Genomic DNA, 72089 nt, shown 5'->3' on the forward strand with positions numbered 1-72089 from the left:
TGCCGTGAGCTGTGGGCCTCCAATATGGCCGCCAGAGGGCGCATTACATCACCTGAAAGGCCTCTGTTTCTACATTTGAAGTTGCACGAGTCTGATTCTTCCAGCGCCTTCTCTGCCTTCAGTTTGACAGTGATATACTCTGAGAAATCCTACATAGGTTGAATTTAAAGATACTGTGTGTGTATGTGCGTGTGTGTGTGTGTGTGTGTGTGTGTGTGTGTGTGTGTGTGTGTGTGTGTGTGTGTGTTGTTTTTCCAGCTCTTTGACACAGCGACCTCTTGTGAATGTTCAGTCAGTAAGTTCTGAGACAGTGAGCTAAAGCTGACCTGTTTTTGCTCTTGACTCCTCTGCTGTGTAATATGGGTTTAACATTGAAAGATGAACATGAGACAAACGACTATCAGTTTTTGGTTATGGATCCATATTGGCCTCCATGTAAAAAAAAATACATAAGCAAAATAAAGCCCAACTTTAGCTCACTGTCCCAATCCTTCTGGCTGTAGCTGCACTTTCCTCCCTCTGTCAGCAAGCGATGATGCATCGTTGGATCTGGGTCGACTCAGAATCAAACAGCAAGTTGAGACTGCAGTTTAACAATATCCTCCGTCGTCTGTGTGGAGGTTGAAAGGAGTTACACTGACGCATTTGCCCATTTTTGTAATGCAGAATTAACTCATTTGAGAGTGTGTCGACCCCGATCCTGACATCAGAAGACAAACCATTGAGAAGAAGCTTCCACATGCCAACAAAATGTTTTTTTGTTGTTTTTTTTTTACCTCAAATCTTGTTCATGTTCTCTCTGGCTGCACAGAAACACAGTGACAGGTACTCAGTTCTGCTCAGAGCTGTCGATGGAGGACATTGGAGGTTGGACATTGGAGTTTTCGCTGTGGCAGCCATGTTGGTGCCACATCCCTGCTCCATGACTGTTGCTAAGTTTGCATTCTATACAGTTGATCTTAATAAAGTTGGGATTCAATGCAAGTATGAGTGTGGTTGCATCTATAAATACAACAACAGGTTTCATTTTTGCACCGTTCACGGACAGCTCTCATCTGGAACTGGTCCTGTATGGATCTGTGGACGGAAAAAAGCACTAAATTCACATCTAGAAGGATAACTAAAAAGATAACTATAAACTAGGGACGGGACGGATTCAATAAGGATTCAATACGATTCAATACGACCAAATTCAGTGACAACAAAGTCTGACTCAGTCTGACTGTGCAGAATTCTGTTTATTTCTGAGCCACAAATCTTTCTAGCGATGCCATTGGCTGCTAAAATGTAAACAACAATTTAAAAATGTCATTACAAAGTGACAATAATATAATTTGGATGGAGAGCTTGTGAAACTGATGGTCGAGCGTCTCATTAGTGATTACTACAGCAGGATAACATGGAGCTGATATCACCATTCATGTTCCTGACACAACATACGGATTGACACATTTTTGTATCGCGATATATTGAATTTCGATGTATCGTCCCTACTGTAAACTATAATGATGCATTGCTGCTCAAGCGTTCACACTACAACAATATGTGCGATCAGACGAAGCGTCGCTGAAGGTGTTGCTCATCCTACATTACAGAAGCCAGACACTGGTCTATTTTGATCTGTAAGCGCCTTACTGTTTTGAGCCTACAAAGCATAATTAATATTATTAATAAACTTTCACCCTCTGCACTGGAGTGGCTTCCAGCCTTCTTGTGTTTGCCTTTGGACGCCCATATTTTATCCCCACTGTTCTCTAGTGGAAACTGTTCCCATGCTGTCTTGGGTTTCTCTGCCTCTGTAACATTTGTGTCTGATAGTCTTATCTGGATTGTCCTTTGTTTAGTTTCTTTTGCGTGTTTTTTTTTTTTTTGTCCCCTTTTCCCTTTACCCTTCGAGAGGTCATTTTGTCCTCTTGCTAGGCCGTCATTGTAAATAAGAATTTGTTCTTAATTGACCTGCCTGGTTAAATAAAGGTTAAATAAATAAAAATCAGACTCTCAGTGAGTGAGTTTTCCAAACACAGACATCCAGCCTGGTTCCCATGGCTGCTTTGTTCAGGATGTGACTGACTGACTGCTGTGAGTGTTTTCCTGTGTTTCATCTCACAGTATCTCAGACGCTGCTGATTGGATTTGGACGAAACTACAGGGAATGATTGCTCCTTTCTGGTCATTGCCTGGCAGTTTTAAAAATGTATTGATTGGCCTAAACCAATTGCCCCACCACAACTAGTATAAATCTTTATCAAAATCCACCGGCTCGGTGTGATCATCAGCAGAGTGCAGTCTGACTCTTCGGGCTGTTACTCAACACACCGACACGCCTCAGTCAGCCGTGCAGGTTTGGTCAGAGGCAGATCACAGCCCAACAGCCGTGACCTTTCACACCAAAACCCCCCAGCAGGCTCTGGGTGTTTATGGCAAGTTAACTGGAAATCACCTGTTTCATATATCTGGTATCAGGATGCTGCTGCTCTGACCTTTGACCCCCCCCCTAGCTTGTTTTTTGTAGTGTTGGTGATCTAGGAATTGAAGTTTATTCTACAGCTGCACTCGGTGTTAGTCACTCTTGATGACAGTGTCAGGTAAATGTAATGTGAAGGGTTTCATGGCAAAACGATATGCATATGTGTAAAACGTCTCGTCTAGTTTACACACACACACACACACACACACACACACAGTTCCTTCTTCATATAATCCATCCAGCATGAAGTGAGACGGTGCTCTAAACGCTCCTAAATTAGCCGGAGGATAGTGTTTCCACCAGCAGGCTGAGTCGGGACTTCTTCAGCTCCCCACAAGGGTTAGACCAAAGCACTGGGCCTTTTATTAAACATCTGATCATAAATAAATAGATAAACAGATAAATAGATAAACATCTGATATCTGGGAGCCAGTGTCGCCAACCTCTGACATGATGGGAAACTGGAAAACATGACATGAGATTCGACTTTCTTTTTTTTTTTATTTAAATGTTCACTAATGTTCTTTTTTAATTCTTCATTTAAAGGCAGTAATGTATCTCAGAGTTTCCCTACCACTGAGCAGGTGTGGTGTCACTCTGCCTTAAAGAGCTGCTGACACTGAAATCATTTTATCAGTCTGGGTTTCAGTGGAGAGTTTTAGTGTCCCATGATGCTCTAAATGCTGTTTCAGAGGCTTTTCCACCCTGATGAGAAGAAAACTCTGAGGGGAAACACTGAATCCTTGTTTCTTTTATTGGTATAAAAATTGCCAAATGTAAAGATATTGAATATTGGCACAGACAGTATCAACGTCGGCATCTAAAGGCCACATCGGTCGACCGCTAATCCAGCAGCCACGCGTCCCGCCGAGTCAGACGCTGAGCCTCGACCTGCTCGCTCATCACAAGCCAGTATTTATCACAGATAAATACTGGAAATCACCGCTCTATTAGGTCCAGATGTACTAAACATTACTCAGTTGAGGGATTTGAACATAGGCTTTCTGAGAGGGATTGGGCTGATGTTTTGGGTAGCAATGATGTTGATAAGGCTTGGACCCTTTTTAAAGAGCATTTTATAGCTGCACTTGATGCTGTTGCTCCAATGAAGGAGACTAGAATTAAACAGAGAAGTGCAAATTGGATGACTACAGATATTTTAGATCTTATTAGACAACGAGATTTATATTTTAGAAAGTTTAAGAAGTCAAAATTGCCTACTGATTATGATAAATATGTTCATTTTAGAAATCAAGCCAGATATAAGACAGAGAAATCAAAGTCCCAATTTTATGAGGATGCTATTGCTGAAAATTCACACCAGCCCAAAAAATTATGGAAAGTACTTAACGAAATGGGCTCCACAGGAAAGTCCAAAACAAAATCTGGCAATATTGGACTAGTCATTGAGGATAAGATGTGTTTTGATAAATGGAAGGTTGCTAGTTATTTTAATAATTTTTTTACAACCATTGCTGCTAGTTTGGTTACTAAATTACCTTGTGGCTCAGGGAGATATGGCCTATCATTTGCGAACTCTTTCTACAAAGATAAAAATGTTGTTCCTGATGTATTTGAGATAAGTCCTGTTTCAGTGGAAAGGGTAAGGATGTGTCTATCCGCATTACCCACAAACAAAGCAACTGGATTGGATCTTATTCCAGCCAGATTTCTGAGGGATAGTGCCAGTGTAATTTCTAGTGTGATTACTCATATAGTAAATTTATCTATAAGTCAGGGTAAATTCCCATGTGAACTGAAAAGGGCAAGGGTTGTTCCCCTTTTTAAGAAGAACAGTAAATCAGATGTTGGAAATTATAGGCCAGTATCAATTTTAACATCCATGTCTAAGGTTTTTGAACGTCTTGTGTTTGAGCAGGTTGAGGAATATTTAGTTAAAAAAAAAAATGTTGTATGAGCTTCAGTCTGGTTTTAGAGCAGCATACTCTACTGAAACCTGTCTTATTCATCTGTTTGACTTTATTAGACAAAACTTTGATGAAGGAAAGTATGTTGGCATGATCTTGCTTGATTTGCAAAAAGCCTTTGACACAGTGAATCATACTATACTGTTATCAAAACTACAGTGCATGGGTTTTAGACATACTGCTGTAAAATGGTTCACTTCTTACCTTACAGGAAGAACTCAAGTCTGTGATGTTGAAGGGGTTATATCAGAACCTCAGGATATTACATGTGGGGTGCCGCAAGGCTCTATTTTAGGGCCTCTTTTATTTCTTATGTATATAAATGATATGCCAGCGGCTGTGAAATGCAAGCTTTTACTGTATGCTGATGATTCTGCGTTACTGGTATCTGGGAATAATGTCAGTGAGATTGAAAACACTCTTAGTAATGAATTAGAAAGTGTAAGAGAGTGGCTCATAGATAACAAGCTCTCAATACATTTGGGCAAAACCGAGTCAATCCTGTTTGGAACTAAGAAGAAGCTGTCAAGAACAAATACGTTGAAAGTCTTTTGTAATGGAGCTGAAATTGTATCTCAGACAAATGTCTCATATTTAGGAATAATATTGGAGCAGTCACTCTCCTGTGAATATATTGCTGCTAAAATATTATCTAAGTGTGCCAGCAAACTCAAGTTCCTGTTTCGCAGAACAAGGCTTTTCGACTTTTCTGTTAAGAAACTTCTCGTGTCATCATTGATACAGTGTCATTTCGATTATGCATGCTCTGCTTGGTACAGTGGTTTGACAGCTAAACTCAGGAACAAACTGCAGGTGATGCAAAATAATATTATTCGGTATTTATTAAATGCATCCCCTCGAACTCATGTTGGTAGTGATGAATTCAGAAGGGTAGGACTGCTGCCAGTACAGCTCAGAGTAGAACAACAGAAGCTGCATCATATGTACAATATTATCAATGGGTATGCTCCTCAGTACTTGTGTTCTCAGATAACAATGGTCCATACTCAGCATAACTATAATACCAGGGCCAGTGTGCGTTCATGTCAAGTGCCTCGAGTGAATAATGTAGCTAGAAGTTCCTTTTTTTATACTGGTGCCATGTTGTGGAACAGCCTTCCGTTACACGTCAAGTTTTTAAATATGAGAGGGGCTTATAGAAGTCAGGTTAGGACTTTTTTATGGAACAGGGTAACAGATTTATAATGAAATCTGCAATGACATTGTTACTTTAGCTGTCCTTGTTTTTCTGATGTAGGAGTTATTTTTTATCTTGTAATGGTGGTGATGTGTTTTTGGTTTTTTAGGATTGTGTTTGTTTAGTTTTTATGTTCAATGTCTTGTGCTTCCTTGTGTTTTTCTTTGTCTTTTTAACATCTTGGGACCATGTTGGAAATAAGTGTTTTTCACTTTAACATGTTATCCTTTGGATTTCTTTGTTTTGTTTTTTTGTTTACTAATCCATAAATAAAATCAATCAATCAATCAATCACTCTGGACTGTCAGCTGCATGTAAATATCAAAATGCTAAATTAAACGTAAGAGATTTAGAGGAGAAAAAAAAGCTAAATGATAAGTGGAACGTGGCTGCCTGCCTGTGTGGTTTCAGATCTTTGCCCTCAGTAAGACCATAAGACAAGGTCTAGTATGGAGGAAATACTGGAGCAAAGGCCAGGGTCAGGGCCGGAGGCAGGGTGGGGAGCGCTATTATTAGACCACACACACACACACACACACACACACACACACACAAACATGTGCCTATATCATACTATACATGACTCACAAGTAGCTTGTTTATTGGACAGAGTTTTGGTATCAAAACAAGTCTGACTGCAGTTCCTGTAACTTTATCTAACATGATGAACTTGTCTGTCTCTTCTTCTGTGGTGTTCATACCAGTTAAGAACACATGAAGAAACAGCTGAATATGAGCATCAGTCCAGACTACAATGGAGTTTGATATCAGAAAATGTTTCAGCAATCTAAAACATCAGCGGTAAACGTCAGGTTTTGGTGTCAGTCCCTCAGAATCAAAGAGCGAGGGCTTTTTTCTAGAAACTTGCTGTGAGCGATGTGCTCGGGCGGAAAAAGCCTCAAAAAAGAAAACCAGGAAGCTGAGAGCTCTTTAATAAGACACGGTGCAGAAAGATGCTCAAAACGTACAAAATAGTGAGGAATAATTACAGCAGACGTTTCAGCCTTCAGCCATCATCCGTGTAAAGATCAAGGCATTTCTTAAACAAGACATGGGATTGGCTGATTTTTTAATGCTGTGTTGTCTTTTGGTTCTAAAGCTAATAAGTGTGTTGACTTATGCTCAACAGCCACAGCATTACTTGAGGTGGTGAAACAGCCGATCCAGCCTGATGGATCACATGACAGCGATGCACCTGAGATCACTTGACAATCACACGTCAGCGTTTTCAAAAAGCCCCGTTTATTAGGTTTATTAGTAAAACCAACGCGTTTCGGCTCGTGGCCTTCATGAAACAATATGTCTAAAAGCCTATATATATATATATATACATAAGCACACAAAAATCAACCAATAGAACAAGACACAGTGGAAATAACGACCAACAGAATACTAACACATGATTTTATTGAGCCATACAGGAACAGAGGATGTGGTCATGTGACAAACCACGCTACAACACGAGAACAGCGTTTTCTGAAAGATTTTTCAGTGGTGGAAAACGGCGTCTTAGTGTGGATGGAAAGCTAAAACAGAGAAATAAAGATGATTTTCAGATTTATCCGGATTACTATGGACTCGGCCTTAGAATGAGCGAAAAAGGCGAAAAAGTCCCACTGGTCCCTGCAGACTGGGCTCCTGCAGACTACAGACATCACTTTACAGACTCTTCATGCACCTCTAGCTATGTGCATTATAAACGGGCCGAGGCTATATGGACAACGCCTCGAGTTCATATCGTATCTTATGCACATATCCTGTGTGTGAGCCTCAGCCAATCGGCTGCCTACACCTAGACCTCATCAGCCAATCGTGTGTCTTTTTTTATTTAAGAAACGTCTTCATACGTGACTTGATCTTTTCATGCCCCAGCTCATCATCTAATGTTTTCACTGTAGAGTACATGTTTTTTTTTTTTTTTTTTTTGCAGGACCAAAAGAAATGTGGAAAAAATACAATAAAACTTTGATTAGAAAATGTTCCTTTGATTTCCCCGTCCAATGTTTCTAAGAATAAATCGCTGCAGAATAATCGTAAAATCGTGAGACCGCGATTTTTCCTCAGACTATAATCCCACCATCAAAATCCCATACTGCTGCATCTGTAACTTCATGTAATCATGCGTTGCAACATTATGTAACATATTACACTAACTTTACATATTAGCCAACTCACATACATACATTAGAAATACAATAATACTAAATGATTGAGGATGTGGTGCAGTCACTGTAGTGTAATATATTAGTAAAATAATACTAATATATAGGCTACAGACAAACCGTTTACACTGCAGTGTCCATGTGAGGACAGGGAAAGACTGTAGTGAACATTTATGTGTTATAAAGACTGTTTTTACAGTGTTTGTGTGGCATATAATATCCAATTCAGCCCCAGTAGTCAATATTACAGAATAGAATAGAATAGAATAGAATAGAATAGAATAGAGAGAGTCCCACTGTTGCATTTCATCTGCAAGTTTTCGGAAAAAACTTACAGAGTCCAGACAAAACTTGTTCTGACAAAACTTGTTCTAACTACACTTGCCAAACGCACACCCACCCTGCATCTCGAGCTGTCATTGGCTGGCCCGCCCACATCACGTCTCCGCCAATCATATCCCTCACACGCGGGGCGGGAACTGCGGCAGCCAATAGGAATCGTGAGTTGGCGGGATTGGCGCCGCCCGCATCATGAATTTTGTAACGAGACAAATCTGCTTCCACGATAAAACCAAGTCGTCATGTTTCCGTCCCTCCCTCTCTGCCCCTGTCCTTTAGCCAGGCAGCCGCTTCATTCAACCCGCCCGGAACAAAACACCAGAAAACAACCATGTCTGAGAAACTTCCCTTCAAAGTTGGTCAGTAGCACACTTTATTGCCTTAACTACGCTTTTAAGTTTCGTTTCGCAAAGTAGTGTAGCGGTTTGGCTAGCTAGCAAGCTGTTCAGCTGACGTTACCGTAACGTTACATATCATTTAACGCCTTTGCTAGCGCCGGTGTTAGCCTGCCAAGCTAACCGTTTAGTGAAACGAACGGAAATTTGTTCATGGACTTGTTAGTGCATGCAGGTATTCAGACTCTACATGGACACCCGGCTCCGTTGTTTCCAACCGGCTAGCACATGGTGAATAGCTCGGCCTTTTGTTGTTATTCTGGGGTTTTGCCGTGTTTTAGTTCGCTATGAGCGCAGTTTATATTCAGTTCAGCTCGTTGCACAGTCATTTGAACTTGTTGAGTACTCGCAGCTCGCCAAGTTTGTCAACATCTGAGAATGAATCGATATGAAACACTCGGTCGTACTTGCAGCGAGCATGGGCTTCACTGTGAGCAGAAACCCTCCAGACTCTGGGTGTTGTAGTTTATTTGGGGCGTCGGAGGCGCTGTGTTCCACGGCCCGAGTTTGGTTTGAAAACTACTATTCCCATAAAGCTTTGCGTAACACCGCCAGCTTTTGCATGACTGACGGGCACAGGCAAAGAATCCAAATATTACAGTGTAGTACTGTGTGGACTACACGTGGTGCTCTGAGCCTCTGCTGTGCAAGATAAATACTTTTGTTGGATTATTTTTTGTGATCTTTAGGAATTATAAATTAATCCTTCTTTTCTTATTAAATGAGTTTATTTAGTTGTGGCTGTGCAGCTTAAGACGTCTAGCAACTCTGGTTAAGACCAAGCCAGGGATGTAGTGGGGTAAAACCCCCTAAACTCAATTTACCAACCTTTTTAGGCTGATATAAATACAGATGCATAATAGAAATGAATGCTTGTCTGTCAATATTGAATGTTTCTGCTGGTGGATGTTTGTTTTATGATAATCACAGACTGGAGGCCATCGTCTCTCCACCTTTGTATTTAACACCATCTCTGTAGGACCAACTAAATGCAACATAGATCTCAGTGGAAAAGGCATGCAATTAAAACTTTACCGGCATGCTCTGCTTATTGAAATGGTAAACATTGTACCATCAGCTTTTCAGAAACAAAGTTTACAAAGGTATAATTATCATTATCACACATTATGTCAAACAAGAGAATGCATAAATTGGTCAATGACAGATAAAACAAAGACTTAATTGTTACAGAATGCATGTTCTATAAAAATGTGTGGGTTTTTTCTTAAAGAAATTTTAAATACTGATTTTCGCTAGTCTAAACTCCCTGGTCAGGTTTTACAAGTAAATCTGGAACAAATTGTTCTACAACTAGATCTGATCAGAAGGGGCCACATGACAGGAGTTCACTACTGACTGTTTTGATGTAGGTATTCAGTCAAAGAAATGAAATATCAAGGGACTGGTACTGTGACTGTTCTGCATTAAAAACAGAAATGTACTCATTATGCCTTATTAACAAACTGTTATGTTGGAAAAAAGACATGAAACACATTTGACAACAGATGGATCTTAAAAAGTTGGACATAATGCCATTTAAAATATCATAGATTGTGATGTATCATCAATATGTGCAAAATGTGACACTTGACAGGCAGACTGCAGTGTGAGGAGCAGCTGGTGTTTGAGGCAGCGGGACAGCAGAGTTACTCAATGTCCCGTTAGCAGATAGCTGCGGGGCAAAGTCTGCACACCCTCCACTAACCACAGGCTGTCAGTGTCAGAGTTCAGCAGAGGGAGTGTGAAGTACTGGTGCCTTCACTCAGTCACTCATTCACTCAGTCACTCATTCACTACAAGTCACTCACTCATTTACTCTGATTCACTTGATTTTAATTTGTATTTGGCACGATATAGTTTTATGTTTCTAGTTTGGAAGTTATTTACTTTGTTGTATTTTCTGTAACTTTATGTATGTTTAATTGCTGCTGTCTTGGCCAGGTCTCTTCTTGCAAAATTTCGATTTTAAATCTCAGTGAAATTTTCCCTGTAAAGGTTATACAAATAAAAACAAACAGTCAGTCAGTCCCACCGTATTCTCCACTGTAGACAAAGTCCTTGCAATGTAAGGTTTTACAGGTTAGTGGGTTTGTAGTTTAGGTAAAACAAGGTAAACCCGGATTTAATTGCTTCTGCAGGAGACATAAAACCAGTTTGGTCGCAAGAGGGAAAAAAAATTATGGCGCTCAAGGAAAAGTCTTAACTGCTGGCCGAGGTGAAATGCCAAATTCCTCAATTGTCTTGTACTCCAGTAATTATCATACTTTTATAACTGTGTGTGAAAGAGCCAAGTCTTTGTAGTGTTATGTGCAAAAATTATATAAGCTTTATTGTTATCGCCACCCTGTGTGTTCCAGCTTTCTTCAGAGGTTTGACTGTGGCGAGGAGTGTTTTTTTTAAATTTTTGCACATAAGACTGCCTTGATTGGCTTGACTTCAAATGTTGGCACAAAGTGTGGGTCGGTCATGAGGACGGTCTTATTTCCACGGCCTGAATAAGGACCGTAAACTCTAATATGCCACTGGGTGGAACACCAAACCCTGGCAGTGTTGGTGCAGGACCGCACACAACCTCCTGCCTTATGTTTTACACCTCTTTCATTTAACTCTACTGACTAGAGTTGAGTTCAGTTGCTTTTTTGACCTCAGTGTGAACTTGTTTTCCTAATCCTCTCTCTTCTGGCTGGTTGTTCAAGCCAGTGCCGGTTTAGTGCAGTTAGCGGTGTGTGGTGTGTGTGTGTGTGTGTGTGTGTGTGTGGGGGGGGGGGGGGTTAAATGTTAGCCTATATGGGACTTTAGCATCCTGAGGTTTGCCTGAGGCGGTTTGGGCTTGCAGCGTAGAATTAGAGTAGATGATGCATTTCACTCCCTGTTGTATTGTGTAATCTCCCTCAGTCGTCTGAGAATCATTCACTGAGAATGAAAATGAACAGAAAGGGAACTTCCCAGTGAATCAATATTTTTTTTTAAAGTTATTTTTCTGGCATTTTTTGCCTTTATCAGACTCTATATTAGACTTATTAGACGGGACCCGGGATGTTGTGGCTACACGGTCTTCGCCTTTAGACCACAAGCCACCAGGATGCTCCATGGGTGATAATCTTTATTGCAGCTCATTATTAATTGATTTTACAGCACTTTTTTTAAGAGAAGTTCCATATACACCAGTAGTAGTGGTGTTGTACTGGGGATGGCTCCCTCGAACCATCATTGTAAATAAGAACGTGTTAATTGAACCCCTAACCCTGGTAGTGTTGGTGCCATGCACACTGGGAATCGAGAATAAATGTAATTCTGAAATTGTGCTCGATTTAAATAAAGTAAAAAAAAAAACCCACTAGCTTTCACCAAACCAATAGTTATTTCAATGAACATATTATCACAAGTTCTGTGGCTGCAATTTAATTGTTCAAGCAAAATGACCACTTGAAAATTCGGATTTGAATAGGAATAACCATTTTATTAATTCAGATTCTGTAACGTGGAATAAAACTTTCTCCGTCCCTCTGGGCCTGCAGCTGAATCTGCGTCTGTCTTCCTGTAGCCTTCGAATGAAATTCAGCATGTGGTGATGCAAGGCGTGTCTGTTTCATGTTTCATCTTTATGAAAGCCTTTTTTTGTTTTCAGTTGGGAGGGAGAAGCAGAGATTTTATTACTGCCGGGGGGGGGAAACGGGAGAGATAACGTTGTTCTGGAGAGCGTAAGACGCATTACGGCAAGCATGGCTAATCTAATGGCCAGAAGTCAGACTGCTTGTCCATCTGAAATCCCAGTGGACAGTGGTTTTGTTATACAAAAAGATCTATCATGAACTGGTTGGAAGTTGGGACAGATGTTAGTCCAGACCCTGTGAGTCCAGACCCTGAGGTGAGGTGGGGCCTGTGTGCAGATGTTAGACAGAAGTCAGTTATGGAGCTTCTGTACAGCAGGAAGTGGCAGCACAAGTCATTGAAAGCATTGTGACTGGAACGTCTCTCATTTCAATCCCCATGTGTTTTGGCAGATGTTTTTTTATAAGCAATTAATTTTTCTGTCGATAGATTAAATCAACTAATCGTTTCAGCACTAGTTGAAATGGAATTCCAGCTTGCAGAACACATTTGGTGAAATTTTATTGAACGTTTATGAAATTCAATATTGAATTCAAAGTTTTGCAATGGTATCGAAGTAAAATTTCGGATATCTTGACAACTGTAGGTAGATGCTTTTAGCGAGTTCATGCCCCCCCCCCCCACACACACACACTCCCCAACAAGGCTAAAAACAACATGGGAATGAAAGGAGAAGCTCCTCCCTGGCTTGACAGCTGTGGCTCCTGTCGCTCAGCATGGAGACGGTTACTCACAGCTGGTTCATGCTTTCACCTGTTCTTTTTCTGAGTAAGAGTTGCTGCAAGTTAGTTCAAGTCTTGTTGAGATTTTGTGCCAAGTCTCCGTCGTGTCTGGACATGTTGCAGTGCTGTTTGCACAAAGCATTTATTAATTTGTCTATTCAAACAAACGGGCTGATCTCAAATTTAGAGACAGGTTAGCTGTTCCTTATTTGAGCGTCTCCAGAGTCGGGTTGGAAGCAACCAGCCGCATGCTGCTAAACTCTGGCTGTGACTGCTCAGTTTGTCTACTCTAGTAATTAACCAGCCGTCATTCAGAGGTCAGCCGTCCAGACTGCCAATAATGAGATTAAACTCTACAATGATGCCTGTAGACCTGTTTGGACAGGACTTGGCAAAGCAAAACTTGAAGTTTGTGTTGAAAATACATACACAACCTTCTTCTGTAGATTCCATTAGTGCGTCCCTTCTGTTATGACAGGTGGAAGATGGAAATTAACTGTCTGAAAAGGAAGAAATTACCCAGGATTAAAATGACTTAATTCATTGCCAATAAGGCTTTTGTCTTGTTCCCTGTTACTCTGTGGTCCTTTTTTATAGCACAAAAGGTCGGGCAAGGCACCAACACTGTCAGGGTTAGGGGTTCAGTTCCCACTGGGGTACATGTGGGCTCCAGCTGTATGTTATATCTCGCTCCCTCTCTTGACACCAGCTGACTGAGGGTCTAAAAGCCGGTACGACTGTCGAGAATGAGATTAAACGGTGACATTTTGACTCGACTCTACTCTCTTTCCTCTCTGCCTCTCTCAGCTGACATCAGCCTGGCTGAATGGGGGCGTAAGGCCATCGACATCGCCGAGAACGAGATGCCCGGTCTGATGAAGATGAGGGAGAAGTACGGTCAGTCCAAGCCTCTGAAGGGCGCCCGCATCGCCGGCTGCCTCCACATGACCCTGCAGACCGCCGTGCTCATCGAGACGCTCACCGCCCTCGGAGCTGAGGTGACATTTACCAGCCGCTGCTAAACCTTTATTTGTCCAGGGAGTCAGCTGATCACGCTGGCTTCTTCAACACACACACACACACACACACACACACACACGCGCGTTCACACTGCGACAGGAGTCACCGCTAAAAGCGACTGCAGGAGGAACAAAAGTAGCATTTTCTGAGCTTTTACCTTCGACTGCAGCGGTAGAGACAAACCGAATGGATGCACGCACATATGTTTGTGTACTTGCTCATAATAATGATAATAATAATACTTTTTATTTATAAAGCGTCTTACATAATACTCAAAGACACTTTACAAAGCTATGGGGAAAAGAAAAACACATGTATAAAATTAGGCCTATAAAACAGTTGGTACAATAATAATGATAAAAATAAATGAAGATAATAAAATGATGACAAAGTATGCATATTAAAAGAGTAAAATCAAAATCGGTGATGATGGTTGGTTCATATTGTTTCATCTTCGATTGAAGGTAAAGTGAATAAGCAAGAATTTGTACTGATGGTCCATTTTGGAGTCTGGACAAACTTTTCCAGGAGACAAAAAGATGTGTTAATTATTATTATTATTATTATTATTATTATTATTATTATTATTTTTTGGCTTTTCCAATTCCCTGCTTCGGTTTGCTCATTTGTGGTGGGAATGACATAAAATATTTTCTACAAAGCATAATCTATTTAGAAATGGTCGACCCTCTTTTTCAAGAAGAAAGTGTTTTGGTTGTGGTTGACTGACCTGCCACGTTGCCAACTGGTACGGCAGTGTTTTAGATGAGTGTGAACGCAGCGTCACACTGGGAGCTGCCCAGTAAAACCACAGCCTTCTGCTGGCTGTTGGGACTGGAACAGGTGGAGTTTAGTTATTGAGGGACTTTTTGAACCAGCATCCCTCCGGTCACAAACCTGCTGCCCTCCTCCCCTCTGTCTCAAGGCCATGCTGCTGTTATCAGAGCCGCTGTGGGTTTTATCTGTCCGACTGGGACCGGTTACGTCCTGCCGGGAACCTGCGGCCTGGGAACCAACAGAGAGAATAAATAACAGGGGTCGACCTGATCTCTCAGTAGAGCTGAACAATTAATCCGAAAAAAAAAAAAATGGAGATCGCCATATGAACTTCTGCAATTTCCAAATCGTAGAAATTAATTGCTTAAGAGAGAGAGGCGTCCAAAATGTTTTTCTGAGCAAGAGCTGTTGGTATCTTTGGTCTATGAATCGAGTACAATATTGGTGAAAACCTTCATCAGACTCAAACTCGGTAAATCCTGCACATTTGACATCTATTTTTTTTTTTTTTAGCATTTTCTTTAAATTAGAATATTCTGTCAAATAATTGGAACTAGATTTTCTGTCAGTATCTTTCAGCTCTATCTCTCAGCCTTTTTCATCTATTTTTTCCTCCCTCCCTGGTGATGATTATTCTCTCTCTCTCTCTCTCTCTCTCTCTCTCTCTCTCTCTCTCTCTCTCTCTCTCTCTCTCTCTCTCTCTCTCTCTCTCTCTCTCTCTCTCTCTCTCTCTCTCTCACACACACTCTGTATCTTTCTTTGTCTTAAACCTGCAATATACAAAAATAGAATATATTTAGGCCTAGCCCGAATGCCTTTTTACAGGATTTGAATACTTGTGATTTCTGAATAAATACTTGTTCTCATTAATAGGCCTACTCCTTTCTTTTAAAAATAATACTTAAAAAAAAAAAAGTTTCTTAACTAGGCATTGCAACTGAATCCTCAAAGCCTGAAGCACAGGTTAATTATTTTAAAGTAGATCCTGTTTGCTTCGCTTCGCTTGCTTACCTCAAATTTGCAGATTGTAGCTTTAATACCCGTCTCTCTCTTTGTCTCTGCCCTTCTCTCTCTCTGGTGTTTAGTGAGATGTAATTAAACATGAAAAGTAACCTTGTATTCACGTGCCATCTAATAAACTGGGAAAAACGTTTTCCTACTTCACATAAATGGCATTCAAAGTCGGCTGATGACATCAGAGTCAGAGAAAATTTTGCTACCAGAGTTATGATGCAATTATTTTAACCTTGCTGTCATGGTGGGAAAGTTAAGTGAACGCACAGTAACTCTTGGCTCTCCGTCCCCCAGGTCCAGTGGTCCAGCTGCAACATCTTCTCCACCCAGGATCACGCTGCCTCTGCCATCGCCAAGGCTGGCATCCCAGGTAACACAATATTTTATCATTCTGAATTAATCCCTCAAATTTTAAAAATCCAAATGATCCGTTTCCCTAAACGCCAAAATAAAGTGATAAAACTTTGATTAAAAACTTTTTTTTTTTTGGACATGCATAGTTGAATATTCCTGTGTCCTAGCATACCAGGACCCATCATTTGTCTGGAACAAGTCTCATCACTTTAAATCTGTCATTTACACAAACAAAAGGTCTTCTGTCAAGACTTTAGAAACCTTTTTAAGTCATTTACAAGTCAAAAAAGTCAAGTCCCAAGCAATTAAACTTGTGACTTGAGTCCCCACCTCTGGCACATGAGCATACTTGTGTTTAGTCTGTGTGAAGGAGGGAGATGGATGAAGAATGTCTTTGAAGTATTGACCTATTTGACCGTTGATTACTTCTCCAAACAAACACATAAAAGCAAGTTAAGGTACAGTAAAATATAATCAACATGCAACAAACTGTCTGTCTACCTGTCTGTCTACCTGTCTGTCTCCAGTCTACGCGTGGAAGGGTGAGACAGATGAGGAGTATGTGTGGTGCATTGAACAGACTCTGTACTTCAAAGACGGTCAGCCGCTCAACATGATCCTGGACGACGGAGGAGATCTCACCAACATGGTCCACCAGAAATACCCCAAACTGCTGGCAGGTTGGTCCATCCACACACACACACACACACACACACACACACACACACACGCCTTATTTGTTCATCAGATATGGCCGTTTTTAGTTTCTCTTCTGTTTTTCTAGTATAAGCGGTTTTGTAAGTCTGATTCTGCTGACTCAAGTTCTGCATTCACACACTCGTTAAAATGAGAGCGCTGATTTAGGATCTCATGGAATAAATGCCTTTTTTTCATACTGTTAAATGTCTGCTTTAGTAGACAGTCTACACAAAAGAGTAATTGGACACATCAGAGAGTAATGAATAATGTATATTCATATATCACAATGTTGGCTTCCATAATGCGTCACACAGTTCGGCAGTGTTGGTTTTATTTCCTTGAGAATACCAACAGTAATTTAGTCAAGACGTTGATATAAAATGCAAAAAAGTGATTTCTTTTTTTTTCACCAAATCACAGACTAATCATGATCATTGTATCTCGCAAAAATAATGAGGATTATCCTTTTTAGCCGTAGTTGTGCAGGCCGAGTTACGATGTGACAAAGCTCATGAGCCAAATTCAAACTCCTGACCTTGTGGCTGCCCAGCGGCCAAAACCACGGATGAATTTTGAAGCCGGTCCTGAAGTGCAGCAGCAGCAGTCCGGCTCCAAAAAGACTCCAAACCGCCCAGCTCCATGAAGTCAATGGGTCACAACCCAACTTCCTATAAAATGTAAAGTTGGTCAGTTTTTTCCACAAGAGCTTTTGGTCTCAGCAGCTGATTTCACTTCTTCTTATGTGTGTCCTAATGGAGATTTTCTAAATAATTGTCATTAACAGGATATAACAGAGATAAAACGGGGTAGTTTTCCTAGTGATTGACAGTAGTAGGTGGAGCTGCGGCGCTGCACACAACCCAAACTCCGCCCCCTCCACCTTGGCTCCACCCTCTTCCTCTCTTTGGCTGCTCCGGCTCCAAAAAATGTCAACATGGCGGCGACCGTAAACCCGATCTCCAGGCTTCAAAACGGCCCTTCAGAAGATAATGGGTGACATCACACTCACTGCTCCATCTGTTTTACAGTCTGTGGTGGAGACATGTTTTGATTCTCTGTTGCTGAGAGGGCAGTGAGACAGGGAGGTCAGAGGTCAGGGTCGGCCACAGGACGGCGCCCCCTGCAGCTGGTAGGGACTCGGTGTCCAGGTGAGGGACAAGTACCCAGAACAACAAAAACCTCTGCAGAGCATCCAGGGTCTTCCCAACAGTAATACTATGTAGTAATGTGTATTATATGGAGCAAATACAGTAGACTTTCATTACTCTATTAAACACTCTGTTTTAAATAGCCCTGTCCCTCTGGTCAATTTTGGGATGTACCAGAAACCAGTCACTTTAAATCAGTCGATCAATCTTTATTTATATTGCACAATTCAATGCGGTTCACAGTAAAAGCAAAAGTTAAAATGAGAAATGAAAAGATTGAAATGAAGAGATAAAAGTAAAAGAGGAATAATAATATAAAGGGAAAGAGAAACTTTAATAGAAGTAGGATACTGTGATGTCCATAAGACTGTTCCTTAGCTAAAAAGAAGGTAAAAAGGCCCGCTATATGTTCAGAGTAGAATGGGGCTTGTTACCTGCTGAAGTGTCTGCTGCAGTAGACCAGCTGTGACCAGCCAATATTTCCAAAATGCCCCAGCACCCAGCACCCGGCCGGTGGTGATTTCCCGCCGTGTGACTTTAGATGAAATGCTGCAGCAGAGGGTGTTGGACACTAGATGGCAGCATTGCTCTGACACGGTACGTCCCGTGGCTGACTGAGTGTTTTACAGCAGGACTGGGGCTTATTAACTTGGGGAATAATCAACTAAAGCCGTACATGACAACTGCAAACCTTTCATTAAATCATAAGGCATTCCTGTTTGTAAAATGGAGCTTTTACATTTTGCCATTTTTGATTGTAGATGTGATGTGTTGCACCTCTACTTTTTTTTTTTTTTTGGAGCACACTCTAAGCTAAATATCAACTTCAACTTTATTATTATCCCGAAGGAAATTTGGTCTGCAGCGGGCATCAAAATGCATCAGGTCACATTAAAAACATCGACAACAACAAGCATCAGAAATTCCCGGAATAAACCAACAGATCAAGTAAAAAAACGATGACACTTCTACCACACTGAACCAGAAACTGAAAAACCAAAATGGGAAACAATACCAGATCCAATATTAATGCATTGCAAGTGAAGCACAAAATAAAGTACAAAATCAAGTAAAGTGCTGTGCAGTGGCAATAAGTAAAAAATAATAAATAATATAAAGGTGTGCAAGTCTAAAGTTAAAAGTTAGGCTAACAGATTAAGCCTATCAATGACAACAGGAGGTCAAACTCCTTATAAAGTGGGTGGTCAGGACAGTTAAGGATTAGTTGAGCCTTATTGATAACCCGCTTACTGTAGATGTCCTGAAGCTGGGCTTGCTGCACCCCGATCACCTTACTGGCCACTTTGATAAGCTTTGCCAGCCTATTTTAACTGGACAGAGTGAGGCAACCTGACCAAGCCACAATGCAGCAGGTAAGAACAGATTCGATAAAACGCTGATAAAACAGAGTCATTAAAACATTGCACACCTTTAAAAGAATTCATCTTTCTTAAAAAGAACAAACACTGCTGGACCCTTTTGCAAACGGCATCAGTGTTGGTCAATAATAGTTCCCAAGTATTTATAATCCGGGACAATCTCAACGTCCTTATCCTGGATGGTAGTGTGAGTAATACTGGGCTGTGATATTTTGACTATAATGAAGAGAGAACGCATAGAATGGGTGTTTGTGTTTTTGTTTTTTATACTCAAAACACACCAAATTCTCCTCCCTGACGGTTTATAGGTGCAGGAAAATCACCTTGTTTGCACCTCTACTCAGGCTGAGTTGTTAGAATGAGGTCGGTAAACTTGGAATAAAAGGGAACTGCTCGTATTAACAGATTGTTAAAGCAGCTGTAAATTTAGCCAGTTGTGTTGGTCTGTCTGAAGTCAGCCCATTTAAATCTCTCCTCTTAACAGGCTCCACGCTCTTAACACCTGACTGTGTTTACATGCAGCTTTAATATTCTGAGTCTAGTTGCTGCAGCATTTCTGATCTTAAACTTCGGGATGGGACCAAATATAAGTCACAGACTTGTTTCTGGCTTCGTACCCGTATGTTTTAATGAGCCTGGCTCCCAGGAACGGAGAAAATATTGACTATTAACTCATTTTAGTTCTGAAGATGAGAACGTTGGAAGGAAAATTCCCCCTCTGATCCTCCTCCGCTGTTAGATCTCATCAGTCTGTGATGTTCAACACATTCCAGGAGTTATTTTGTGATCAAGTGTTGTCATTTAATTTTTTGGTGCACCCAGTTTCCCTCAACCTGCCTCGTCTACTTCTACTGCAGTTGGTGATTTCCTGAATGCCCCTCCCCCCCTTTACTCAAACCCCAGCCTGTCTCTCTGCTGCAGTGCATTCTGGTCTCTCTCCTGCTCCTGTGGGTGGAGAAACTGGTCTCTCTCCTCTTCTACGATGGATTTCTCCCTGTATGATTGTTGAACGTCTCTCGGTGCAAAATGGCGGCTCTAGAAAGAAGCCCTCGCTCTTTGATTCTGAGGGACTGACACCAAAACCTGACGTTTACCGCTGAGGTTTTACATCCTGAAACATTTTCTCATATCAAACTCCACTGTAGCTGCTGGAAACATCTGTAGGTGACGTTGTTTGGCCCGTCAGTTCTTTGGCTCAACTCTGAAAAGATGATTTTAATTTGAAATATTACTGCATATGAACTGATTTCATGCCCCTTGAGGCGTTGCAGCCCAACTGCCAGTGTTGCGGCTGTGTCATAAGGTGGCAGAGAGAGAACGGTGTCCGTCTACACTGAGACCTGCAGCACACTGCGGCCTCGGAGTGAAGCTGACACCCACAGTTCACACATTTACACTCTTAATCCACAGTCAGAGTAGAGAGTGTGACGTCACCCTTTGTCTTCTGAAGCCTGGAGAATGTGTTTATGATCGCTGCCATGTTGACATTTTTTTGGAGCTGGAGCAGCCAATGAGAGACAGAGACTCGTCCGCAGCTCCGCCTGCTCCAGAATCGACGACCTGTCAGTCAAAAGGAAAACAACCCCGTTTTATGTCCTGTTAATGACAGTTATTTTGAAAATCTCCATATGGACACACATTAGAAGAAGTGAAAAGCGGAGACCAAAACCTCTTGTGTAAAAAAATGTATTGACTTTATATTTATAGCAGAAGTTGGGTTGTGGTCCATTAACTTCATGGAGTTTGGCGGTTTGGAGTCTTTTTGGATCCGGACTCTAGCGGACGTTAGAGGAAGTGCTGCTGCTGCACTTCAAGGACTTGCTTCAAAATTCACCCGTGGTTTTGGCTTCTTGGTTTTAACCACGTTATGATAAAATTATGATTAAATTAACATAAATTATGAGTACAGTTTGCTGTTGACAAAAAATATGTCAGGGAGCAGCGCTTACGACTGAGACAAATTTCTTTCCCCTGTACTAGAAGTAACTTATATTTCAGTCAAAGAGGGAGGGGGGAATGTCCTGTTAACTGGTTTATATGTTACATTATTCACATTTTAAACTGCATTTTATTTGCAGGTATCCGCGGCGTGTCGGAGGAGACGACCACAGGCGTTCACAACCTGTACAAGATGCTGAAGAAGGGAGACCTGAAGATCCCCGCCATCAACGTCAACGACTCCGTCACAAAGGTAACAGGCGGCAACCCTTTTATTCTCTGAAGCCGGGTCGCCGTTCAAGTGTTTTCTACGAGAATTATGATGCGTTGAATTAGGAAAGGTGAATGGAAATGCCAAATTTGAATTGTATCTCCTCAGTATTGCAAAAAAAAGAGCAGGGTGGAGTGGAGAATCATCAGTTTTACTACAACAGATCTGTCAGATTGGATGAGATGCGACCGAAGCAAAATGCCTTTCTCCTCCACCGACGGAGCGCCAAAACCCCAAAATTCAAATACCATTTAATAATCCAAACCCATTAGTGATGGGAAGATCTGCTTATCTCTCGATACGATTCGATACGTGACATGGGGTTCAAGATTCAATACAACCACGATACGATGTAACAAATAAGTGTGACTGCGCAGAATTCAAATCTTTCTAGCGATGCCATTGGCTGCTAGACTGTAAACAACAATTTTAAAAATGTCATTACAAAGTGCAGATAATATAATTTGGATGGAGAGCTTGTGAAACTGATGGTCAAGCGTCTCATTAGTGATTACTACAGCAGAATAACATGGAGCTGATATCACCTTTCGTTTTTCTGTCCCACGGTATGGATTGTCACTTTTTTTTTTTATTGCAATATATTGAATTTCAATACATCGTCCCATCCCCTAAAACCATACTAATCCAACATTCACTGTAACACATTTGCAGAATGCTTGCTGTATGTCTACACACATTGGTGATAATAGATGCAGTTGGAATTTTTCGTACTTTGTCCAGCGAGGGGAAAATCCTGGCTCAACTCTGACAAGATGATTTTAACTTTAAAATATTACTGCATATGAAGTGATTTCATGCCCCTTGAGGCGTTGCAGCCCAACTGCCAGTGTTGCGGCTGTGTCATAAGGTGGCAGAGAGAGAACGGTGTCCGTCTACACTGAGACCTGCAGCACACTGCGGCCTCGGAGTGAAGCTGACACCCACAGTTCACACATTTACACTCTTATCCAGTCAGTGGCAAACACACTTCTTAACCCGGTTTCTCAACTAAACAAATGTCTCACTCACTCACTCACTCACTCACTCACTCACTCACTCACTCACTCACTCACTCACTCACTCACTCTCTCTCACACTCTCTCTCACTCACACTCTCTCTCACTCACACTCTCTCTCACTCACACTCTCTCTCACTCACACTCTCCCTTTCTCACTCACACTCTCTCACTCACACTCTCTCTCACTCACACTCTCTCTCACTCACACTCTCTCACTCACACTCTCTCTCACTCACACTCTCCCTTTCTCACTCACACTCTCTCACTCACACTCTCTCACTCACACTCTCTCACTCACACTCTCCCTTTCTCACTCACACTCTCTCACTCACACTCTCTCACTCACGCTCTCACACTCTCACTCAGTCTCTCACTCACTCACACTCTCTCACTCACACTCTCTCACACTCACACTCTCACACTCACACTCTCTCTCACTCACACTCTCACACTCACACTCTCTCACTCACACTCTCTTACTCACACTTCTCTCTCTCTCTCTCTCTCTCTCTCTCTCTCTCTCTCTCTCTCTCTCTCTCTCTCTCTCTCTCTCTCTCTCTCTCTCGGTGCGTTTCATTAGTCGTTTCAACCTGCCCTCGTTGACTTCCACATTCAACTGAGTGGAAATCGGACTGAAAAACAACTTCAACAAACCAGGAAGGAGTGACGTTTTAAGTCATCGAAGCCGTTTGACTTGGTTATGGAAAAATAATGAATTTTAACCCTGGATCTCTCTCTCTTTCCCCCTCTCTCTCTCTCCCTCCCTCCTCCCCTCTTCAGAGCAAGTTTGACAACCTGTACGGCTGCAGGGAGAGCCTGATCGACGGCATCAAGCGCGCCACGGACGTGATGATCGCCGGGAAGGTCGCGGTGGTGGCGGGCTACGGCGACGTGGGCAAGGGCTGCGTCCAGGCCCTCCGAGGGTTCGGAGCCCGCGTCATCGTCACCGAGGTCGACCCCATCAACGCCCTGCAGGCCGCCATGGAGGGTAGGTGCCCGCCGCCTGCCAGACGCTCGCCAGATGCGGTCTGAAAACACCTGTTGAGCTTTGGTAGCACCTGATATAGGTTGGATCACTGTTGAGTTAGAGCAGAGAGAGGAGCAGAACAGGAAAAACAGATTATTACTTTAAAGACTTTGTGACCAACCTGCTTCATAAAAACATGTGTGTATAACTGCGTCTTGCCTCCCTCCAGGTTACGAGGTGACCACTATGGATGAGGCCTCTAAGGAGGGAAACATCTTTGTCACCACCACTGGCTGTGAAGACATCATAATGGGACAGTAAGTCACACACACACACACACACACACACTATCCTTGGAGAATGCATTTGAAAGTCTCAAATATCCAGATTAGTAAATAAATATACTTGTGGATGGGACTTGTTGGAACGGAATCTCATGTTTTCTGTAGATTTCAAATGCAGGTTTCTATGGTTTAAATACATTTTACAACACAGTCGTGTTCCCTTACTGCTGGCCCTGTTAACACTGTATGTCCACTTTGGAAAAATTATAATTGGCTAAAGTTCATCATTCAGTATCTCTAAAATATACAGTAAAGTAAATGATTTAGTCTGTCAACCCGAGGACTTGAGTTAATCCTACTGTCCTTTTTTCAAACGGTGGATATCAAAAGTCTACATGCCTTAGTTTTTACTGCCTTGAGGCCTGAGATGAAGACCCACTAAAACACCTTTTTCTTTTTTTTTTTCAAAAAATCAATGTAAAAACAAAAGGCCATTCAGTATATAGTATATAAAAAATGGAAAACTACGATGCCAAAAACTAGAAGATCCACTGTAGGAACGTTTTTTTTTTTTTCAAACCTCTCTTATTATCATAATTAATTATTATGGGACTTATTCATAACACTTCATTTTGTTGTTTAGTATTGTCTAATGCTTCTCTTGTTTTTTCCTTAATATCTGCATTCTGTCAGGAACGTTATAGTATTTTATTTTTGTGAAGCACTTTGTAACCATGTTTAAATAAGTGCTATATAAATAAATGTATCTCAAAACAACTGAAACTTATTAAATTAAGTTAAATTCAACATCTAATTAAATTCATTATAATGAAATTTAATTTGATTAAATGCATTACATTTATTTAGCGTAAAAGTCTGCTTGTGCAGAATGACGAGCTGAACGTCACTTTGTGTGTCGCTCCCTCTCAGTCACTTTGAGAACATGAAGGACGACGCCATCGTCTGCAACATCGGGCACTTCGACTGCGAGATCGACATGAGCTGGCTCAACGCCAACGCTGCCGAGAAGATCAACATCAAGGCTCAGGTAGGGAGCGCACACACACACACACACACACACACACACACACACAGAAACCTTTGCATACTCTTTCCCTCACTTACTCCCTCACACACTATCTCACACACAAACACACTCTGTTGCTCTTATAGTCTTATACTCTGTTATATACTTCATTACTCCCTCACTCATGTAGACAAAACTTGACAAGCAGCCAGAGTGTGTAGTAGTAGTAGTAGTAGTAGTAGTACTATAGCAGTAGTAGCAGTATATTTACATTACCTTCTATATTGTTTAATTGATCTTCTCTCGTCTCCTTGTCCCTTCCTCTTCTCCCTTCTTTCCCCCCTCTCTCTTCCCATTTCTCTTCTAATTTTCTCCTTTATCCTCTGCCTTTCTCCCCACTTCTCTCCTTTCTTCTGTCTCTCCTCTCTTCTTCCCTTTCCTTTTCTCTCCCCTCTCTTTCCCACCTCATCTTCCCCTCACCTCTCCACTCTTCTCCACTTCTAACCTCCACCTTTCCTCTCCTACTACTTTCTCTCCTCTCGATGTCTTCCCATTCTCCCCCTTTCTCTCCTCTCCCCTTTTTCTGCTATTCTCTCCCTGTCCTCTCCTCCTTTTCCCCTCTCCACTTTCCCCCTCATTTGTCTTTCTCCCATTCTCCTCTTGTCTCTCCTCTCCTTTTCCTCTTTCCTTTTTTCCATCTCTCCTCTCTTCTTCCCTTTCCTTTTCTCTCCTCTCCCTCTTGCCATTCTTCTCTCCTCTCTTTCCCACCTCATCTTCCCCTCACCTCTCCACTTCTAACCTCCACCTTTCCTCTCCTCTCCTTTTCCTCTTTCCTTTCTTCCATCTCTCCTCCTCAGGTTGACCGGTATCGTATGAAGAGCGGTCGTCACATCATCGTCCTGGCGGAGGGCAGGCTGGTCAACTTGGGCTGTGCCATGGGACACCCGTCCTTCGTCATGAGCAACTCCTTCACCAACCAGGTACAGTGTGTGTGTGTGTGTGAAAACCTGGGCTCCATCATATCCATCCTCTGTCCAACTAAAAGTAGATCCGGTCTCCCAAACAGGAACTATCTCTCCTAAATGGTATCCCTCCGCTGTGTTCTCTTCTATCAGTAAAAATGCTATTTGGTGAAATTCTGTCCTAAAGCGTCGGACCAACAGTCAGCAGGATCTGATGTTGAATCTGTTCACCAACATGTTCAATGTCAGTTTCCATTCAAATGAATGGGAAGTAAAAAATCTGAACTCTACAAACTCGTCCAGCTGCGTCTGATCTTGATGAGTAGTTTATATTTTGGGTTTCATGGCGGTCAAGAGCAGAATAACCTCCATATTAAAACTAAGTGGAATATTGCTTTAAGAAGTATTAGATCCAGGTATTAGTGGTCTAATTTTTTCAGGTTTCTTTTTCCATTCTTAATCCAGAACAGGACTATCAGTACAATCTGCATCCTGTCTGCTTTACTTAAACACAGTTGGACTTCATATTCCTTAACCGTTAATTTCCTGTTGTCCTGCTTCTTATTCTGCCCAGTTAGTTTCAGATCTTACATTAGCTTCCTTCCTTCCATCAGGAACAGGCTGCTTTTGCCAGCTCAAAAAGTGAGTGAGAAACTCCCACCTACTTGGACCGAAGAATTGTTTTTCCCTGTCCTGCCAACTGTTCCTTCATATTGTCATAGCATGTCTAATGGATAAACTAGAATTTTATTTATTATATTGGTTTCATTCAAGCATAATATTCAGAACAGGTTGGCAGCTCCAGTCTGAGTTTGAAACATCTGCATCAGATTTTTCTGTTGTGTTCCCTTCTCTCTTCCCTTCTCCTCCTTTCTGTCGTCCTCTTGTCTTTCCCTCCATTTTTCTCTTTTCTCTCGTTAATGGCATCATTTATCATATTTGTCTTTTTTCTTGTAGGTGCTGGCTCAGATTGAGTTGTGGACGAACACCGCCAAATACCCGCTGGGAGTCTACTTCTTGCCCAAGAAGGTTAGAAGTCACACACAATAATGATGATAATAAACTTATATATTGTATATTATTATACTTATATAAAGCGCTCATCTACAGCAGGAGCAGAGTTCACGCAGTGCTTTGCAATAAGGCATAAACACAGGAGTAAAATAAAATATAAAAATAAAGATGGGGAAACACATGGGGGGGGTGTAAAGGCAGGAAAGCGTGGAGATCGAGAAGTTTGTCGCACAAAACGTCATTTGTGGCGTTTCAGGTGACGTTGCGATCAAAATGCACATTTTCGATTTGAAAAATTAATAATTAAAATAAAGTAATTTATTTTCCCCTGTCATGTAATACACTGTTTTAAAGCTGTGAATGCAAAGAAGCAGTGATCTTATGAAAAGAAGTTGTTGGATTACAGAGGGAATCTCTGGATTTACTTGGATAAAAAGAAAATCTAACGGGAACTTTGCTCTTTTGTCTCTCCACTCATCTCCCTCCACCTCTCCTCCCTCTTCATTTTCTTTCTCTCTCACACTTTCTCACTCACACTCTCTCTCTCACTCACACTCTTTCTCTCTCTCTCTCACTCACACTTTCTCACTCACACTCTTTCTCACTCTTTCTCTCTCACTCACACTCTTTCTCTCTCTCTCTCTCTCTCTCACACTTTCTCACTCACACTCTTTCTCACTCACACTCTCTCTCTTACTCACACTCTCTCTCTCTCTCTCTCTTTCTCTCTCTCACACTTTCTCACTCACACTCACACTCTTTCTCACTCACACTCTCTCTCTCACTCACACTTTCTCACTCACACTCTCTCTCACTCACTCTTTCTCTCTCTCTCTCTCTCTCACTCACACTCTTTCTCTCTCTCTCTCACACTTTCTCTCTCTCTTTCTCTCTCTCTTTCTCTCTCTCTCTCACTCACTCTTTCTCTCTCTCTCACACTTTCTCACTCACACTCTTTCTCACTCACACTCTCTCTCTTACTCACACTCTCTCTCTCTCTCTCTTTCTCTCACACTTTCTCACTCACACTCACACTCTTTCTCACTCACACTCTCTCTCTCACTCACACTTTCTCACTCACACTCTCTCTCACTCACTCTCTCTCTCTCTCTCTCTCACTCACACTCTTTCTCTCTCTCACACTTTCTTTCTTTCTCTCTTTCTCTCTCTCTCTCTCTCTCTCTCTCTCTCTCTCTCTCTCTCTCTCTCTCTCTCTCTCTCTCTCTCTCTCTCTCTCTCTCTCTCCCTCCCCCTCTCTCTCTCCCCCTCCCTCTCTCCAGTTGGATGAGGAGGTGGCAGCAGCCCACCTGGACAAGCTGGGGGTGAAGCTGACCAAGCTGACGGACAAGCAGGCCAAGTACCTGGGTCTGCCCCGCGAAGGGCCTTTCAAACCAGACCACTACCGCTACTGAGCCCCCGGTCCGGCCGGAGGAGGAGGCTAGAGGGGCTTTGGCGTTGGTGTTTGGCTTAGTGTTGGTGGTGATGGGTGAGAGCAGTTGGAGAGTTTGACCAGGTTGCAGTACGGCCGCCATGTTGGTCACCGCAACTTTTCAGGGACTCAGAAAAACAGCTTTTCTTTTAGCTTTTTTTTTGTTTTTTTTTAGCTTATCCACTTTGTTTTGAAAGGGTTTCATAAGCCAAAGGGTCTGTAGAATTTCCCCAGCCCGTAGAGGAACCGTGTCATCCTTTAACTGAACGTTAAAACATGAAAATCTCCATGACAACAGCCAGCGTTGTTTTTGCCAAGCCGCATGCTGTAACCAAGTGCTGAATTATGTCGCTCGCGCCCCCCCCCTTCTCTAGAGCTAAAGAAGCGGCGGCTGCGGTCGGTAGGAACACCTTGTTCTGTATTACTGCGGTGAGACGATAAATATTCTGCACATCAGCATCCCATCAGGACATGGCTGACAACCAAACGCTTGCAGTCAGTGGCTTTTTCAGGTTTTTTGTAGACGCACAACACCATGTGCTTCCATACAATCCCTGTTTTTCTGCTTTGTTTTTTTTTTTTTTTTTTATAGTTTGTTTTTTAAACTCTGATAATTTCCCTTTGGCGTCATCCTGATCTCACCCCACAGAGTTTTTATTTCTACTGCCAACTGACCTGGTTTGCCCCATCACCATCTTATTTTCCCCTGTGCCCCACACACACACACACACAGAGCCAAACACACCCGTACCTTCTAGTCCTCGGCCCTCTTCTCCCCTCTCTCCTCATCAGTATCATACTGCAACACCACAAAGTGCTACTGTACAACTTCTTGTTGTTAATGTCATTCCCTGTAATTACTGACTCTTTAAAAACAGAAGCCTGATGCTTTCATTGTCAAACCCCCGTCCGGTAGCAGCTGGAGACGCGACACGCTGCAGGTTCTCTCTCATCGTCTTAAAGAAGCGAGGCTGTTTCCTTATTCCAGTGTATTGACAGGCTGTTGGCACTTAATGAAAAGCTGTACTTGAATTGTGTTGTAAGCATGATATGTTTAGGGGCATTAAGTACTTAATGTTACTTGTGTGCTTACAGTACTTTTTCCGTAGGTTAATACACAGGTTGATATATTGGAATAGGATGAAAGGAAAGAGAAGTGCTGCTGCTGAAGGAGTCGCCAAAGCACATCATTCTTTTTGCCTGGCTTAAACAAAAAAAAAAAAAAAAAAAAAAGGACTATGCTTTCTCTCTGTTGGCTCATCCTTTTTATTTTATATGTCTTTTTTCCTTTTTGTAATTCTTTAATTTGACTGGAAGGGGCAGAATGTGTAATGTAATTTCTCACTCTGGCCAATCAGGTTCTTCCAAGCCTGGGTGTGGCTGGATTGGGGCGTGGTTAAAGTGGTAACCATGGTTGTCAACGGTTACAGCATGTTGTATAGAGTTCAACTCTGTTGTCTTCATACACGATGGACGGATGTCAAAACTGTCAAATGTGATGATGCAAATAAAACAATATTGCCACCAGGTTGTAGTTCTTGCGTGGTTGTGTTGTAATAAGTATTGTTTACCACACCAACAACTGAAATCCACAGGTAGTGCAATGATCTGAAAATTAGGACACACACACACACACACACACGTAGTTCATGTGAATTCTCCAAATCACTCTCTGCATGTTATTACAGTTTTTCTCAGTCTACTTGTTCAACCTCCGCATCATCTAGTCACTTCTGCACATCATAAAAGCAGTTTTTCATTCTTTTGAACAAATTGCAAATGCTTTGGCACATTCATGCAAATGATTATGTACAATTGTCTGCTGTTTCCTACATTACCAATTGCTCATGTCATGTTGATCAAAATGTATTATACCGGTTCTCTGTTGAATAGTCTTACCCCCCCAAAACATCTAGGCATTAGTTCATTAGTCAATACATGCAAAATGGTTGAAGCAGTTGTCATAATCTGTCAAGCATATTTTCTATACATTTCTATTAGACTTTTTTTGTAAATGTGTCCTGAATTGATGAATTGCTCTCAGGTGAATCTTGACTTTCACTAATGAAGGGGAATGTGTGAAGCGTTAGATCAACCAATGATCAATCGGTTCTCTAAAAAAGCTCAGAGGTGCATCTCATGAACCTTCAATTGGCAGCAGATACAGACAGAGCACAACACAACACAGCGTTACAATGGAAGAACAAGGAAATGAACGGGGTCAACAGCCGGGAAGAAGAGGAGGAGTAAGGCTGCGACCCACTACAGGATGCTGATGGAATTCCTCCCACCCTATCCCCCATTCCTTAACCCAGCTGAGGAGTTCTACTCAGCAGGGAGATGGGAGCTTTACGAGCGCCAGCCACATGCTCAGGTGACCCTGCTGGCTGCCATGGATGCAGCGTGTGAGGACGACACAGCAGACGCCTGCAGAGGCTGGATCAGACGTTCCAGAAGATTCTTTCCGCGCTGCGTTGCAAGGGAAGATATCCGCTGTGACGTGGATGAGAATCTGTGGCCCGACAGACAGGATCGCACTGTAACTCCCCACACAGTGCTGCATGTACAGTTCTGCCTAAGGGGTGTTTCCTATGTTTACATTTCTAATTTTGCATTTTTTTCTGCAGTGCTGTAAAACAGTCTTGTCTTTTTCTTTTCTGTATCGCAATGACATGGTCTGTCAACAAAAAACAGTACAAACAGTAAAAGCGTAAATGTGAATCCTGTCCAATCTCTTGCAATCGATCTCCCACATGCAGTAATGTGTAACTTTGTGCTGTTGAAATTGAAATATGCCATACAGAAAAAGTGCAGCCTTGTGCATTTTCAGTCATTGTCATCAAAACCTTAGAAAATACTTACAGAGTCACTGTTATATTGACAACATGACTAAGCATTTTGACTGTCTTGTTTGTAAACAATGACAGAAGGACTTGTCATTCTGATGGCACTGACATGTTCACTGACATGAATATTTACTTTTGAGAGATAGACTAAGGATTTTGAGCAAGTGACGGGCTTTTGCAGGTAATCCGTCGTGTGGTGCTGTTTGTACGAATTGTTTCGAGAAATGCACTTAAAAATGTTAAGGATGATTCGAGAAATGTTCCAAAGCGACTGAGAAAAACTGTGAAAAAAAAGTGTAACACCGAAATCTGGTTGGAGGAAACTTATGCCGATGGAACATAATAAAGAAAATAAGTTTATCAATAATTGTAAATGTGTGAAAAAAGTGGGAGACTGGTTTTTATATATTGTCAGAATCTCCTTTGTGTTTATGTGCTAGAAGTGTGATTTTCAGACTGTTCCTCCATACAATGGCAGTGAATGGAGAGAGAAAAAAAAACACAATTGTCCAGTCTCCTCTACCGGAGCAACAGATCACAGAATCACTGATTTTGGGGTTTTATCATGGAGGAAGAGACACAACCCAAGACGCTACCAGAGTCACACAGAGCTGTAAAGGTGGAGCGGGAGGGCCTCTGAAACCTCATTTAGACTGTGATACTAAAACTGATGTTATGATTATGGGCAGCGCAGCGTGGCACGCTAGCTGTTCCCAGGTCGAACAAACAACTATTAAAGCAGTCAAGCTCACAGGAACCAAACAAGAAACATAAGCTTATACTTTCATTGCTTGTAATTACACTCTGCTCTCAGGCTACTGAGCGATGAAAGGACCGAGAAAAAATTACTCAGTGTTTTTATGTCAAATGGTTAACTTTACCACTGGGGATTAGCATGTTCTCTGATACATCCTTACAAAATGTTTTCCGTTGTTGAGGCTCCACTTCAAAAGGCCTGCGCACAGCTTGTGTTTGGTCTCCCAGAGACAAGGAATGAAAATAAAATTAAAGGAAAGGCCGTAAACCGCAGGTGTGTTAGTCCATACGTTTGTGGTTTTGTAATTGTCCTTTATTCACCTTATGTGTCCTTTCTCAGCATCATCCTGCTTTGCAGTCACACTCTGCCCAGTACAGCCAGTCTTCTGCTGTCGGCCGCCCGGTACAACTTCTTCTTTTGATACGGTGACCGGACGTCCCGGTTTGTCCGGGATTGTCCCGGTTTCAAGATGGGTGTCCCGAGTCCCGACAAATATCTGTAAAACACTAAAATGTCCCGGTTTTCAACATTCACTACCGAATTGTCCCGGTTTTCACCACAATTAAAATAATAATAATAATAGTATTATACTTGTTTTCAGCGCTTACATAGACGTTTATCATGTTCGGTCCCGCTCATTATTACCTAACCCAATCAAAAAGCATAAACAATGCACCGCGCGTCTGAATTCAACACGGATTTGATTATGTGTGTCAATCAATCAATGTGTCGTTGTCAAGGCTGTTGCTCGCCTGTGACGCTTGTGGCTCTGTCTGACAGAATCTGTCAGCACGCTAACGGTTAAGGTTTTAAAGATTAAAGGCACACTCATTTTCCCCAAATACAATAAAGTGGTGGAGTGGTGTAATTACAAAAAAAATAAAATAAATCTTTATGCTCTATGCACTGCCTCTTGGCACCTATGTCCTGTCAGACTGGAACTTAGCTTTAAGGCACTTACTCTCATTGCTCTCTCCTGACTAGATCCCTGCTTGTGTTGTATTAAAATCTCATGTGTATGTCGTTTGGGATAAAAGCGTCTTCCAAATGGGAAATTGTATATCGTAAACACTGAAATATGGGGTTTAATAGCCTAATGTTAACTTAACAATGTGATCTAATGACGTTGGGCATTTGAAGCGGTAATTTTATATTGTGCAATTTGTATTGGAACAAAACAACGTTATTTTGGGGTTGTGGTAGGAGAAATGTGCAATAAGCCCAAGAATCATAAGGTATTCGATGAATCATATCAATTACAGTCAGCATAGAGGCAAGGAGAGCTAAGTCCCTGGACATGGACGAGTTTATTAGACTATTCATTAGCCAGCACAAGACCCACAGAAGACAGCTGTTCTGTTCTGAGGCAGCACACAGCTCACATGTGTGACGGTGCAGGGAAGCACATGAACTCAAGCTCAGAACATGTGCTAGTCTTGTTTTTGTTTTGTTTTGATTTTTGCTGAAAGATGACAGTTATTTTGACCGGCATGTTAAGAACTGGGACTTAAGTAGACACACACACACACACACACACACACACACACACCCTCTGTAATGGCTACATTGCTGTTCTTTCTCTCTGTTGGAAAATACAGCATCCGATTTTTGTTTGGTTTTTTGCTGAAAGGCTGCTAACCCTGGACAGTCATTTTGACCGGCGTGTTAAAGACTGGGACTTAGCTAGCAAAACATCTACAGAGATAGAGATATACACACACACACACACACGCACACTCTCTCTGCATGGTTGTATTGAAAATAAACCAAGTTGATGAATCATTAATGTCTGTCATGTTTTTTATATAGTAAAACAATGCAAAACATTTTTATTCAGTACAATGCAATGTATGATGTTTGATTTTCCATGGCCCCCCTGACTAGTTCTTGGCCCCTGGGCCCCCCCATTAAAAAAAATCCTGGAAACGCCCCTGGATGAAGTGCTACAATAGTCAGATTAATAGTTCTGATGGGGTGAGAAAGGCAGTTTGTTTTTTGGTTTTTACAAATGCTAGACTGCAGTATTGACAATCACTTTATTGGCCAAGCACAACTGATTGATATTGTTTATTTTCCTTCATGGCAGTGTATCATGATCATTTAACTTAAACATAACCACATTATAAACACAAAATATCCAACTCAATATCATTTGTATATATTTACCTGTATACATGCCCAGATACACATACTGTATACGAACAACAAGGAGCATGAAGAAGAAAAACTGCTGTCAAAGATCCCACCTGGCTGGACTTCAGACGCCAAATATGAAATACTTAAATTGACTGACATTCAGATTTACTTCAAGCTGTCCAGAACTGGTCTTTGCGCCAGGTGATGTCAGCACCTGTTGTACTCTATAGAAGGTGACATCACCTGGTGCAAAGACCAGTCAGTAGCAGATGGCAAAAAAAACAGATGGATTTTTTTTCCTCGCAAATTTCTGACTTCAACCTCAGAAATTCAGACTTTTTTCTCACTAGTTTTTTTCTTGCAAATTTCTGAGTTGTTTTTTTTTGTGGCAAATTTCTGACTTTAATGACTTTTTTCTCAGAATATTACCCCCCTCTCCCCGGCTGCGGTAAAAAAAAACAAATCTCACCTACAATGGCCCTGACAGTCTTCCGTACAGCTGCAACATGGACGAAACTTTTCCCAGATGCAGAGACGGAGGCGGAGAATATTCCTCCACAACCGAGTGTAGACTGTCCGCCCACTTGCGCCATATCTCATTAATATTCAAATATATTCACATTTTCATTTAATGGCTGATTTAAATGCAGACATGCTTGGCGACCCATCATGAAGTCGGGGGTGTGTCTAAAGGGGTGGCGTGGGGTGGCACCCCCCCCCCCCACCTGCAATATGATTGCCCCCCCAACGCCATTGGGCCAGACAGCGCTGTCAATCTGACAATACCCAACGTCAATCTTGCTCCTTGAGTTGCTGTGCGGAAGACAAGTAACACTTACTGTGCTGTCAGAAGACAGGAGACACCACGTCTCTGTTCATGTTATGTATACACTCAATTATATATTTAGAAATATTTGGACTGGGCTCATTCTCTGCTGCAATAGGCATAGGTGAACATAACGTTAGCTAGCTAACTTCAGGCAGACTAATGGTAATGTTACTTTCCCTGTCATTCATTTTTGCACCACATAAATAGAACATAGACAGATATTTCTGTATCGGTTCTTCCTGTACAGAATATTAACTGTTTTAAAGATTAAAGGCACAATCATTTTCCCCAAATACAATAAAGTGGTGGACTGTGTAATTACAAAAAAAATAAAATAAATCTTTATGCTCTATGCACTGCCTCTTGGCACCTATGTCCTGTCAGACTGGAACTTAGCTTTAAGGCACTCACTCTCGTTGTTCTCTCCTGACTAGATCCCTGCTTGTGTTGTATTAAAATCTCATCTGTACGTCGTTTGGGATAAAAGCGTCTTCCAAATGGGAAATTGTATATCGTAAACACTGAAATATGGGGTTTGATAGCCTAATGTTAACTTAACAATGTGATCTAATGACGTTAATGGCGGTAACTTTATATTGTGCAATTTGTATTGGAACAAAACAACGTTATTTGGGGTTGTGGTAGGAGAAATATGCAATAAGCCCAAGAATCATAAGGTATTCGATGAATCATATCAATTACAGTCAGCATAGAGGCAAGGAGAGCTAAGTCCCTGGACATGGACGAGTTTATTAGACTATTCATTAGCCAGCACAAGACCCACAGAAGACAGCTGTTCTGTTCTGAGGCAGCACACAGCTCACATGTTTTGTTTTTATTTCTTCTTATAAACTTATAAACTTCTGGTACCTTCTGTGAGGGCATCACGCGGCAAATTCAGGTCAGTCAGTCGGTCTGTCGGTCAGTCAGTCGGTCAGTCGGTCAGTCAGTCGGTCGGTCGGTCGGTCGGTCGGTCGGTCAGTCGGTCAGTCGGTCAGTCAGTCGGTCAGTCGGTCAGTCAGTCAGTCAGTCGGTCGGTCGGTCGGTCAGTCGGTCAGTCGGTCAGTCGGTCAGTCGGTCAGTCAGTCAGTCAGTCGGTCAGTCAGTCGGTCAGTCGGTCAGTCGGTCAGTCGGTCAGTCGGTCGGTCAGTCGGTCAGTCGGTCAGTCGGTCAGTCGGTCAGTCAGTCGGTCAGTCGGTCAGTCAGTCAGTCAGTCGGTCAGTCGGTCAGTCGGTCAGTCGGTCAGTCGGTCGGTCAGTCAGTCGGTCGGTCGGTCAGTCAGTCAGTCGGTCAGTCGGTCGGTCAGTCAGTCAGTCGGTCAGTCAGTCAGTCAGTCGGTCAGTCGGTCAGTCGGTCGGTCAGTCAGTCAGTCGGTCGGTCAGTCGGTCGGTCAGTCGGTCAGTCGGTCAGTCAGTCAGTCGGTCAGTCAGGTAACGCTTAGTGAGCTACCGCGCTGATGACGTCGACTCTACGCTGACGCATGTCCAGCTCACGTCAGCATCATCAGCCTGGTAGCGTTATCTGTAGCTCCCAGATCCAAAAAGCTGCGTTTTGTGAAAACAGAAGACTTTATTGAAACTTTTATGGTGGCGTGAAGAAGTTCTCGGTGAGTTGGATCATTTTCGTTGGGACGCTAACGGCAGAGCCATCTATAGCCGAGCATCGCTCCACACTGAGCCTCACTCTGCCGTTCATTTACATACATCTACGTCTTACGTTGCCCTATATTTATTGAACGTTATTATCTGTGGTATTTAAGTGACGTTAGGGGAATGATTTAACCGATAACCGTGTCGTAATGCTTCAGTGCATTGAATTGAATTGAACACGCGCCGTGGGTCTGTACAGGATCTGTGCTTGTTTGTAATTCAAATGCAAACTCAAATAGACCGACATTTATACCAATACTTAAACATTTTGAATACAAATACCAAATTTTCCAAAAACTCCTTCTGTACATCTGTTTGTCCACAGTATTGCGCCTCATCTTTTACCCAACATCACGAGATCTAACAACAATAACAACGGTAATAAGTAAATATTAATCTTTAAGTTTGTATGATCCAAATAATATTTCTTTGCATTTCTCACACCAAAACGTTATCTCTCTTTTTTCTTTTTGTGAATACCTGTAAATAACATCTTTGGTACCATCTTTCTTATGTTGACAACGTCCTTTTGTGTGTGTGTGTTCTGTATCTGTTGTATTCTATATCTGTTTTTAACAATACATTTTTTAACAAAAGCCCATCTAGGGACAAACATCGCAAATTAGTCTATAAATGTTATATGTGACATCAGACTATTTTTTTTCTAAAAATGTTCTATGTCTATGTATCTGCCCCTACTGCCCCTATTGAAATTAAATATGAATGAAAATATCTTCTTAAAACTAACTATATTTACAGCTTTTCACATATTCGCCCCACAAACTGAAATGCACACACACTTTAGTGCGGCACGTGCATATTGATTTTTGAAATCATATATCCTCCTAAGTAGTTTTATATTATACTACGTACTGTTAATATATATTATAATTACTAAATCATGTTTACATTGTCATGTCCACCGCACTATAAGTAGTCTAAATGTACTGTAGTCTTGTGTATTGTATTGCCCTGTTGCATTGTGGTCCTGAAGTAATGACATCTTGTTAGTCTGCATACCGTGCTGTATACGGCTGAACGACAATAAATCTGCTCGACTCGACTCATAATCGCCTTCGCTCGGAGTAAACAACTCAGCAGTAATCGTACAGGGATTTGTTGTGTTTGGTGCAGAGTCCTGTCTCAGCAGCACAGCACACACTCACACACACTGACACACACTGACACACACTCACACACACTGACACACACTGACACACATGATGCTCTGGGGACAACTTTACACCGGCTCCACCAACACTTTATAGCTTCATAAATCACCAGGAGCTGATTTGCAGTTGTGCAGACTCTTACTTTTTCATATTGCACTCAGATGGCGCCACATCCTCCGCTGATTGACTCACTAATTCTGAGTTTCCCTCATCAGGTGATTGTTGCTGTATGTATTTATTTATTGTCTTTATTGTTGTATGTGTATATGATGTGCTTTTTGGAGTAGCTGTGAAGCAAATTGTCCTACAGGGACATTAAAAACTTAAAAAAAAAAACCCAACATAAAATCAAAAGTTTATTTATATAGCACATTTCATACATTAAAAATGCAATGCAAAGTACTTTACAGATAGAAAATAAAAGAAAACAAACATATAAACATACATATAAAACATAAAAACTCTATTACATTATTCTGTTCCATTTTATCTGCTATTTGCTGGACCCTTTTTTTTTTTTTTAACCAAAAGTGTCTCACAGTCGTATGAGTGGACACATCTTTTTAGTGTGGGTCACTCATAACTTCATTCATAAAACATTCAATAGTAAAAACTGAATAAAAGTAGTAGAATGCATACGAGAGCTGGAAGGAGAGGCAGAAGCCCTTGGAGGAATGAATTAAAACATGAAGTAACGCATCTTTTCTTCATCAAAATGCTCAATTCACATGAGATCTACAGTAAAGTCAAAAACTAGTCCATGAGATTTTCTCTGGCAGAAAAGTGCAGGAATTGAAATGCTTTTTTACATCTTAGATCTTTAGCTCACACTCTTTTCTCTTTTTGTGACCCTCATGCCATCATCCATAAACAATATAAATACAGAAACTATATACTGCCCATCAAAGGCTTGGGAACACCTAGCTTTTGAAAATGTTGAATAAATCATCATGTTTTCTTTGTTGGTTTGCAATAAATAAACCCCATTAAAGACCAACGAGGTTTAGTTTAAGAAAAAAAGAAATCATACATGCAAATTTTGCAATTTTTGATGATAACACTAAAACAATTAAACTATATGTTCATCAAAAAAACTCCTTAGCAGCTGAACTGCTGCTCACACTTTCTTCATCCAACAGTCAGTTTTTCCAGGTAATTATTTTGATTCCTTTATAAGAAACAAATGACAAGAAAAACACTAAGATATTCATTATTTACTTTCAGGCAGAGGTGGGACCAAGTCATTGTTTTGCAAGTCACAAGTAAGTCTCAAGTCTTTGCACTCAAGTCCCAAGTCAAGACAGGCAAGTCCCGAGTCAAGTCCCAAGTCCTAAACTTTGAGTTTCGAGTCCTAAACAAGTCATAACGCGCTCTTCACCAAATGTAATGCCATTTTAACAACAGAGTAATAATATATTACATTTACATAAATCATGAATGCTTTTTTAGAAGCCGATTTGTCATCTCGTTTCGGGTGAACATCAAAGTACGAGTCGGGGAGGGAACCCGCAACAGTCTCGTCTCTTTAAACAGATCATTGCTGTACAATGGCCGACACGGAGCGTTAACGTTAGTTGATTCAGGAAATGAAGGGAAATGAATTGATTCGTGGCACACTTTTTAAATAACATACTTTTTAATCTTTGGGTTTGGGGGAAGGTATCAAGTCTTTTCAAGTCAAAAGGCTCAAGTCCAAGTGAAGTCACGAGTCATTGGTGTTAAAGTCCAAGTCGAGTTGCAAGTCTTTTTTGATTTTGTCAAGTCGAGTCTAAAGTCATCAAATTTGTGACTCGAGTCCAAGTCATGTGACTCGAGTCCACAACTCTGCTTTCAGGTATACAAATTGTGTTTATGTTTTGACATAGGTAACCTCTTATTAAGAAAGTAAACATTTGTGTAATTGGACTTTTGGCTCTAAAATATAAATATAAAATAAATATTTAGTTTCAGAATTAAAGACACTGAGACAACTTAACCCACGTGACAATTTACCCCACTCTCCCTACTTTGAAAATTTGGAAAAGGCAAGTTGTCCCCAAACTTTTGATGGGCAGTATACATACTTACATACATACTTACATACATACATACATACATACTTACTTACATACTTACATACTTACATACATACATACATACATACATACATACATTATACATACATACGTACATTCTGATGGCTAGAATCTGACTTCCCAGTATTTACGTATTCTCCCCATATTATCCTCCCTCCCCCACCTTTTCTTCCCACTTCCCACAAATCCACACACCCTTTCCAAACCTCTTATCCCCCCCTCCCATACCGTCCCAAATCAAGCTTACCCTCCACTCTCATCTCACACCATCCCACACCAAACCTGTACTTCCCCCAAAACAAAATCTTACGTAAACGAAAGATTGTAAAATGGTTCAGTCGTAAAAACTAAAAGTCAGTTTTCCTAATCTATAAACAGGATTATACCCCATGGTTTCCAAATTAAATCCTTAACGACTATTAATGCCTTCAGTCTGCCTTTTACGTTCAGAGTTCTTGGCTGTTTGTATCCTCACTCATAAAACACAATTCATAAGTAGACCATGTTTTCCTGATTCTGACCTGGAAGCCGGGTGCGAGCCACAGGGGAGCCAGGGGGAGCTTAATAAGACATGAGCTCCCCTGAAAACATGATTTGTGAAATTTTGGGGGGTCTCTAAAATATTGACAATATGCTATTTTTGCTATTTGTGTCATGGTCCCTGCCTGGCCCTTGTGTTTTCCTTGTGTTTCCCCTTCCTTGTGTTCCTAGTGCTCCCCTGTCGGTCTCTCTCCCTGTCCGTGCTTTGTTTGTGTGTGGGCGTGGTCTCCCTTCCCTGTTCTCCTGGCTCCCTCTCCCTCAGCAGGTACATGCAGAGGGGCGGGGCCGATCTCCACGGGAGTGAGGCTCACAAGGCACACCTGTCTCTCATCCCGCAATCAGCCCGGCTTCTTAAGCCTGCTCCAAATTCTCCCCAGTGCCAGATGATTCCCGCACATGCTCGTGTCTCATGCCTCCTCGCTCTCGTGAAGATCTCCTGTCGTAGTGTTTCCTCAGCGTATCACTTGTAGATACTCTAGTCCCAGTTTTCTAGTGAGTTTTTGTTAACTTTCGGAAATAAACTGTTTTTGTTCGATCCTGCATCTGGGTCCTGGCTCTCCTTGAACACACCCCTAACAGAATCATCTGGCCAGTATGGACCCAGCAGACACACCCTCAGCAACTGGATTACAGACTATTTCCCTTTTTGCTTACTTTGCCCGTCAAGCAGCTTTGTCTGCTAGCAACCGGCCAGCTAGCTTCCTGCCTGCATCTTGCCATGTGATTCAGCCTGCTTCACAGCCTGCTAACCACCAGCATGATAGCCACCTGCATCCTATACTCCAGCGTGTACCTCGGTCTGCACTTCAGACTGCTCGCAACCAGCCTGCACCCCGGACTGCTCGCAACCAGCCTGCACCCCGGGCTGCTCGCAACCAGCCTGCACTCCAGTCGGTTAGGCTCGGGTTTGTGAGTCTGCAACCTGCCTGTCTTGAGCCGGTTAGCCCGCCACCTACCTGTCCTGATTCTGCATTCCCTGTGACTAATATGGATCAGCTGTGGAGCCACCCTGACGTCCCGCGGTCACCCTATGAAGGGACTCGCCTTGCCTTTTTCTCGGGGAACCGCGGAGTCTCCAAGAGGAGGCGAGGTCCCCATGGCTCCCGACGCCACTGGCTCTCTCAGCAGCCCAGCGCCACAGAGTCTCCGCTGCCCAGCGCCACAGAGTCTCCGCTGCCCAGCGCCACAGAGCCTCCGCTGCCCAGCGCCACAGAGTCTCCGTTCCCCAGCGCCACTACTGATGTCCAGCCTGTCCCTGCTGAGCTGCAGCAGTCCCCTGTTCCTGCAGAGCTGCAGCAGTCCCCAGTCCCTGCGCCGCGGAAGCTCCTGGTCACCGAGCTGCGGCGGTCTCCTGTCCCTGCTGAGCTGCGGCGGTCTCCTGTCCCTGCTGAGCTGCGGCGGTCTCCTGTCCCTGCTGAGCTGCAGCAATCTCCTGCTCCTGCTGAGCTGCAGCAGTCCCCTGCTCCTGCACCGCGGAAGCTCCCGGTCCCCGAGCTGCGGCGGTCTCCTGTCCCTGCTGATCTGCAGCAATCTCCTGTCCCTGCTGATCTGCAGCAATCTCCTGTCCCTGCTGAGCTGCAGCAATCTCCTGTCCCTGCTGAGCTGCAGCAATCTCCCGTTCCTGCTGAGCTGCAGCAGTCCCCTGCTCCTGCGCCGCGAAAGCTCCCAGTCTCTGAGCTGCGGTGGTCTCCTGCTCCTGCGCCACGAAAGCTGCCAGTCCCCGGGCTGCAGTGGTCTCCTGTCCCTGCGCCGCGGAAGCTCCTGGTCCCCGAGCTGCGGCGGTCTCCTGTCCCTACTGAGCTGCAGCAGTCTCCTGTCCCTGCTGAGCTGCAGCAGTCCCCTGCTCCTGCGCCGCAAAAGCTCCCAGTCCTCAAGCTGCGGCGGTCCCCTGTTCCTATGCTGCAAGAGCCTTCTGTTTCTGAGCTGTTTAAGCCTTCTGTTCCTGGACTGCTACTGTCTTCCATTCCTGTGTTGCAGCAATCCACTGAGCCTGAATTGCAGCAGTCTTCAGTACCAGTTCTGCTGCAGTCTCCTGTGGCTGGGCTCCAGCAGCCTCCTGTTTCTCTGGCTCCTCCGGCCATGCCTGCCGTCATCCGGCCAGATTCCCAACCGTCGGCCGCATTTGCTGACGCCCTACTATTCCCCGTCGACTGTTCCCTCCGACGGCCTCTGCAGGACTCCGGTCCTGCATTCCAGTCTCTGGCCAGCTCCAGTGACTCTAGTGATTCCAGTGACTCCGATGACACCGTCGACTCCAGTGACACTGACTACTCCAGTGACACCGACAACTTCTATGTCTCCAGTGACCCCTGTAGCACCGGTACGGCCCTGCTCTCCAGCCGCCGGTTGCCGGCCCTGCACTCCAGTCTCCGGCCTCCGGCCCTGCACTCCAGTCTCCGGCCTCCGGCCCTGCGTTCCAGTCCCCGGCCTCTGCTCCTGCGTTCCAGTCTCCGGCCTCTGCTCCTGCGTTCCAGTCTCCGGACTCTGCTCCTGCACTCCCGCCGCCGGGCTCCAGTCCTGTACTCCAGACGCTGGAAGCTGATCCTGCAACCTGCCCCGACCTGCAGCCGAATCTTCTGGTGCTTGCTGCTTTTCCTGACCTCCACCAACGTCGTGGACCTCCTGTGCGGCCCAGCCTACGTCGTGGACCTCCTGTGCGGCCCAGCCTACGTCGTGGACCTCCTGTGCGGCCCAGCCTACGTCGTGGACCTCCTGAGCGGTCCCGCCTACGTCGCCGACCTCCTGAGCGGTCCCGCCTACGTCGCCGACCTCCTGAGCGGTCCCGCCTACGTCGCCGACCTCCTGAGCGGTCCCGCCTACGTCGTCGACCTCCTGCGCGGTCCCGCCTATGTCGCCGGTCTCCAGGTCATCCTCCTGGGCGATTCCGCCTGTGTGGTCGTCCTCCAGAGCTGCTCCGCCACTCTGGTCGTCCTCCTGCCCGTCCTCCAGAGCTGCTCCGCCACTCTGGTCGTCCTCCAGAGCTGCTCCGTCACTCTGGTCATCCTCCGGCTCGTCCTCCAGAGCTGCGTCTCCTACATCGCCAGCTTCCAGGTCGATCTCTGGAGCTGCCCCGTCTTCGTCACCAGTATTCAGGCCATCGTCCAGACCTACACTGCCCCTCTGTCCTGCCTCCAGGCCGTCCGCCTGAGGTTTCCTGCTCGGCCTCTGTCCTGCCTCCAGGTCGTCCGCCTGAGGTTCCCTGCTCCGCCCCTGTTCAGCCCCCAGGTCACTTGCCCCTGAATCCCTCCTCCGGACCCCCTCCGCCCACCCTGCTCGGTGTCCCTGACCAGCCTGGTGGGACGTCTGGTAGCCGTCCCTTGAGGGGGGGGTACTGTCATGGTCCCTGCCTGGCCCTTGTGTTTTCCTTGTGTTTCCCCTTCCTTGTGTTCCTAGTGCTCCCCTGTCGGTCTCTCTCCCTGTCCGTGCTTTGTTTGTGTGTGGGTGTGGTCTCCCTTCCCTGTTCTCCTGGCTCCCTCTCCCTCAGCAGGTACATGCAGAGGGGCGGGGCCGATCTCCACGGGAGTGAGGCTCACAAGGCACACCTGTCTCTCATCCCGCAATCAGCCCGGCTTCTTAAGCCTGCTCCAAATTCTCCCCAGTGCCAGATGATTCCCGCACATGCTCGTGTCTCATGCCTCCTCGCTCTCGTGAAGATCTCCTGTCGTAGTGTTTCCTCAGCGTATCACTTGTAGATACTCTAGTCCCAGTTTTCTAGTGAGTTTTTGTTAACTTTCGGAAATAAACTGTTTTTGTTCGATCCTGCATCTGGGTCCTGGCTCTCCTTGAACACACCCCTAACAATTTGCTATTATTGATGTATGATTCATGCATGAGGGTGATTCATCACTGATTCACTTTAATAAAGATACCGGCATGCATGCTATTCTTGCCATCACCATCGAAGCGTGGCGGCGCAATATCAAACTTCACTCACTTTAACTCAAAAAAACAACTTTCTTAGTCCCACTCAGTCTGCGCGTCAAATCGCCATTATTCATTTCTCTGTTTTGTAGTCAGCATACTGCAGACATGTCAATAAGAAAACAAGGAAGCTTACTCACAAATTTTGGATTTACCGAAAAATCGAAGCGAATCGACTCTGAAGAGCAACCAGAGCCAGAGGCGTCCACCGTATGGAACGCCTCGGGGTCACATTTCACCTGTCGTTTACGCCGTCGCCAGTTGTCTATTTACGTCATCTAAACAGACAGAGCGTCAGACTTTTAACGCGCTATGTATTTTGTTGACGTGTCTGTTAAAACTGCATATTCACTGCACTTCTGTGAGAAAATGGAGAGTGGAATTCCGTTATTGTGGTCGATTATTGGTATACATTTTCCCCCCTTGACAGTCTTCTATGTTTGTTGCTGGAAGTGATTTTATTTCCCCGCTACCGACACTGGAACTTCCATTCAGTATGACGGGGGAATGCAGAGTAATTGATCGGACAGGCCTGGGTTGAATCATCATTGTGAGGATGATTGATATGAGTGATGGTAACAAAAATAGGATTTTTAAACATGACAAAGTTGAGTGATAGGAAGAATTAAAATAAAATATCTCCCTCATACTACTGTTCTATGGATTGAACCTGCTACATTGAGGTTGAAAGCCAAAAAACGAAACTGTGCACCACTAGATCTTACTTGGTCAGTAGGCTATATGATACAGTTTATACACGATATAATATATATTTTACTGTAAGTATTACCTCTTAACAAGTAAATCTCATATTGAGATGTAGACTAAACATAAGCAACACAGCATTAGCTATGTTGTAGTAACACACCATGACATCGCCAAATGCCCAAATTTCCTAGGCGCACTTGAATGCAACGCCGCCAAACACTGGAATTTCCTAGCCTGAACAAAATACATCGCGCGTTACACGTCAACAAAATACAGCGCGTTAAAAGTCTGACACGCTGTCTATTTAGACGGCGTAAACGACAGCCGAAATGTGGCGTTCCATACGACCGCAACAAGAGTCACAGTCCCAGTCCAGTGACCTTTAGAAGGTAGAAATTCTTGAAAATCAATTTAAGAATGAAATTCCAAATAAAACAAAACAAAAAAATATCTTTTACTGAATGAACTTTCTTACAGTAGTAATCATATTCCTCCAGACCTCAATTGTTTCAGAGCGAGCCCCATTGAGTTTTGCTATAGATAATTCCATAACTAAAATATCTAACACCAGCTGAGTCCATTTCTGAGCTGGGAGAACATGAGGATGTTCCCGCCTCATCACTAACATTTTCTCTGCGGCTGCACAGCCTGCCGACCAGAGACGCTTTTGATTTTATGACATATTGAAAGAAGCATCATCATTCATAAGTGGAGAACAGGGCAAAGGGAAATGCAGTGTGTTAGACAGGAAATCAGCTACTTCCTTCCAGAAAGATTTAACAGGAGGGAATTCCCACATCATGTGAAGATACTGTCCGTTCCTGGAAGGTTTAAAGGACAGAAAGTACAAGTAGGTGAAGAAATACGCCGCAGAAAGTGTAGAGTATAGAGTATCTGTGTATGAACCTGAAATGGATCAGCTGATTATCTTGGTTGTGAGACGACATAATAATGTTTTTCCAGATCCTCTCCAAGTTCATTGATTGAACATTATCAGAGAGATGTATATTTCAAATTCGAAGCTCACACTCTTATCCAGAACAACGTAAAACAAGAGTCCCATTAATGAAGGATGATTACATGAAGGCTGGATGTAAAGTGCGAGAGACGATACGACACTGAGAGCTGGAAAAGGAGCTGATTTTTGTTTTCAGGAAGACTAACGTGTCCTTCCCCAAAATGTGTTGCTGACTGGAATCCGTGTGAAATGACTTGTGCATTCCATGGTGGCAGTAATGGCCTGTGTGTTTACAGCACCTCATGAAATGTTCGCACCCCCTCACATTCCTGTTGGGTAAAACCAGATCGTGCTCTCATTGGGAAAAGCACATGGCTGCAATTGTGGAGTTTCATCACCCCTGGGCCTTTGAAACTCGTTCAAACCCACATAGGATAATTTCAAAATCAACAAGAACGTTAGCTTTCTTTTCCTCCTTCCTTCCTGACAGAGGCATCTTTTTGTCTCAGTTGTCTCAAGGCTTAAAGGGATAAGTTCTGTGATTTCGGACCGGTGTATAGTTCCTCTCTTCATCCCTGTAGTTCTTGGACCCACAGACATTATTGGCTCCAGAGTCAGCTCCGTTGCCTCTTGCTGGTAACAATGAGTATCAAAGTCAAAATATCTCCCAAAAAAAGCCGTTTGTGGCTCCACAAAAGTTGCAAAGTACACCAATTAACATTAGCTCTGATTTCATGACGATTCTGCCATTACGCACACAGAACTATTTTTCTCTGCCGCAGCACAGACTGCTGTGGGGTGAAAGCGCGTTACTGGCGCCGTGATCTAGATTTGCGGACGGTCAGGTCCACAAAACGGGTACTTGTGAGCCGGGCTAGACTGAGATCCTTTCAGCTTCAGTAAGTCCGTCAACATGCTGATCTTAGATAGGCAGATACACAGAGAGTCAGACAGAGAGACAGAGCATAGATTTTTATCAACAGTAGTACACAATAAAACCAATGAAGTGCACATATGGTGTACGTTATAACCGCATTTCTGCCTGAACACAACCACAGTGGCTCCTCTGACATGCTCGTTCCAGACTTCTGCATGTCAGTTTGTCCCACAGAGACTGGGGCTGCCACTTCAACACAAACAAAAAAATTCAGTTTCTGGAGCAGAAATGTAGATGAATTCGAATTCAATTTTGATATTGTGTGTAAAAAAATGTCTCTATTTTTAAGACTACATATCCAGTGGCTGATAATTAGTTGTCTCAAATGTTTTTGCGTTTGCATCCACAAGAGGGCGTCATGGCATAAGCAGATAGACACTCAAGAGTAAATTTGAATTCTCTTTGGCCCTAAACAGAGACGAGATGGTAGCAGAATATCTTAGATCTATCTTAGAAAGACACTGACAATGCACAGACTCAGTGGGCACAGCCTGGCCATAGAAACAGGCATTTTCTATTGTATATTTTATATTTATGCATTTATTAAAAACATCCCTGTTCTCAGTTCTCAGCCTCTCTCCAAGACCAAACTCCACTCTTTGAACCCCTCTTCTTCTTAAAGCATTAAACTTACAAACAGCTTTGCCTGTGAACTAGAGCCCTCAACTCTACTCAACTAACCAATTTACCAACACATACTTTAAAAATACTCATACTTATTTTTATTTTTATTGTATGCATTTATCTATTTTTGTATTATTATTCTTTGCTTTATTATTGTTTTTTTTCTTTCACTTGCTCTAAATTATATCTACCTAATATTTGATGATTGATCTCATTGCTTAGACCGGCCAGTGCTTATTGTAATCATTAATTTGCATTGTCATTTTCCCTTAGCCAACCCAGACCACCGAGCTGACCCAACATCTGAATCTCAAGCACACAAGCACATGAACCAGTGCAGCTGCCATCACACTCATTAATAATCTTACCTGACATCTTACACACAGACACAAACACACACAAACACTACCCCACCCCCCCTTTTTTTTTAATGTATATATATATTTTATATTTCTTTTTTCCTCCCCCTTGATTATTTATTTATTCATTCACTCATTTACTTATTTCGTTACAACTAGCTAGTATTATTTAGCTGTTACTTTCCTTCTTTTTTTATTTTTTTTATTTTTGTATTTTTTTATGATGGGGGCGGCGTGGGGGGGGGGGGGGGGGGGGGGGGGGGGCACGGAGTATGAGTGTTGTAAGATGATACGAGGGGAACTGGGGTCTCTCTGGGAAATAAAATATCCCCACATCATAGAAAAGGGTAAAATAAATAAATGCGTAAAATAATAACGACGATGACGATAATAATAATTATAATAATAAATAAATTCATACAAAATATATACAAAAACAAAAATACAGAAGGAAAAAAATAAAGAAATCTGACCAAGATGACCATAGAGCACAACACGGGTGACCGTGATGGGCGTGCTCCCTCCTGAGGGTCTGGGGGGTCGCCTCGGACGGGTGCACCCATGAATGCTGGTCCCCTGACCTCTGCACCCTTGTCCGCTTGTGCTTCGGGGCCGCCTCGCCCTGCGGTCGGGGTTCGGGGTTCGGGGCTGGGGAGGCCGGCGGTCACTGTATCTGCCCCCCCCCTACACACACACACACACACATACACATGCATATCCTGACACTCACTACCACTTTCACTAGCATATTTATACATAGGTAAACATACATAACATAAACACAACATACCAGCATAGCTTTTATACTTTTGTAATCAGAACCCCCCCCCCTAATGTCTGCCCAACCACCAGATTTGCCATTGTCTCTGTTTTAGTATGTTTTGTATAAGTTTATTAGTCTATTAGTCTATTTGTACTGTTAACTGTTTGCACAATAAAAAAAATAAATAAAAAAAAGCTGAAGAAATGGTATTAGCCTTTATATTCCAACTCTGGAAGGGCGTTCTGGGTTTGTTCAGGGTTGGGACGCTGGGTCCATTTCACATTCCATATTGGTGGTTAAACTGTGATGGTGCACAGGCCTGTACATTTTTACACCTCATCAAAAAACATCCAGTGCCCTCCTGCAGTGAAGCAGCCTGTTAATGTTAGAAACAAAACAAAGAGCTTGGTTCTCTGCAATATATGTGTGAATTCTGCTGTGTTATGCAAGCCTGTGGATTTTTACTTCACCTCATCAATTAATATTGACCCTCACATGTGTGGAAGTCATGTGTTTAAGGTTCAGAGAACAAAACATCCACATGACAGGTGGTGAAACCCTGTTGTGGTACACAGGCCTTTTGATGTTTACATCAGATAATATCGCCGCTCAAATTCCAGCTCCGGAAAGTTGTTTTTATGGTCGCTTACCACAACAAAACACTATCTGAACTGTTTCACATCACCTCATCAAATGTTATTGCCCCTCCAACTGTCATAAACAAATGACATTACCATGACAGATATTAGTCATGGTTGGAGGTTAAATTGTAATGGTGAACAGGCCTTTAGGTTTTTGTGTTATGTCATCAACCTTTACCCCGGCGTTTCTTGTAAAAATAGCACATGTTGATGTTGGCAACAACAAGTACACAAACTGTACCGACACTACAATACAACGACTTGCGTAATCGTTTTTTGAGAGGTGGCCATTTTATACACTACTTTAGGAAGTGATTTTTGAGTCACAAGAGTGAAGCACTGAATGTCATGTTTAATGACAATGAATGCTCTAGTGCAGCGGTTCTCAGCGTGGGGTCCGGGGACCACCAGGGGTCCTTCAGTAGGTTCCAGGGGGTCCATAGCAAATTGAGGAAGTGTTAAATTTCACCATTAGGCTACTTAATTTACAAGAAGTTACAATTAGAGAATGTAGAAGAAAAGACTATTTTCGCCATAGTTTCAGTTATCTCTTTACCTACAATACAGATGGTGACGGAGTTCTGGACAAAATCATATCTAACAATAAAAAATATACTCAGATTTGGGTCCGAGAGACAAAATCTGATCAAATTGAGGTCCGTGGCTCTAATGTGGACTAAATTAGGGTTCCTTGATATGAAAAAGGTTGAGAATCATTGCTCTAGTGCAGTGGTTCTCAAACTTTTTGAACCAAGTACCACCTCTGATCAAAGCAAAGTGAACTGAATTAACTGGAATCAACTGGTGTGATGGAGGCTCATCCTCTGTGGGCTTGTGTGAGAAGCAGACAGACAGAGCAGATGCTTTTGACTCTTTACTGATGAAGTTACAGAGTTACAGAGTTACAGAGGATATAGTTGGCAGTGGATGTATGGACCTATGGTGTCTAGAACAGAGAAGAAATATGAATTAAATACAACAGGAAACAATATGCTGCTGGAACATATTATTACTATATTATAGAGTCAATAAATGAATTAACATAAACATAAACTTATCATGCATTAGCATGAAGAACAAAGATTGATAAATCAGAGATCTTATGGATATACTTAACATAACAAAGAAACAGCATTATAGGCCATTAAGGTAACATGGTTGAGGAAATATGCATTACACAAACAGAAGTCACCTTCATATGGCCTTACTCACATAATTAACAACCCACCAGTTAAGGAAAGTAGATTAACAACTAAGGAAACATATTCAGTGCTAATGGCACATTACAAACATTTCATTATTCCCCTTTATCCAATACGGTAATCAAGTAGCTGGTTTGACAAACTTAGTCATGGACACATACTGACAAACAAGAAGAGTGAGGGAGAGAGGCGACCAGAAGGCTGAACTGATCATTCTCCCCTCGCAACATGGCCGCCAGGAGGAAGACACGCCCCCAACCGTTCTGCATTTAGAGCAAGATGAGCTGATTGAGGACTTAAAGCATGTTTGTGTGACAAGACATCCAAGTACCACCTCACCTACAGGCCAACATCTCATAGCAGCCACAGAAAAATCTCATGCACACACACACACACACACACACACACACACACACACACACACACACACACACATTACACAAACAGTGACAATTTTAATACAGTGTCACTTTGATTATGCCTGTTCTGCTTGGTTCAGGGGTTTGACAGCTAAGCTGAAGAACAAACTACAGGTTATGCAAAATAATATAAAACGGTATTTACTAAATGCACCTTCCCGAACTCATGTTGGCAGCCAAGAATTCAGGAGAGTGGGCATGCTACCAGTTCAGCTAAGGGTAGAACAGTTGAAGCTGAACCACATGTTTAATGTCTTTAATGGTGATTCCCCTGAATACTTTGGATCACCAATAGCCATGGTCCACACTCAGCATGGCCACAACACCAGGGCTCACACAACTTTAAGTAGAGAACTCTACTAGAGAGAACTTAGAGAACTAGAGAACTCTACAGTGACCACTTTTTCCACTTTTTGATTTAGGCATTTTTTCAGAAACTCAAGTTGCTAATGGACTTCGTTCTTCACAATCGCTCTGTAAACAACAACCTTGGTGCTTGGCAGAAATGGCGTAAAGCTTCCAGCCCAAGTTTCCTGCGCATGCCCACGGAAGACATTATGTGTTTTTGGCGGTTCAGTGTGGACAGGGACCTTTGGACCTTTTTGAAAATGCTAGTGAAAACGAGCGTTTACGTATGTAAATTTTATGTAAGTTTAATGTAAGTTTTATGAATGAAGTGAACCTGGAATCATTGATTTCTACCCTTGGGTCAGGAGCATTATACCAAATTAATCACACCTGTGTGGGTGCGGTGTCACCAGCAGCGCGCTATATCTCTGCTGCGCACCCACACACTCGCTCTCTTTTTAGCCGACTCAGAAGAGAGAGCCCAGACCCCGCCTTCCACTGCCGACTGCCACCCCGAAAACTGAGGATGAAACAGATGAGGAAGCCACATTAAGCCGATAGAACCTGGTAAAGGTCAAAGGGGAGGCCCAACCTGCTGCACTGCAGATGTCCTCCAACGACGCCCCCCTTAACAGGGCCCACGAAGTGGACACCCCCTAGTTGAGTGGGCCACCAGACCAGACGGCGGAGCTAGACCCGACTGCCCGTAGGCCAAGGAGATCAGGTCAACTATCCAGTGAGCCAACCGCTGCTTTGACACAGCCTGGCCCAATAGCCTTCCCCCGTGAGAGACAAAAGGTCTATCAGAGGACCGAAGGGACCTGGTGCGGTTCACATAGCACCTAAGGGTCCTCACCGGGACAACTTGTGAAGCCTCTCCAGGGCTGTACAGTGCGACATATATGTCGCACGTGCTACGAAAAAATCGTTTTGTGCGATGAATGAATTTACCGCAGTGGCACCCGTGCGATACAGTTTTGTGTGTGTGTGAGACAGAGCCGCTTGTTTGTGTGAAGTGAGGGTTTGTGTGTGAGGTGAATCGATGGTGCATCGATATTCTACTTGGTAGTTGTAGTCTATTGTGCGATTAAAAATCATGTCCCCGGCTGCGTAGAGTCCATACATCCAACACCAATTCCCACAATTCCTAGGGAACAATCCCATAATTCCTATGCGGTTGCCTCTACGCCGTTTCCCCAGCGAGTCGAGCTAGGCTAGGCTAGCTACTAGATGACAAGAGAAAATGAAGCGGTATTTTCAAGTGCTCAACCAAAACCCCAAACGAGCCCGCGTGGAAGAAACATTGAACACAACTGGAACTACCCAAACTAACTCTGTGTCAGAAGAAACATTGCCAAATGAAATTAAGGGCAAAACAAAAGGGAAAATTTATAAATATAACGCCGAGTGGAAAAGGGATTTCCCTTGGCTAACTTTCGATGCGAAAGAGCAGCTCTTGTTCTGTTGCTGGTGCAGGGAGGCTCCAGAAAAGATTAGACAATCCTTACGTAATGGGTAACAGCATTTTAAAAAGGGATAAAAAAAACATAAAAAAACATAAAAAAACATAAAAAAACACAGCACTTCCCAACGTCACCTTCGTCACCAGGAATGCGAAATGGTCTACGTTCGAATCCTTCAAAATGGAAAGCCAACAAACAAGCTGGTCGGGCAACAGGAACTACAACACAGCCATGCATTAGGTGAGCAGCCCACTATTAGGGTGTTTTTCAATAACGAGACAATAATGCAGATAAGGTATGCAGAGTTCCTTGTACTTCTGATTAATGCAAGTTATCGATCTCATTCAAGGAGTACTACAAGCCACCAAGACTGCTTTTGAGCAGCTGGGACAGGAGACCGGACGGATAAACAAGCTAGTTGGCTTCGGAGCGGATGGAGCTGCGGTGAGTATGGGACATCGTGGAGGTGTCATTGCCCTGATCAAAGAAGAGGTCGGAGAGCATGTAATTCTGTTTCACTGCATGCCTCACAGGTAAATTTGATTAATGCTGTGTTTAGAAATACACTGAATGTGATCTAATATACTTAAAATCAAGAATTGGTATAATTTCATTATTACAATTCTTGTTAAGTCATCCTCGTCAGAACAGTAATAACTTTTTTTTTCCCTTAATTACTAATGGTAAATTGTATTATAGAAACATTCAGACTTTGAAGCTCCATACCACATATGTACATGTACTTACTGACTGACTTTTTTTAATCAAACCTGCTTTTACACTGTGTCATTCATTTAGATTGGAATTGGCCATGCTGACTGTCCAAAAAAAGGAGCCCATGGTAGCTAAACTTTATGAACTCCTCCACCTGCTGTGGAAAACTTACCACTTTTGCCCTAAATCTCAGAGGGAGCTGCAGGCAGTGGGCAAAATGCTGGGAGTCAACATCAGTAACCCTTCCAGCGTCAATCTTTTCTTAACCATGTTGTTTCAAAAAATTAAAGAAATTAATGATGTAATTTGCTGCAATCTCTGAAATTATTTTTTAGATCAAGTGTGAGATGGAGCGTGCAGAGTTCTGCGCCTTCAGCCACTTTATGGCTGATGTTTTTGCAGAACTAGGGAGCCTTAGTCGGATCCTACAGGGAAATGACTTGATCCTACCCAAGGCTTCTGCTGAGCTACAGAGAACAGTGTCTGAACTGGAAGGGATGAAGTTGAGGCCTAAGCCAGGAGGGAGGGCTCAGAAGTTTCTGAGCATTCAGCCTGAGGGAGAGAGTGTTACCTTTCAGGTGTGATACAATAGCAAATAAGAGAAAATATTTAGAAAATACATTTTTCAGTTCAGTTATTGGTATTTTGATTTTGGTGTTAACATGCTTTTCAGGGCATGGAGCTGAAAGGGCAAGTTCCCTTGACTGATGGTGTTTTCAGTAATCTACAGTCTCAGAATCTATCTGCCTCAGAATATTCAACCATGATGCATGGCCAGAGAGTCTAGGTGCAGCACTACTGGACTATGGCAGGGCAGAGGTTCAGTCTCTTCTCCAACATTTTGGCAACCTTCTCAGAAAGTGAGCAGATAGAGCAATATTGCAAATTCTCATTTTAGTATGGATTTAAGTATAGAGGTACGACCAAGATTAGATGTTATGTATTTTAATGCATCTATAACATGTTCAATGTTTTAAGTTTCACACATTTCTTATGTCTAAATGTTCCCATACCTTATTCCCTCCCCTAATCTCTCTCCCTGTATCTCTATTGACAAAGTGATGGATGCCAGTCTGACCAGGTCCATCAGGAATGGCAGCAGCTGAAGCCCCTCATCAGGACCACCTTCGCAGACAAGTCATACCTAGGGCTGTGGCAGACACTTCTCACCAAGGAGCCATATCGTTCAGACTTTGAGGTATGTGGGCAATATTTAACATTCTTCAGAATTTACAAAGTCATGTCTACTCTCCTGAATAAATAAATTGAGTTTTACTTATAGTTACTTTTATTTCAGAACTTCCTGCACTTGGTTGAAATACTGCTTGTGATGCCAATCTCCTCCGCTCAGTGTGAGCGGGGATTTTCGGCACAAAATCGCATTAAGAACTCTACCCGCAGCAGCCTCCATGTCTCCACTGCTGAAAACTTAATCCGTATCAGCACAGAAGGCTGCCCATTGGAGGAATTCAACCCTAGCCAGGTAGCAGTGAAATGGTTGTTCTCTTCTAAGAGGGCCAGGAGGCCAAATAGGAAGAAGTGGCCAGCAGACATGCTAGATCTGTGACACACGCACACACACACACACACACACGCACACATACAGGAGTTATTGGTTTAAATGTTATGAGGTATGTTTGTAAATATTGCTTGTTTTGTATTGACTTGAATCTGTTACATTCTGTTAAAGAACAAAGAAATCTTCTAGTTTTTAGTTGTTACACCGCTTCCCATATTTGTTTGTTTTTGTTCTCTTATTAGTGATTTACACACGTTTTTAATTTAAAATAATATCATAATATATATATATAATAATATAAATAATATTGTATGTATGATGATATAAATTTACTGAGATTTGCACTGCTCATTTGAAGTGTAATATATTGATGTTTTGTATACAGTTGTTATGTCCCTGCAATTTACCATTATGGGCAAATAAAGAAAATGTTTGTCTGAAAACATTTCTTGTTAAGGTTTAGATTTTGTGCCCTGTATGCAACATTAATGTCCTTTGCCAGTCACATACCTGTTTAAGTGATGAACTGCACTTCTTGTGGTTGTTTTTAGAGATGGTAACAGACGTTTTATACTCGTGCTACAATTTTGTGGCCTGTGCTACAAAACTATCAACGTCTGTAGCACCAGTGCTATGTGCAAAAAAAGTTAACATACAGCCCTGCTCTCTGCCTCTGCAGAAGGGTGTGGGGGAGGATGAAATGCGTCCAGCACCAGGGGTTTAGAAACAAATCCCCTTGTCAGAACCTTAGGCAGAAAAGCTGGGTTTGGAAGGAGATAGACCGACCCATCTCCTTCCCCAAACCTGAGACAAGCCCCGTCCACAGACAGAGCACTCAACTCACTCACCTGCTTGGCCGAAACAATAGCCGGAAGGAAGGCTGTTTTCAAAGAGAGAAGCCGAAGATCAAGGCCCGATAAAGGCTCGAAAGGAGGCAGACAAAGAGCCCTGAGCACCACCTGAAGGTCCCAGGTTGGGAGAAGACGCTGCCGAGACGGTCTGCTTCTCCTCACCCCCTTCAAAAACCGTGATGCCAAAGGGTGAGCCCCAGGGGACACCCCATCACACCTATCATGACCTGTAGAGATAGCGGCCAGGTAGCCCCTAAGTGTGGATTCTGCCCGCCCCATGGTGAAGAGGCGCTGAAGAAAAGACAGGATCACAGAGCTGTCACAAGTCGTGGGGTTTTCCCCTTTAGAAGCACACCAATCCCTGAACACTCTCCACTTGCTGCTATACTGCAGTCTGGTGGAGAGAGCCCGGGAGGCTTGCAGAGTGTCTATTCCATCCCTGCCTAAGCCGAGCCCCTGCAAACGCTGCCGTTCAAGGGCCACACATGAAGGCTCAGAACCTGGGGCTTCGGGTGCCATATCTTCCCTTGCACCTGCGACATGTCCGGCCTGACTGGGAGAGGCCATGGGCTGCCCTCCAGCAGTTCCATGATCCCTGCCATCCATGGTCTCTGTGGCCAGGTCGGGGCCACTAAGAGCACCCGGGCTCCCAGCAGCCTGATCCTTGTCAGCAAGGCTGGAAGGAGAGGAAGCGGGGGGAAAGCATATACCCTGTCTTGCGGCCATGGAAGACTCAGGGCATCTGTCCCCAGTGGCCCTGGTGGGCCCTGAATTGAAAACCACAAGGGGCAATGAGTGTTGTCTTCTGCAGCAAAAAGGTCTACCCCTGCTGTCCTGAAGCGGCCCCAAATTCTCTCCACAATCTGTGGGTGCAAGCGCCACTCGCCCGGGTGGGGACCACCCCGTGACAAGGGGTCTGCTGCTACATTCTGAGACCCTGGGAAATGAAAAGCCCTCAGGGAGGCACCGTGGGCCTGTGCCCACAAAAGGAGCTGCCGCGCTCTTGCATGCAGGGATGGGGACCTCACCCCACCCTGCTGATTTATGTAAGACACCACTGCAGTTCTGTCGGTCCTCACCAACACCTGCCGTCCCAAAATAGCTGGGAGGAAGTGCTTCAAAGTCAGGCTGACTGCCTCCATTTCGAGGAGGTTCACATGCAACCATGGACCCCAGTGCCCCCAAATGGACCTCCCTTCCCAGACTGCGCCCCAGCCCGAGAGGGAGGCGTCGGTGGTTATGGTCACCCTGGAGGAGCCCTGGCCCAGGGGAACCCCTTCTCTGACAGCCAAGGACCGGCTCCACCACCCCTCGGCTCTTCTGAGGCAAAACAAGCAACTTTGATTTGTCCTTCCTTGGACACACCTTTTGAACCTTATGAACCACCGCTGAAGGGGGCGGGTGTGCAATAGGCCCAATGGCACGATCTGGGCGGCCGCCGCAAAGAGGCCCAACATCCTCTGGCACCTTGCCACTGATACCGACCTGCCGGAAACACAGCCGGCAATGCACTCCATAGTTGCTCTCCTCCTCTCCTGTGTCAGGCACGCCCTCATTGACACAGAGTCCAGCATAAGCCCCAGATACCTGATCCTTCTTGTTGGGTTGAGGTGGCTCTTCCCCGGGTTCAGATGCAACCCAAGAGAGAGGAGATGAGCCAGCACAGCCTCTGTGTGAGCTCAAGCCTGGCTCTCTGACTGAGCACAAACCAGCCAATCATCCAGGTAGTTGCAGACCCGTATGCCTGCCTGATGCAGGGGGACCAGTGCTGCATCCATACACGTGCGTGGAGACAGAGACAGGCCAAATGGAAGGACTGTGTACTCAAAGGCTCTTCCTTGAAAGGCGAACCTAAGGAACTGCCTGTGATCTAGACAAATAGGGATGTGGAAGTATGCGTCGCGAAGGTCCACTGCTGTGGACCAGTCGCCTGTCCTGATGGACTGAAAGAGTGCTTTCAACCTGAGCATTCGAAAGGGAAGGACCTTGAGGTACTTGTTTAGCCGCTTTAAATTTACATTGCAAAAAAAACATTGCAAAGGTCGAGCCAACCCTTGTGGTTCCGTCCAAACCATGCTCTGCAGCCCCACCGAGAATGGTGAGCGCTGAGCGGGGAGCTGTCACCTCCCTAGGTTTTGCCCAAGACATCTGCAGATGCTTGACAAAATCTGGAAACACCGGCAATGGAGGCTGTCTCAGCCCCCGCGGGTCTCGGTCCAGCGCAGAAGCCCTAGGAGGGGATGGTGGGGGGGGAACACCAGCAGCTACTGCAGCACGCGAGATCAAAGTCTCGACTGACAACTCACCAGCCCCCGAGGAGGAGGTCTGACCTACCCGGGAATTGGCATCGGCATTATCCATTCCATCATAATCATCCTCACCCTCAGAGGAGCTGTGGCCAGAGCCATCGGTCTTATCCAGGTTATCTGAGGCTGTAAGGGACAGGGCATCAGGATGGGCGCGCTTAGGGGGGGAACCCCGACCCTGCCCACTCTGCAGCGCAAGCAATTGGTGCTGACTTGCAGCCATATTTTCTATGGTCTTACGCATTTCCTCCAACTGCCTCTGCATGAGGTCTACCCGGGGATCACAGACCGGGATGGATTCTGCCCACTTCCTCTTCCTGGAGCACTTCCTCCCCTTTGCCGGTACACCTGCATCAGGAGGAACTTGAACCTGGCCCGGCGGCATTACCTCGTCCGGACCACTGTCTCTTGCATCACCCTCCTGGGATGCCATCCTCCAACTGTTAATTAGCAAAACAAAATTACCACAAATATACGTATATGTATGAGTTTTTTTTGTACTTTATATGCAGGGCAAAAATAAATGTGAGGCAATCCCCCTTCAAATTAATGCAACTGGGGAAACCCTTTGACAGAACGATATGTACCCCACACACACACACGGTTGAAGAGAGGAGAGAAGAGAAGAGAACCCTCCTGCGTTCTGCCCCGCCTCTCTCTCACTCACCAGCGCGAATCCCCGCTTGAGTTAAACCCCAAGTGCTGTCTCTTTCCCTCTAAGAAAGAAATCGCAGCAGCAAAACAGGTAATAACAAACAATATAATTGCTCTTACAATATCCGCGCTCTTAGCGTAATCACGGGACGCTGCCGGGGTGCCCAAAGCAGCCCGAAAAAAAAAGCTAAACAATCGTGAAAGTAACAATTTTGTGACGACTTCTCAGTATATGCTCTTACCGACCAGGAGGATCAAAAGAGAGTGAGTGTGTGACCACACAGGTGTGATTAATTTGGTATAATGCTCCTGACCCAAGGGTAGATAATAAATGGTTACAGGTTCACTGACATGAAATAAAACGCTAGTCAAATTTATCTGCATTAGTGTGGATTAGGCTTTGTCCACACTAATGCAGATAAATTTAGAAGAATATTTGTTTTACTAGTAGTAAATGTGTTTGCCTCACTGCGATAGGGTGGGAATCAGTAAAAGACACTATTTTCTAGAAGCACTTTACTAATTCTATGCATATTCTTGGTGTCATTGGATGTGTATTTGGTGTATTTTTTTCTAACTGCATTTATTTAATGTTCTTAGAATACATGCATTTACAGATTAATTATCTGACGTTTGTGGAACATTTTCTATATGTTTTCATTGTAGAAACCAAACTATTTTCTCTTCAGTAAATACTGCAAATGGATTCAGTGATTCCATGTTTTAATGGACACACTCTTGTGATACTCAACTGAGGATGGAAAAGGTTTATACGTTTCAGGCGATCTGAATGCAGCCCTCCAATGGAGTTTTCCCCTCATTAACAAGGTCTGCAGGTCTGGACAGTGTTATTAGACAGCTCATTATTTTGTACTTTATGCCTGGTTTCCCAAGAGGTCTGCAGCTGCAGCCAAATACATACTTAGGCCATCCCACATCACACTCAGCCCAAGTATCAATCAAGAAAAATGCATGTCTCATATCTGGTTATCATCACAAAAGCAGCTTTCTTAAAATGAAAATTGAAACCAGACCTTGGAAAAAGCATGAGTGTAATTGAATAAATTGAATAAAGGATGACTCAGGTGAGCTCTGCTTGAAATCAACTTCAACTGAAATTCATTTGATTTTATTGTCCTTTATATGATCAGCTGAGAGGTGCACTTGACTTCCATTTCTTATTGATTTCTTTTGGTTTGATGAGTATGAAAGACTTGAGATATGCTTCAGAAAAAGAGATGTATTCCACTTTGCCTTGGGAAAAATGATAATGTACTTTGTATGATATGTGAGTGTGTTTGGGGAATATATTTGTTATTCACTGAACGTGCTGCATGGATGTGTCTTGTAAAACCTATGCCATGTTCATGTCATATCGGATTTATACGAGCTGCCGACTGGAGTCAGCCTCCGAGTGGAAATTACAAGGATGTGGAATTTTTTTGCAGGTTCTGATATCTCCCACTTGGTGTCACGAATTGCATAAGTGGCAGCAAATCCATCAATGTCGGTAGTCCAAGGTAAGAAAAATCAAGATGATCAGTTATAGTCACACTAATACAATCAACCGTACTCACAAAAAGCAAGTAATATCTGCTGCATTTCATTCATGGATGATTTCAAATTCAGAAATAAAAATTATTTTTGGTTGTGGCCGTTCCAACGAGTTAAACAGGTGAATGCTTTCAAGCTGTAGCAACGAGACATCATGCTGTTCTTCTGCCTCTTCCGATATACTAATAATACAAAAACAATGCTGCTCAAAGTGCTTCACAATTTACCAATAAATTGAAATTAAAGAAAAAGAAAAAGATAAGAAAAATTACAGATGAATAACTAAAAATGTTTAAAAAAGGAATAACAAAACAAGGGGTGCAACTAGAGATAAAAGATCAATAAAAATAATTTAATTAGAAAGGGAAGACGGTACAAATAAAAAAGTTACAATAATGAATAAAGATAGCAAAAATAATAAAATAATTAAGAATGGTCAACAGACTGCTGCTAGTTATAAGATAGAATAAAATAATATGTTTGCGGTTGTCGTTTAAAAAATGTCCACAGAGCCCTAAGACTTAAAGGCAGGGTGTTGTCACAATTTGGGGGTGTAGTGAGTAAAAGCATAATCCCCAAAGCTTTTGGTGTTGTCCACATTTAAAAGACCTAAGGGCTTGTGAGCGGATAAAAAACAACAAAGGAGTCTGCAATGTAAAGGGCCAGGCCATTAAGTGCCTTGAAAACCAGAAGAAGGACTGTAGGATCTATTGTAAGAGAAACAGAGCCAAGTGTAGATCACATACAACAGCTCTTGTACTCTGGCAGAGTACAAGAGAGTCTGAAACGTGAGACACCGCAGCCGGGCTACAGGTGTTGAACTGTAGTGAAAACTCTCTGGCAAATAAACGATGGCAACCGCTCGGCGTAATCTGATCCAACCGTACATCGAGCCAGAGTCAGATCTTGAATCGGGGAGAGCAGACAACGAACCGCCGCCACAACCAAGAAGATGACAACACAACGTTTCAGAATGGTAAATTCTTACCTTTTGTCTTTGTTATCCTTTGTTATCCTTATTATTTCACTGCCCACTTGGGTTTGTTTGTTCCACATTCAGTCACTGGGCGGGTCATGGTGCTGTAGGGGACAAATGACAATGAGCGTAAAGTTGTGACTTGAAAGTTACAGAAGTGCACACAGCTTGTTTCAAATCACAGTTTCCTAATATGGATTGCGTGGATTTAGTTGGCGACCGTGCGTTTTAATACTTTCACCATGTTTAGATAGACCATCCAACTCCTTTATCATCACAGAGGAGAGGGGAATCCTGCTTTACACCATATGGGACCTTTAATGTCTTGAAACTCCAGTGGGTGGGACGTTTTTGTTCCAAAACAGAGTGGAGCTGGAGTGAGTTTTGTAAATCAGAAATTTCAGCAGCTGACCAAGTAATCAAGTCATTGGTATTGATATTAGGGTCAGTTTGTGCTGCATGGCAGTAAAAAATCTTATTGCTTCATTTGTTCTCTGTCATCTTGGGATATGGAGTAAACACTGTTTGGGAGTTGGTGGTGTAGATCATGCAGCTTTAAAGGCATACTGAGTAGGGTTTTGCTGCTTGTGGCTTGTAAACACAACTTTAAGAGTTGACACCTCCTCCCTGCGGTTGCCAGAATGGTAGAAAACAGTAAAAAGGTACAAGGCCAAGCAGACAAGGCTCGTTCCAAAACGAGAGTGAATCTGTTGGCTTTCATCCCGGTGACTAGTACTGAAGGAGAGGATGGGGATATCGACGCGGAGTTGGTTTTCTGTTGGACAGGTAGGTGCCGGTTAGCTTAGCTATCAGCTAGGCTAACAACAGTAGCTAGCTGCCAGCTCGCTCTAACCAGAACTCCAGTTGGTCTGTTAAAGAGTTCGGGATCGCAGCCAGCGAGGCTTTTAGATACAAAACGATTCAGCGGCGATTCAGGAGTCGTGTGAGAAATTTGAAAGTGCCTCTGTCCAGGACTGGCTGAAACTGGAACTACTGGCCGATTCCACTGTGGCTCTTTTTTCTAGTTGGGGGATTTGGAGAGAAGTTTTTTTTTTCCTCCAGAGCCACTAAAGTACGGGAGTTTTCAGGCGTGCGGTCGTCATGAGAAGCGCCAAGGCACTTCTGCGGAATTTGAGCCAAAAACATGTCAAAAATACAATACGGCTTTAGTGCTACATACTATATGAAGTGTTACAGAGAAGAACTGGCTTTCTGGAACATTGTTTGAAACTGGACAGTAAAGGTTTTGGCTGTGTTGGTCCTCTGGTCCCATGGCATCAACAATTCAAAGCAGCACTTTCTAGGTTTACTGGACGTTGTACTGTTTTCATTGAAGTTTCTCTTAAATTAATCATGCTATGTTTGTCTGGTTTTTTTTTTAAGCTGAATATCACTTTTATCTCATTTTTCATTCTTCCAGTCTCTGTGAATGAATGATGGAGCATGTAGTTTTGGGATGCAAAAGGTTTTTCTAATTCCAGACACGTAATTCAGTTCATGTCAGCTTGGATATTGACCCTTCCTGTACCTTCACCATGTTACATATAGCTGTAGGAAGTGTAGAATAGATACCAAAGTCTCTTATTTTTCAATTTATCAGCCAATATTGCCACCCGCTGGGTATTTTTCTATTTATTACTGTTATGTGCATGAAGACTCTGTCGTCCAAAATGTAATCACACTTCTTGTTGGTGTTCAAGAGTTCATAACTGCCCGTCTTTACATGTCTAAATATCTGTAGATATTTATGAGTTTTGATATTTAGCTTCTCAAATATGTATGAATTCACGTCACCTTGCCTTCTAGTAGGGAATTCATAAAATCATGTTTGTGCTGTGTCCAGAATCGGATAGGAACTGCATGTGGTTTCATCTTGCTTGGCTTGGCTGGCTGTGAGAAGATCGGATCACTGCCAAAGACTTAAAACGTTTAAAATGTTAAAAATCAGACAGTCAATAAGATATGAAATGCCTGATATCGATTCCTATTCTGGAGATTTTGAATAAAAGAGAAAGACTTTAATGTAAAAAATAGTATTGAAGTTTTATTATTACAAGCCTTCACAAAATAATACATTTGACACTTAATAAAAATATGATACTGCACATTCATGTACTGCTGTAAAAATGTAAAAAATAAAACCATGTTATATGTAAGGTTGCTACTGCATATTGATTCTGTTGTGTGCTCACAGCTCAGAACTGAGATGTTTTAAAACCCAGTTTGTATAGCAGTGCTTTGATATATGCATTACATCCTGTAAGCTGCAGGAGAACGTCCCGACATGAGAACCGGGACAGAGTCGAGTCCAGGTGACACACATCAAACTAACACTTCAACCAAGAAGTGATTCATCTCTCACATCGTTCATTACACGGCTTTGTCTCTGATGTCTGTTTTTTTCGGAATAACAGACTACTGTTTTAATCAAAACTATTAGCAGTCAAGAAGTCCGGTCCTTTTTGTTGATTTTAAATCAAATTAACTGTAGACTCGGTTACTGCAGACAGTCCCGCTGGACTCGTTTTTTAAGCAGAAGCTTGTAAATTACTTTAGCTTGCAATGAAAACATTTAAAATCAATAGTCTTAATTTGTGTCAAATGATTAATATCTTTGGTAAGTAGCTGTGTAATGTGTGGGATAATTTACAGCACCCACTGCTTTGCATGGGTGTCTTAAATCAACCTGTCAGGGAAAACTGCGATAATGAGCGGCTCGCTGTAAATTACCCCTTCATCTCGGTTCACACTTTATAAATGTTTCCAAACCCCCAAACATTTGGCTTCGTATCTGGATTTATGACATTCCTCAGCCTGTAGCTTCTCTAACTGAATCGTTCCATTCGAAAATGAAATCTCCACTACTTAAAAACTGAGACAACAGGATAATTACTGGCATGGAAGTAAAATTCATGATTAAATATTATTTAACTATCTTGCTTTCGATCCGTAAAAATAGTAACATTCTGCAGGATGTAATTATGTGTGGCAAATATTGAACAGTTGACATCAGGTAACATATTTCTCCAAAATGGATATACAGCATTATGGAATAAAATCTTTAATGTCCTGAAACATTGAGGGTCCAGGGAAGAGAAAACAGAAAAACAAAAGGCCACCCAGCGCTGTCGATTCTTGGGAAATGCAGAAGCGCAGTCAAGTCCAGATATTGGTTTGATGTAGCGTAGGGCAAGAAAAAGTTATGTTCCTTAAAAAAAAAGAAAATCTCCAAAAATGTTGATGGGGACTCCTGGTATGGATTTATGGGATGCGAGGCTTTTGGTTTCCAGCAGAATTTAAACCCTCCCATCTCTCTCCGCTCCATTCTCCTCTCTGGAGCAGAGCTGGAAACCAGATGGGCGGGTGGGGAAATAGAAATAATCCATTACATTTTTACTGCCCTCATATACAGCTACACGAAAACCATAGAATTATGTCTTTTCGACACATTCAATTCGGTCAAATTGTCATGTAAAAAGGGGAAAAGGTGTTCTCGGCGTGGAGCGGGGCCGGCTTGCTGCTGCGGCTGGTTTCAGCAGCGAGGGTTGCCCATTCGGCAGAAACAGACGGTTTTAAAGAGCCGACACTGGCAGAAGGCGCAGAATTCACAGCACACGTTCCCCAGAGATTTACAGCTTCCCCATAGAGGAACGCAGTTAGGAGGAGGAGGAGGACGCTGCTTCTTCACACTGAACTTGTTCTGCTGGGGAGAAGCGGGGAAATGGATAGATAAATACTTTATCAACAGTTATGGATAATAAAAGTCATGATGATGTGTTCCCTGTGGAGAAATTGTCTCATTACAGGATAAAAAACAGGATATAATTGAGAATAAATCAAATGGAGGGGTATCAAATACACACATATTCACACAACTAATTAGAACATTAGAAAGTAGAAATTACAACTGAAAAGTATTAAAATATATGAATTATGTATGCAGGGTGTGCAAAATAACCAGTAGAGCAAACTGAGATAAAGGAAAAATGAATGAAAAAATATGTATGATATGAAAATAGTTGAAAAAAAAACCATTAAATCTATGCAATAAGAAATTTATACAAATATCAAGATAATTGCAATATATAACAAAGGAGAAAATATGAGTATGAAGAAAATATAATTTACAGAATCTACAGCATACTGTGTATACAGGATTTGCAAATTGTGTGCATTTTGACATCATGTTAAATAAATGGTCGTCATTTCCATGATGAAACCAACCATCTGGACTGAATACAGACAGGCAATTCTAATGTAGCTTACCTTTTTTTGTTTCTTTACTTTTTTGTTCTTCTTCACTGATTTAGGTAACTCTGAAAAAGAGAATATGTTAAAATAAATACATATATCCCTACAACTTACACAGCAAATACAACATACTGTCATCAGCATACGTGATGATAAACAACAATAGTGATAATGATATTTCACTTTGATATCACACTTTCCATTGCAGTCAATTGGACGGATTTCATAAAAAGTCAACCTCGGACATTAACTGAAACTAGAATGTATTCAGGTTTATGCTTCAGTTCTGTTTATTAGCAATTATTTGAAGTCAAACATTGGAGAAATTTAAAAGGTAAAATGAATTCTGTATTGGGGCTTTTAAAACAAAGTGAAGCAACACATAATCACTGAATTCTCTTACAAATGCAAACTTACCTACAATGACAACGGGCGGCGAGTTTACAGAAAGGCTTAAAGACAGGGGGTTAGACGTAGTGCTCTTATTGGTGGAGAGCCTGTCTTCAGGGATCATGTGGGCGGAGACCAGGAAGTAGCCTGTAGTGGCGAGGGTCAAGCAGCCGAGCAGCAGGCAGGCGTGCATCTTTCTCTGGAATACAAAGAGATGTATCCATCATTTTTCTTTACAAAGACACAAAATGCTGTCAAATAAAAGTAACAAGACAAAAATCAGCTGTTATAAAGTGAAGACATACAGTTCAGTACCTTCCACCGACAAGCCAGTTCCTCTAACGGTGGCTGATCTTTGTGTGCCAAAAAATATTTTTTACCAGCAAATATTTTATTAACTAGACTGAGCAAGCAAAGCTGTTTTTTGCAGGTGTGGAATTTAAGTTTGGGCAATTATTGTTTCAGGTAAATGTGACAGTAAATTTTGATATGGATTTCGGGACTTAATGACTTAACACATGATCTCATAAAAAGTCACAAAATGAGCACAGACTCTGAAATGCAGATTTATGTGCTGTGGAGACGAATTATGTAAAAATTAGTCTTCTCACATTCCCCCCGCTAATTGAGATTTGTCCAATTAGGCCGAATTAAACTCTGCTGTCAGTTCGGTCACTGGTCTCCTCCATACAGGAAGCGACTGATCCAAACTGAAGAATGAAATCCAGCAGTGAGCAGCGCTGCGGTCAGAGAAAGCCGGACTCTCCACCGATGGCTGACTCTGTGATTGAACTGTGAAGGCCAATTACCTGAGTCCACACTCCCACCTGTCTATCTGCCTTACATCAGTTACACTGTAATCCACTGTAATGTCAAACATATGAGTCAGATATTATCTCCGTGTGGTGAATATTACACGACCGATCCAAACTTCCCTCTCAGACACAAAGATATGCGAGGCTAATGTTTAGCATTAATGTTTCTATTGCGATAAAGTTTCCAAAGAACAACATTAGCGGCAGAACGAGCTGAACCGGGAATTAAGACTAAAAAGACGTCCAAGCAGCACCGCTGTATAAAACAACACAGGGAGCTGCTGCCTGTCTGACATCATGAAGGTGATGTCACGCTTAAGTCAGACCTGCTGCGCTCAAATCAGACTCGGTCCAGTTAGTTTGTGTGTTTGAGGCTGTGAGACAGAGGCATGGAGAGGGGTGTGTGTGTGTGTGTGTGTGTGTGGGGGGGGGGGGTTAGGGTTTTCAAGGCCCATACTTACATTTTTGGGCTGAAGCTGCCTATTATATTTCTATGCCAATATTCAATACCTTTATATTTTGACCATTTTCATGTCAAAATATTTCTAAAATTGACACAGTGTTCCCCGCAATCTTTTATTCTTATCAGGGTGGAAAAGCCTCTGAAACATTTAGAGCATCATGGGACACTAAAACTCCCCGGAGAATAACAACAACAATAAATCATATTCAGGCATACTTGAGTGGAATCTGATCAAAATTAGAATTTGAATCAGTTGAGATTATGGTTCCCCATAGAAAACTGTAATATTGATCAATTCTACAATAAGCATGTAATCAATCAAACTGCATCAAATCCATCATATCACAACACCGACTGGATGATATCTGATTTTTAATAAAATAAGACTGATATAACTAACTGTAGTCTAATGTATCTTCTGTAATGCTGACTTGATGGATGACCTACATGCCTCATTGGTGCCGGTCAGATCATTATTATTATAATTATTATTATTATTATTATTATAATCATTATTCTGGGTTGGAGTGGAGTTTTAGTGTCCCATGATGGTCTAAATGTTGTTTCAGAGGCTTTTCCACCCAGACAAGAAGAAAACTCTGGAGGAAATTAAAGACATTGAATATTGGCACGAAACATCGGCAGCCTAAATCCAGAAATATGAGCACCGGCCTTCAAAAACCCAACCGGTCGAACACTACATTGAACTGAAATGATTTTCTCTCATGCCCAAATAACATGAAGTTATGTGTCTTTCCATAAGGAAGAAATTTAGGCCGCCAGGAAATTAAGTATTAAGGGTTTGGGGGTTTTAAATGCAAGTGTGTGTGTGTGTGTGTGTGTGTGTGAGAGGGAGAGACAGACAGAGAGAGAGAATGCGTGCAATTTTCTAAATGTTTTAATATACATGAATGATTTTGTGTGTTTGTGTGTGTGTGTAGGCATATGTATGTAAAATCAAACAGTGTGTGTGTGTGTGTGTGTGTGTTGGGTTTGGGGATGATGGTTAGGCAGGGCAGGTAATTTATTATGTGAATATGTTTTTGTGTACATGTTGTCTGTCTGTTGTCATGTGTGATATCTCAGACACAGCTGATCAGATTTGGATCAATTCTGGAGTAAAGATGCATCTCACCACTGTGTTCCAGAATGACACCTAATTGGCCTAAACAAATAACCGCATAAAATTAAAAAACCAGCCACATGTTGAATGTTATGAATTTAGTGCACGTGTCCAGCTATGCTTTCTCTACATATCTGCCTCCAGGACTGTTAATGTTTGCCATATTGGAGTTTCGAAAAACCTTGAGTCCTCATCAGCGAACGCACTGGAAAAATCTCTCAGTAACTCAGTAAAAAACAAGCTGCTGTAACTATGAGATAAGAAAACAAGCCTCAGGGTTTGCAGCAACGTACCGGTCGCCCTTTGGCTGTTAGAGCCGGAACAGAATTTATACAGAAGGACACCGAGATGAAAAACATCTACGACCTCGGTATTTCAGCCCTGACAGCTTCAGCAGGTCGGCATCAAGTATGTTTTTTAAGGCAGAAAAGCGGTGGAAGCATCCAGCGGGCACGTCAGACCGGCTGAACGCGTCAAGCGGCACCTCGAGGCACCTTGACACACCGGCCGCACTCCGCTCCGCGTGCGTTTAAGGAGTCAACAGGGGATCGGAGCGGCTGCTGCTCTTGACGGGGTTGAAACCGCACTTCAGTAAATTTAACCATTTCAAAGACGTATAGAGGTGAAACAATGGCAGTAAACTCAGTGGGGGATTTAACGAGTAGCATAAAGCTGTTCACAAAGCTGTCTGGACAAAATGTGAATAGTATATAGTCTTACTGTAGCTGGTTTAGAACAGGGTATGAAGCAGAAAATATGATCTAATAAAGTTCCCCGGAGAAAAATCAGGTTACACACAGAAATTACAGCTCCGTTGTGTTTGAGTCTATCGGGAATTTTTGCTTCTTTAATAATCCATCAATCAAGAAAGACGTTCAGCTCAGGCTCCGTTCACGCTGCAGCTGAAAGTTTCCCAATTCTGCTGTTTTTCTCTTACATGTGACTCAGATCTGATGTTTTCTGATCAGAGTTAACAAGCAAAAAGCTTCATGGAGTCGCATTTTTTCAATTCTGATCTGAACCACATCCCGCGGCGTGCGACCTACATGAGACGTGTACTCACTGGTGTATCACTGGCCATAGCTGTGGTACTCATCATTGCATCCTGTATGGGAAGGTTGGGTGGTCTTTATGGCTTACTGGTATTTATCCATCTATAAAACCCTTATTGGAAAATCACCTCCTTCTATTGTGTCAATGTTAGACCGGAACCTCAGACTCTACCAAACCCGCACAAACGGGTCCAAGGTCCTCGAGTTAACAACACATCCTAACTAGAAATAACCGCCTCGCGGTTGTATGCCTCCGCCAGTAAACTTTGTTTTATCATTGCAAGGACAGTCTTTATTTATTGAACATATATAATTAATGTGATTATTAGGTCAACTTAAAGGATTTTGGTGTCTGCAGAAGTAAGTGACAGCACTTCCACCGTTTCTGTAGAATGACCCAAGATGGTTTTCTCAGCTACAGTGGTAAGCAAAACATTATGATGTCACAGTGAAGTTGACCTTTGAACTTTTGGATATAAAATGTCATCACGTCATCATTTTATCCTATTAGACATTTGTGTGAAATTTTGCCATAATTAGCGTATGAATTCTTGAGTTATGGCCAAAAACGTCGTTTGTGAGGTCACAGTGACCTTGACCTTTGAGCTTTGACCACCAAATTCTAATCAGTTCATCCTTGAGTCCAAGTGGACGTTTGTGCCAGATGTAATGAAATCCCCTCCAGAGATATCGCGTTCACGAGAATGGGACGGACGGACGGACAACCCGAAAACATAAATAAAAATGAATACTCTCGTAAACTTTGGTCATTTCAGAAACACAAACCCTCAATGATTTCTTTGAGAAATAAATAAAGGTTGAATTTGAAAGTATTTGAAGTAAATCTTACATCATTATTCGCCTGGGATGGCTGAGCAGCGTTAGAGAACGAGACCGAGAGAGAGAGACAGAGAGAAAGACAGATTGATATTCGGGGAAACGCCTCAGTTCAGTCAAAACTCAGAAGGCACAAACCGTAAGCTAAATGTGAAACTACAAAAACCGAAGTGACGTCTTTTGTTGTTGTCGCTCTGCACGTCGCTGTCAGTTCATATCGGCATCAGATATGAGCTTCACAGTATGAACAGTCAAACTGCCATCTCTCTCTCTCTGGTTACAACTGACGACTACGGGAAATGAGGTTTCAGTATTTCTCTCTCTCTCCTCTCCCTCTCTCCTTGTCTTCCCTATTTCATTTTACTCTACAAGCCGTAATTTCCTTTAAAACAGAAATATAACAAATTAAATCTTTAAACAAATCTTGAAATAACACACACACACACACACACACACTCAAACGTTACAGACGGCAAAGTATCAGCGTACTTTCTCTTGAAGAAATTAGACAGGAAAAAAAACCCAGTGAAAAGTTCAGCCGCTGTACTTGGAAGGATGGAAGGATGGTGGTTTGTTTTTTCTTCGGGACCTGGACTGAAACATCATCCATGAGTAACACCGACAGAAAACTCCCTTCACCCAAAAGCCTGTTTAATATGTACTGAAGAGATTTACTAGAAGGCCAGATACAATTAGAGCAATTGTGGAAAGAAAATAACATCCAAAACGTCTTGTTCCCTATGGAAGAGGATTTGGGCCACATGTGAAAAATTCTGATCCGACTCTCTGACTTTAATCTCAGAATGATTACGTTCTGAAATGTTTTTGCCAGTGAGACGGTTTAGTCCAAGCGAGGTCCGAACAGGGTGAAAACTTTCACAAGATAGAATTTCCCGTCACTGGAAACGTTTTACTTTTGTATAAACTTGTTGAACTTCTAGTCCTCTTTGATAGAAAATGGTCCTTTGCGTAGATTTTAGGCCAAAAGTACCAAAAAAAAATGAATGTATGTCGAAGTAACTGTTTGACAGAAAAGAGCACTTTGCTTAGGTTTCAGTCCAGTTCAAAAATGCCAAATAAATGTATTTTTAAGTAATTTTGTAGCACAATAAAAAAGCAAAGGGAGATTAATACTTAGCCGATAGCTAACAATTAGACAGCTGACTCTGAACCTAACTTGATGAAACAATTTGAAACATTAATAGCTCTTGACTTCCTTGCTGGAAATATCAAGCTGTTATATCGCTGGAAGAAAAGCAGCTTTGTTTTAAACTTGACCACCAGGCATGTCTGACTTTTGAAACGTTTTATTAGAGGGAGGGTGGCAGAGAGGAACATCTAATCCTTTAATAGGACTTACCAGGTTTTCACCCCACAGCGACGTTACGCAACTTCAGTAATAGTTACAGCTGTGAGTTACCCCCCCTAACCCCCCCTCACCCCCCCCCCCCCCCCCCCCCCCCCACACACACACACACAATATGTTCCCCCCCCCCACACACACACACATTCTTTATGCTTCTTGTGTGTTTTTGAGGTTGTACCACAAAAAGAATTTCCCCTTAAGGAACAATAAAGTCTAATCAAAATCTATTTTGTCTAAGTATAAATCTAAAACATTACACATGAACAATCTTGTGCACACACACACACACACTCACACACATTCACACACATACTGACACACACACTAACACAAACTAGTTTTCCCTACCCATCATCAACGCTTCAACACCCAAGTTTTAAGTAAATTGACAAAAACACCAAATAAGTGCAATTCGACTGATTTGTGCATTATAACACAATTTCACTGTATATTAACTATATTGTTTTTTGCAGTTTTTTTAATTGTTTTTTTTTTACAGAAGAATGATCATCTATTTTCACACAGTTTAGTTTAGTTTGGTTTAGTGTATTTGTACGGTGATAAAACAAAGACACAAAGCCATATAAAAAAAAAATCAGATGTATGGATGGATGTAAAATATGATAAATAACTGAAATTAAATGAAATGAAAGTAGATAATTAATGTAAAATAAAGAATTAATGGGTGCAGAGGAGACAAGAGGCTTAAAAATCAGAATTAGTTTTTTGGACCAGTTTGGACCTGG

The 72089-nt window shown here is 42.7% G+C and overlaps 3 protein-coding genes and 2 non-coding genes across 6 annotated transcripts in view; 4 read left to right on the top strand and 1 right to left on the bottom strand.

Annotated features, from left to right (window-relative positions):
• The window catches only part of chmp4ba (charged multivesicular body protein 4Ba), an 11383-nt gene extending 10399 nt beyond the window's left edge, over positions 1–984 (top strand). The window contains exons 5-6 of one of the 2 annotated variants that reach the window (XM_078283690.1): positions 1–225; positions 259–984. The exon at positions 1–225 is cut by the window's left edge and continues 1234 nt beyond it. The gene's annotated coding sequence lies outside the window, so the exon portion shown is untranslated. The remainder of the gene's footprint in view (positions 226–258) is intronic. The other variant, XM_071910229.2, reaches the window with a different exon arrangement.
• Positions 985–8370: 7386 nt separating this feature from the next.
• On the top strand, positions 8371–29652 carry ahcy (adenosylhomocysteinase). The gene is made up of 11 exons (XM_071910227.2): positions 8371–8453; positions 13631–13821; positions 15929–16004; positions 16516–16668; positions 21293–21405; positions 23223–23430; positions 23639–23726; positions 24624–24741; positions 25578–25700; positions 26640–26711; positions 27977–29652. The coding sequence occupies exons 1-11, from the start codon at positions 8426–8428 to the stop codon at positions 28106–28108; spliced, it is 1302 nt and encodes a 433-aa protein (XP_071766328.1). The 5' UTR covers positions 8371–8425; the 3' UTR covers positions 28109–29652.
• LOC139920264 (small nucleolar RNA SNORA17) lies at positions 20464–20597 on the top strand. Its single transcript, XR_011785032.2, has one exon. It is a non-coding gene; the product is annotated as a small nucleolar RNA SNORA17 (small nucleolar RNA).
• On the top strand, positions 22238–22371 carry LOC139920265 (small nucleolar RNA SNORA17). The gene has a single exon (XR_011785033.2). It is a non-coding gene; the product is annotated as a small nucleolar RNA SNORA17 (small nucleolar RNA).
• Positions 29653–64390: 34738 nt separating the features above from the next.
• asip1 (agouti signaling protein 1) overlaps positions 64391–72089 on the bottom strand; it is a 20003-nt gene continuing 12304 nt past the window's right edge. The window contains exons 2-4 of the mRNA XM_078283821.1: positions 65715–65886; positions 65313–65362; positions 64391–64749 (exon numbers count right to left, since the gene is read on the bottom strand). Of these exons, the coding sequence (XP_078139947.1) occupies positions 64579–64749; positions 65313–65362; positions 65715–65880 (387 nt within the window). The 5' untranslated portion in view covers positions 65881–65886 and the 3' untranslated portion in view covers positions 64391–64578. The remainder of the gene's footprint in view (positions 64750–65312; positions 65363–65714; positions 65887–72089) is intronic.

The sequence above is a fragment of the Centroberyx gerrardi genome, chromosome 5 (assembly GCF_048128805.1).
Source record: "Centroberyx gerrardi isolate f3 chromosome 5, fCenGer3.hap1.cur.20231027, whole genome shotgun sequence".
Classification (NCBI taxonomy): Eukaryota; Metazoa; Chordata; class Actinopteri; order Beryciformes; family Berycidae; genus Centroberyx; species Centroberyx gerrardi.

What these genes read in the sequence shown, in the direction of transcription:
- ahcy (XM_071910227.2), top strand. Translation starts at nt 8,426, where the DNA reads ATGTCTGAGAAACTTCCCTTCAAAGTTG. An exon ending in ATACCCCAAACTGCTGGCAG is followed by an intron (nt 16,669 to 21,292) that starts GTTGGTCCATCC and finishes TTTTATTTGCAG; the next exon opens with GTATCCGCGGCGTGTCGGAG. An exon ending in GCAACTCCTTCACCAACCAG is followed by an intron (nt 25,701 to 26,639) that starts GTACAGTGTGTG and finishes TTTTTCTTGTAG; the next exon opens with GTGCTGGCTCAGATTGAGTT.